This window comes from Micromys minutus, assembly GCF_963924665.1.
Source record: "Micromys minutus genome assembly, chromosome: 6".
Lineage (NCBI taxonomy): Eukaryota > Metazoa > Chordata > Mammalia > Rodentia > Muridae > Micromys > Micromys minutus.
The window spans coordinates 29741871-29813959 of NC_137975.1; the positions used below are offsets into that span (position 1 = coordinate 29741871).

Here is a 72089-nt window from a genome sequence, read left to right on the forward strand (position 1 = left end):
GTGTGTGTGTGTGTGTGTGTGCGCGCACAAGTCAATAAATTTGTGTTCCAACATTTAATAATGAACTCATTGAAGTCTCACACTAATATATTAATAATGCTAATTTTAAATAAAAATGTTCTTTTGGCAATGTGATAGAGCTTTTATCTCTGCTGTCCTCCATGATATATAAAGTCAATTCAAACAATTCCTTTCAAAAATAATTTCTTTTGTTGCTTACACTGAAATGTATGCACTGGTCAAATGGATACAGTAGCATAATTGGTCCCTTGAATATAAAATAGTTCAAGACAGCAATTCCAATAAAAAGGAATGTTATGTCCAAGCTGAAGGAAGGAAGTAACCTATACAGAAAATTACTGTCACTAAGTGTGCAAGGGGACATGACCACAAACGACTCAATGAAAAGTAAGCTTGTCACTGTACCTGAATCAACTAATTGCCATTACTTACCTGTTTGTTCTGCATTTAATTAATAACTGGTTTTCAGAGAGGCTGTGATGGTGGAGTTATAGAAAATACTCAGCACATACACATGCACACAACAGGCTAATACCATTAAATTTAAGAGTAAAACAAATGAGTATATAATTAACCTTAAGGATTGGAAATATAACAATATCTTCGTCATTGCAGTTTCCAAATGAGCATACCAAAAAAAAAAGAGGCAATTTTGTGGTCATGTTTTATAAAGTAAGCTATCCCATCTTCTGATATAAACAAATGGCATCGTTTAATTATTATTTCATAACATTTTGGCAGCTCTTTAAACACTCTCTACAACCTCTAGTTTACTCAGGTAAAATGCTATGAATGTTGCACTTAAAATCATTCCCCACCATTTTCCTTTTAAGAAACTATTCTTGCTTGTTGAATTCAAACAACTGCTTGGAATCCTGAAATACCTGGGTGCTTCTCAAAAACCACACTGCATAAAGGGCAGCCATTTTACAGAATTAAAGTTGCCTGAGTAACATCTAACTGAAAGTGATCGACTTCAAGTCAAACACTGAATGTCAGAGTCAGAAGCTGACAGCTCCCGTGGGTTCTGATACTTTGGAGAAGGAAAAGGAGAAAATAAAAATGATTAAGTAACTGAATCTCACCTTTGAATTTCTTTATTTTTGTCTATTTGCCATAAATAACAACTTAAACGTCCTTAAGTGTTAAACGTCCTTAATGTCTCCTCATTCCATGTGACAATATAAAAATACATTCATGCATGATATAAAGCAACAAAGACCAGAACATCTTATTTGTAGCAAATTTTATTTCAGATAACCATAGAAGGTATTCAGGTACTCTTCGGAGTAACTTCTGAGATCATGCATGGTATAAACAGAAAAGTCCAAAAGAAAGAAACATTCCTGATGGTTCTAACAAGTGAGCTGAAGGGAGACAGGAACAGACACCAGAACTTTCTACCCAGGGCTGATGTCTGGATCTTTTCATCCTTGTCTCTTTCTTGACATTTCAGCACAAGATACAATGTATTACGGAGAAGCAAAAACCAACAGTCTGAGAGAAGAGAAAATTGTCAATGGGATACATGTTTTGGCATGGTTAACTTTCTTATTACTGTGCACAGAGAAACGTAGCAAGCAGATGTGGTCTGATGGAAACATGTATTTTTGCAATGCAGTTAACAAGGGAACGGACCCTGGAAATTATATTGCTGCGTACATCCTAGTCAGTGATTTCCATGAGCATCATGCACAGTTCTGAACTTTTTCTTTTTGCTACAAAATTCAGTAAAATAAAAATGGGAATGTTTCTAGAAGGCATTAAAAAGAAAATTTTAACTTGAGATTTTATTTTGAGGACAAAGAAAATCATATTAATTTGAGAAATATTACAATAGCAAAATAGGTATGACTTAAAAAAAAATAAACCTAAAAATCAAGAGCAAAACCTAAAGAGATTCAGTTCCATTTTTTTTGACATTGCCTGTAAATCGAAGAATTGTACATCAGAGTTTTGTTGTTTTGGTGTTGCTTTCCTTTCAGTCTTCAGAATTGACTTTCCATTAGAAATAGAAAATAAATTTATCCACAGGCCAAAACAGAACTTCTTTATATGCACAGTCTCAAAGAAAACGCAATATCATTTCTTTAGTCTAGACTAAGCCCCTGTTGTCTAGGGACCATACAGTCTAAAAGATTCTGGATCTCCTTGACAGTTCATAATCTTCCTACAAGTGAAGCTACTGTGCCAGTCACGCAGTTAAAAGTGGGGTAAGAAAACTCTATCCAAAACTTTATATTTTATAACAACAGCATTATCGTTCATATTCCCTTAAAAGCCTAAAATGATCTAACGCCATGTCACTCCCACTTCTATGCGTCACACCACAGCGTTCTCTGCAGGCATACAGCAGTAGAAAATGATGCTCTCTCATATGTGGCTAATAAAAGAGGCTTTCACTCTGAAAACCGAACAGCAAATTCCACTGGGGTTTTAGCTAAGTAAAGCTATTGAGTTTTTAGATAATGAAAATCACCAAGGCTTTAAGACTTGTGTGCTTTGGTTTCTCTGTTATGAAGTTTTGCCCTATTTGAAGTATCAAAAGCCTACCTACTACGTGAGTCAATATTACAGTGGTATTCAACCAAAGTTCACAGATACTGTCGGTAAGAGTTTGTGCGCCTAGGATCAATTTGCCAGAAGTTAGACTTGTCTAGGCATTGGGGAGGTAGAAGCTATAAAATCTGGTGCCCTGCACCCATCTAAAATATCCTCAGTCTTCCGTGCCAAACAATAAATTTGCATTTGCCCAAAGTGAAGACTGTCATACTTCATAGGAAAGTGTGTTGGACCTTTCAAGTCTGTTTCATGTGCTTTTTCCTCTTCCCTCGCACATAATTAGTGTTCTTTTCCTCTCCTTTTAAAAAAAAAGTGCCTGTTTCAAATTTGTATTATTTTTTTCAGATGTCTAATTTCAGCTACGTTCTTTCTCTCTTTGGTCTCTTCCCGCACTTCACATACCAGACAAATAGTTAAAAGTCTGCAAAACCAGGCGAAATTCCAAAATATTTCAAAACGAAACCACCCTGTAGGTGACAGATCAGGAAAAGAAGGCAAAGCTTCCAGAACCAAGATTTTCAACGCTCGTGGCTGAAAAAGTGTTGGAAAATCCATTCGGGTTGCTAGCGCTACGGAAGAGGGTCCGATGAGGCATGAACATCCAAGGGACTGACTAAAACCAACATGTTCCGTGATCACTCAAAGGAGTCCGCTTGTCGTGGTGCATTCTGGGAGCATTGTTAGTAAGTTGGCACCTGTCCTTGGAACTTTTTCCCCTTGTTTGGCATTTCAGGAAGTGAAAGTGTTTGAGAAAACATTCAAAATTCTGAGAATAAATACAAGTGAGATTTTTTTTTTAATGTCTGTCATTCGTAAGGAAAAATTCTTTTTCTGGAAAGCATTCAACATGCTGACTTGTTTAACTTGTGCTTTGGATACACACCTAAGTAAGGCTAGCTTGACAAAGTTCTTTCTTCAAGTATTCCCTTTAACAGCGGAAACAAAGCCCTGTCCCTAAATAGTTGCTCTTCTTTCCTATTGGTCCCTTGTTTCTGATGCCTTGCGCACCCTGAACTACACAAAGAACAAAATGTCAGAGCTCAGAATATACTTGTATACTTCAATAAATTTGCTCATTGCATAGTGATCATGTAAACTCCCAGAGACTCTATAAATGTTACCCTAGAATCTAAAAATGGTTGCTAAAATTTTACATAATAATTTATTCTGATGTTTACTTTTGTTGTAATTTGGGCTTACTCTTTCATTTTCATCCATGTGACAACTAAATGTAGTAAGTGAAAACAATCCACAAAAAGTTAAAAAATAATAATTTCACCTCATTCTCCAGTCTGGGTCTTTTCTCCTGGGCATCACAAGCTATAAGTGTACTGTCCTGCCTCTTTAAGACAGTGCTCAAAATCAACTTCAACACTATGTGCTTAACATAAAGTTAACTATATTTGCATCAAATAAAATGTTTATTAATGAAAGCTATTTAGCATACAGGAAACAGCAAAGTCATCATTACAGAGGAGTACACTAGAGGTGACAGATGCAAAAGTGCATGCAGAGCCTTCTGTTTAGAAAGGAAGTAGAGACAATAGTACTAAAATTACTGGGCTTCACCCTATTCTCTCACTGAAGAGTAAAAGTTAGTTTCTGAATTTACAATTGGAAAATGCCATTAACAGGTAGGACTGATACACATTAGCAAGCAGATGGGATGGATGTCCTTGGACTTTATTTTACAGCTATTGTGCTTGACAAATGTGTGGAATTGTTTCGGTGGTAAGTTTCTCCAAACGTGGGGAGGGTGTATTACTGCCGGATTGCTCTGGTTTTAGACATGGCTTATCTCGCTCTTCTGTTAAACCACAGGAGGCTAAGCCTTCATTTGTGTCAGACATCATAAAGAACAGGTTTTGTTAACATTCAATAAATGACACTTAAGTCTCATTCTCTCTCTCTCTCTCTCTCTCTCTCTCTCTCTCTCTCTCTCTTTTGGTTCAATAAATTTTTAAATGTATGATTATCATAACCTAATAGTGTCTTTGTCTTCACTGCAGTGGATTTCCGATCAAACTTTTCCCCTTCTTTTAATACTTTAGGGAATTTTCAAACGTCGGGATGTTTGGCTGTAATGCCCCAAGATTTGTTCTCCCTGAAAAAAAATCATAGTGACAATTTATTAACTACAGAGCAACTTGGCTTTTAGGGGTCTGCAATTTCTATTTAGATTTACAAATATCCACTTGTGCTCAATAGACCTGATACTAAATCTTAATCATATTTTTCTTTTCATGCAACTACAGGTCTGCTTATTCATTTTAACTCTAAAAATTGAACTGAGTCAAATCAGTGGGGCATTACTTTTATTATAAAAATGAATATTTAAGAGTATTTCAAGATTGAGTCATATTTTATATACAGTGATGTGTGCATTTGATATGAATCAGAAGTTTAGAAACCTATGAACTATTTGTCTGTTTGAATTTTTTAATTGAGCTGCTATTTCTTAGCTTTTACACATAGATATTGAAAACAAACTAATGCAAGTAAAACTTAAATAAAATTGATGGGAAATAAAACTCCTTAGATTCAAAATGGTTTATTCACACAAATTTAATAGGATATATCACAATTGTTTGGTCCATAAATATTTAGGGGAAATAGTTTCTATACAATGCATTTATCAATAAACAAAGGAACATGGACAATTTTGCTAGACCACTTACTGTACTATAAACACGAAGCTCAATATATAAGATTATTGAATTTATCAACTATTTTTGAAAGAGTGCACAACTGCTTTCTATGACATGTTTGTCTCCTCTAACAGGATACACCATAAAAAGAGTTTCAGAAATAAGAGGTAAGACAGTACAAAACTAGTGAGGTGTCGAAAGGGTTAACAGTTAATTTAACAAACAACACATATATCCTGATTCTTCACAAACTTACTTCCAAGTTATATCATAAGGCACATAGGAGAACTGAGTTAAAATTAGTCTACTTAATAAAGTAGATCTGTAGTACCATATATTGTTCTGTCAAAGAACAAAATTTATAAGTATCAATTTTTTTTTTACCTGTAAAAGTGTGTTAATAAGAACTCAGCCTTACCAAGATTGTTTGGTCTGGTTAGTGGTAAATGCCCAAAATGTAAGAGAAATATGAAAGGTCAAGATTTAAGCTCCACAGAAGATGACCACACTTGCTAAATATATAATGGCAATCACACTTTTCTTCTGTTACAGTGTTAACTTCTCTTCCGTCTTTTATTTTTAAAAATAAGCTACTTTCTGTGCTAATTTTCTAAAGACCCTGAGCAAAAGTTACAATAATGCACTTTAATGTGGGCAGTGAACTGTCGATAATGTAACCACCTTTAAAATCTATTAAATAGCCTCTTCCACCACCAGAGGAGATTTAAGGGGTGCAAAAAAGTGGGCAGTATGTGCAAAGCTATTCTTAACAATCCATTAAAGCAAGACATAGATCTTGACTTCTTTTTATTATTATTATTTTAGGAAATCCACAAATCTAGTTGTTTTGTTTTGTTTTGTTTTTAACTACAACAGAAGCAGATAGATGAACATTCACCACTGCCCAGACCGTTAAAGATTTCACCTTAAATTCAATGAAAAAAAAAAAAACTGCTACTGTAAACTAGGAAATATGTCAGCTTGGCATCCACAAGGCTTCTGAGTTTATCTACTTTAAGAGTCACAACTTCACATATGTAATGTTAAAAAAGACTTTATACATAAATCAACCTGTGCCAAAGTAAAATAAAGAAAAAAAAAAAAAACAAATAGTTCTCATTGTTGGTATTAGTTTACTAAGTTGGTTTAGAAAAAAAAAGGACACACGTAGAATGTCAGATACAATATCATGGTACAGCTGAAGCCAATTAATTAACTATTAATTAAATTATGCCAATAATTTTACTTCTTAAAAAATTATATTTTGCTTATTTCCATTTCTCTAGGGAAAAAAAACAGAAAAACAGAAAAAATAGTTTCAGAGACAGGTTTTTTTCTATTTGTGCGTATGTGTGTATGTGTGTGTGTATGTGTGTGTGTGTGTGTGTGTGTGTGTGTGTGTGTGTGTTTTGGGAGGTCAAAAATATAGATTTTCAAATTCTAAGTGTAATTATCTGGGAGCTTAAGATGTTTTTCTTTTGGAAAGGCAATAAAGATTGGAAGGGGCTGTACAGCTCTAACAGCAGGAAGTCACATTCCTGAGTTAAACTGCCCACCCAGTTAATCATTACCATTTAAAATTGATATTAATGTTTCTGTTTAATTATATTCTTAACTTGAACTAGTAGTTCAAGATAAACAGTAATAGTATATTTGCTTTTTAAATTTTTTAATATAAATTTTTAACTGTAATATTAAAAAAACAATTAAGTGTCTGGTTCATTAATAACCTGGTCACAGGAACAGGAATATATTTTACCCATTGTAATATCATTCTTTTTTTTCCCTTCGAGATTCTGGAAATAAGTAACATACAATTTTAAGAGGCACTTATTAGAATGATTCAAAATTTTCCCTTACCAACTGAAAAAAAAAAAAAAAAACTGATTAGAGGAAAAAAAAAAGGTCAAATACATCTTGCAGACCAAACTTGTTCACTTAAAAGCGACAGCGCTGTAAACTCATAGCCAAGTGGTGTAGAAGCTACACACCAAGCTGCTATTTTATTCCCCAAATATCTTGTGGGTTAGGAGAAGGGAAAAAAAAGTCTTGTAAATAATAAAATAATAATATTAGAATTATAATAAAAAGAGGAAGAATCCTTTTTTAAAAAACAAAACAAAACAAAAAAAAAAAAAAAAAAACCAATGTTAGAAAAGGTTCGTTAAGGTAGTTTGTGAGGGGCTTCCGGATTCGTGGCTGTCCATGTTAGAGGTCACAGTTGTCACTACAGTGACAGTGGGATTGGTCAGGTCTGTTAAAGTGGTCGCAGTGCCGGGTGGAGTGAGAGCGCCGCTGTCTGCTGAGGGCGGGGCCGGAAGCGACGTGCCGTCAGCTTTATCAACACCCCCATTCTCCTGCCGCAAAAGGTTCCTTCTGAATTTGGCTCGTGCGTTTTGGAACCAAACCTGCAAACCAATCCCAATTGATTTCTTTATCGATTTTTTTTAAGTTCTTTTCTCTCTTCCTTTTTTTTTTCTTTTTCTCTTTTTCTTTTCTTTTCTCTATTTCTCCTTTTAGATATAATTTTCTTTTTCTTGGAAGGAAAGTAGACTTTTTCTACTTCTTTCAAAATGAACTAATTCCGGTAGCAGAATAGATTTATACTCCTTTAATTTACATATTTCTGAATTAAATGTGCTTGGGATAACTGATGCTGGAACAGAGATATCTCAGAAACAAAAGTATGGAGACTAGGGGGAAATACACCATCCCTCAAAAGAACAGGGGAAAACAGGGTCACTTAAGAGTGTTTCGAAGTAGGACTTGAGAGGAACACCAGAGAGTTTAGGCTGTTTGCTAGTCTGTCACCTGACAAATGCTGTCCAACAGTAAAATTCTTCCCAGTCACAGACCCCAAACTACCAGAGAGACAAAGGAGAGCAGAAACTGCCTGCTATTGGTCACTGAGGAGAAGGAGATGGCAGGTCACTCACGGCAACCCTGTATAATTTTACAACTCTTCCCAAAAGTCTGAGGAAGCAATTCAACAACAGGAAAAACTCCGGCTTTTTAATTACGACTAGGTAAAAGAAAACAACAACAACAACAACAAAAATTCCTACTCCAACTGCTGTCTGAGATACTAACTTTATTTTTGACTGCTCAAGGGCTAGGGGTGAGCCACCTGAATTAGGAAAGTCATAACATATGAGTGGGCTGTTGGGAATTTGTGGATATGGGACTTAGATCCTTAGAAACTAGTACATTAAACCCCACTTGAGTGAATATTTCTCCAGGCAATACTTGTTTAAATAAAGTCAATGCCATTTCTACAGCAATGAGGCTTTGGAGCCCCACCTCTCAATCTGTAGGGACAATGTGAATTCCCTGAGTTCCCTCCAGGAAGTCCCCTTAGGAAGATAACTAAGGAAGGAGCCGAGTAAGAAGTAGAATAGGAAATAGCCATGTTCAAGTAATTAGGGAAGAGAACTAGTCGCTGTCAGGGGGGAAGGGAGGAGATATAAACAAAGCCAATGATGGATGTGTCTTACCTGCAAAACTCTTTTGGTCAGGCCTGTTTTCTGAGCAAGCTGCTTGAGATCCTTGGCATCTGGGTTATGGTTGATGGCAAAGTAAGATTTCATGGTCCGAAGCTGGTGGTGCTTGAAAGAAGTTCGCATCCGTTTGGTCTTCTGTGAGGGTGGGTAAGGCTGCTGGTCCCGGTCCAAGTGGTCGGTCTCGTTCTCGTTACAACCTGTTGCAGCAACAGTGAACAAACAACTGCTCAGTGGAAACTTCTACACCGGCTTAAAGGATGCAGGGTTTATAATAATGCTGCCTTCATAAAGCAAAAGGCTGCCGCCCCAGTGGTGAATGACATCTAGACGAGAAGACAGTGGCTACAGCCAGCTAACCTAGGCTATGTGGACACAGATGGTTTGTATAATAGAAAACACGAGTTAAATCCTTTCCTGTGCTTGGTGCTCAGTAGAAAATGTTGAGGTGGAGGAAATAGGAAGAGGAAGAACAACTTCAGAAGAGGTGAAGGAGGTGGAGGAGGAGGAGATGAAGGAGGAGGAGAAGGAGGGGGAGACAAAACGTATTTCTGATAGTGTATGTGAATCTTCACCCAGGTGTCCACACTCACGGGGTTTTTTGAAAAAACATGTTTGCCTGTTTCTTGATTCCCAAGTACTGTGTGAGGGCACTGTTCTTTATTATGATGAATATGGAAAATGTACGTTTCAGGTCTCAGGCTTCAAGTTATCTAACAGCTCAACACACACACACATGCACACACACCTAAGGAATGACCTAGACCATTTTCTTACACAGATAATAGAGCTTTCTCAACCAGGAAGAAGAACATGGTTGGAAAAATGAAGAGACTTGAGAAAATGACCTTTGTGTTTTGAATGTCTTAGAGGATCATAAGAGAATTGTATTTGAAGAGTTTTAGCTATAACTGGGTTAGCTTGGGCTATGCCAGGAAGAAAACACTTTTCCCTTGGAGTTATTCTAGTAAGTATTTTTGAAGGAAATTGAGCCCTGCCTTCTCTTCACTCATGCCTGAAGCACTCCCTACAGCTCACTGCTGAGACATCACTGATGCTTTCTATCCAGCTTGGTCCTCTGTGTTCTGGATGTGTGTGAGTCAGCTGTGAGCTGTGTCACTCACTGGCCGGACAGTGAGAAGGCAGCATCTCCTCTGCTCCTAGAAAATCCTCCTTGGCACCAGGGGAAAAATAAGTCAAACTTTAAATCAGGGGGAAAGTCTTCATTCTCGGGATGTAACAGCTCCTCATATTTGAAGCCACTTCCTGGTTCTGTACAAGGCGTGTGACTACAAGGTGAAACATTTTAGTAATATTTACTGATTTACCTCTCTGCAAACTCACTTGGTTCGTTAAAAGCTTATTCCACATATTTATCTGATGTATTGTCAGATCTGACCACCCTGTGCTTCGATGAATTATTTAAAATCAGCCTGAGCATGCCATTATGAAAGAATACCTTAAATCTCAAAAGGGGGTAGGGACATCTCTCAGTCTTACCCGTCTCCTTTTTTTACAATGTTGTCCGCCTTCCAGGCTCTGGTTAGAATTTCTTTCAGACTTTTCTAGCCAGTCAGTGTGTCTATATACACAAATGTGCCCAGAAAGCAGCGTATATATTGTGGTAATCAATCAAGAAACCTACTTTAAAAATAAAATTTAAAAACTCGTTTAGTGAGAAATTATCCCAAATAAAATAAAATGAATTATGGCCTTTTGTGTGTCCTAAGACACAAAGGTTGAGGGAGATATGGGTAAGCGGTCATACAAAAGAGCAGGTGTCCCTGAGTCCCCTGAGGAAAAGGACTGTGTCATGTTCTCCAGTGGGTTCCCTAAGCCAAAAACAAGGCTGTGGACTCAACAAGTCTGAGATGTTTGTTCACCAAGAAATGACAAGCTCTTGTTAGTACAAAGTTGGGTGGGGGTAGTGTCCAAGTCAGATGTACACTGCCAAACTTTGAGCTTAAACTTCCTAAGCCAGAATGGACACACTTTCCCACAGATAACGGAGCGAACGTGTTTTACATTTTACCCTACTTCATCCCAGTGAGGATACGTCAACTTCAAATAGTCTTCGGAATTGCACTTTCAGATCCTCAGATGGATGAATCAGTATCTTGCGACTATAAAAGTAGGTTATCTCCAATAAACCGAGCCATATTTCACAGCCAGATTACAAATATACCCTCAGCAAATGGTCAAAGAGGTTCATTCCATTCACCGGAGGCCTCTTCAAAGGAGTTATCAGACCGAGCCTATGTGAGCAACTTTTCCTGAGCAACACATCAGTGGTCACAGAGACATTAACGTGATGTTTAAATAATGGACATACTTATTTCCCCTCTCCCAGGATCACATTCCCTAAAAATGAATATTATCCCCAACTTAGCTATCTAGCTATTCATCATTTGAAATGAATCTAAGGATAAAAAAATTAAGATAAGGTTTGAGGAAACTGCTTCTCTCACATACTCTGTTTGGATTTGCTCGTGGCAAACTCAGTATAGCAGTTGTGTGCATTAGAAAACAAAACGTTCTTGGGTTTGCTGCCACATACCACTTCAGTGTATAAGAACATGTGTATCAAGTTTTCCTTACAATATAAGTTACTCATGTGGCTATGTTTGCCCCTACACTATCCAACATGATAGGGAAATCTATTTTTGCCATAGTTTAGGTCAGCATATCCAAATTTCTTGTTTAATGGCAAAAGCTTTATGTAAATTTGCAAGTGATTGTTTCCCCTGTGTCTAAGCTTTAGGGATACCCCCCCCGAATTTTAAGAACAAATAACTCTTTAAATCTATTCAAATCTCCACCTGCAACTACACATACGTTGTCACTGTGAGGAGCTAAATGGTTTACATTCGGTTGCTTGGGAGATGGTCACCTATCTAAAAGGAGTTTCTGAAATGTTTGGAACCTTCTGAGAATTAACTAATTCCTGGGAGACCACTAGGGGTCAGTGCCAGGCTAATTTAACAAGAGAAATCTTGCACATTTAGAGGAGAGAACCTCAGGAGAGAGGATTTGAGAAATAGCACAAATCCAGCTTCTTAGTTCATGGTCAGTTACCCATAGAGGACATGTCTACCCTAGGTTAATTCTTTCACCTCTGTGGGCCTTCACTTCAATCCAACATTTCAGATAAGTTACCTATGCCTCTTCCGAAAACATCAGCCTGAGTAATTTGATTAGTATGTTCAAAGAGGTAGACTGAGCCAGGAGCATTCTCGTTAAAAGACACTTGCCCGGTGGCAAGGAGCATTGTCATTAAAAGACACTTGCCCGGTGACAAGCACTAACTGATGTCTGCCAAGTCTCACAGACTCTCTGACAATCTGAGGGTCCCGGTCATGTTTTATGTATGTCTTTAAAACTCGTTGTATGATCTTCTTTGGATCCCATTAATGCTGTTCTTTATGACACTTTACATCTCAACACAAGTGGCTGTAGAAAACCCGGAGCATGCTAAAACTAATGAGCTTAAAATGTAGGTGACTTGCATGTCTCACTTGGTTTAAACTTGTTGACCCGTACACCCCTGCCCCGTCTCCATCAGACTGTGACAAGGTACCATTGGAATCATACGCACTTTTTGTAAATGGAAGTGAATTGGGTTAGATTATTTTCAACCAATTCCCCCACCCCCTCTTCCCCTAATCTTAAAGATGTGTACCATTTGCTCATGCCTATGGGAGTATCCAGGTAAGGGGGTGCATGTTGAGAAGGACTTTTCCACTCCTGGAACAGGACAACTTACTCAAACTGAGCAGCCCTAAGAGCTAAGTAAGAATCCAAGCCAGCAATTTCCCCCCTGCTCTATTTATCTTCGGAAAAGTAAAAAACAGGTGGAGATAAACTCTTATTCTGAAAGCTTCTTGGGTCTGTCTAACATAATGTAGATCCAAGGGAAAACCGAATTCAGGTAATTAGATTAAATGAAGCAAGCAAACAGCCCAGCTCACCCCCAGTTTGACTGGAAATCCCACCCCTCTGGATTTCATCAGGGGCAGGCAAGGTCTTCTTTCCTACTAGTTGTTTAAAACCCTGTCTCCCTCCTTCCCCTTCCTCTTCCTCTTCCCCTTTCCTTCCCTTCCCTTCCTCTTCCCCACTGACTTTCTGCTCCTCTCCTTTCCTCTCCTCTCCTTTCCTCTCCCAGTAGCATGGTCAGGTCTTAGTAAGTAGCTGGAAATTTCCATGTCCTCTTCTACTAATAAAGAACAATTAGTGTCCTGCCTGTCTTCCCTTGAGTGCCATGCATCAAAGAATATGGAGTGTGCACTGCACTGGGCAATTGGACCCTAGGCAAAGCTCTTAGCAGGGGTCTCCAGGGCAGGGTGTAGCCAGGCACAGCCACTAACACTCTTGGCCAACCTCTGGGCTGAGTTTGCTGCCTTGACATGGGCCGATCCTTAGCCTCTGTATTGTCCCCTTTCCCATGGTCCAGCCGCTGCCCAGATGTGAAATCCCTAGAGACAGATGCAGCCTCCTTGGACTACATGTTCCTCTTCTCTGGGATGTCATCTCTCTGTGCCATCCCAAAATGAATTCCTTTACATTGGGAAGAGAATCCCAGGACACAACCTAGTTTAAGGAACACACCTGCCCAGGACCACCTGACAAATAGGAAATCAGAGTGGGGCTTACAATCCAGATGTTTGCAGTGTCTGCAACCTCGGGGCATATCACTTAAATAGGATATGGTTCCACTATCTTCTAGCTACAAGTCACATGCCACACCAGACATTGAAAACTAGAAGATGGTAAGTAATGGATACTCACAACCAGTCTATCACTTTTAGTAGCCCAAGTGCCCTGTGTGTGCTGAGTTCCCAAATCGGTTTGGGCCGGGACACAGGAAATGAGAGCAGTCAAGTTCCTTGGGCTTCCCCAAACCAGTTTGGGTTTCCTGGAACCCCTTTCGTTCCCTCTGTGCCCAGGTCTTCATGGACTGCCAACTTCCTGACCTCAAGGATTTGAAGTGGGGACAGGCTATCAACAGTAAGTAGCCTCACTTGTGTGTGAGGCAGATTGATGAATGATAGGTGTCTCCTCCAAAGCAAGGAAGTCTTTAGGGACCCTACTCTGATTTGATTTGGGAGAAGGCTGGCGCTAGGCAGACAACCAGCCTGAGGAAACACTAAGCTGCCCCAGTGGACTTGACCTGGAGAGTCCTCTGGTTATCTGAGGTCTGGATGGCCCAATGATCTATCGGGCAGGGAGTGAGGAGGTTAGATGAAAACCCAAGCCTCCAGAGGCACAGCTGTGCAAAGTGAGTCCCACCCTAAGGTTGCTCATTGCCAAGATCAGAGATTTGGGTTTTTCAATACCCTTGCCAACTATGTTGCTGATTAGCTTTGGGCTGGTGACCACAGCCTCTGCCCCTCTAGACAGAGTGGAGCTGAGCTCTGAAGTCTTTTCTTTCCCCCCCATTAACTATTTAGGAAAACCTCCTCCAGGATCTATAATTTGGCTCCAACAAAGGAATTGCCCCGGGGCTGTTTTGCTCCAACTGAGAGCCAGAAACTAATGGGCTCATTAACTAATGGGTAACAAGGATTTGGCTTTGCCTGTTTGGGGGGAAGTCACTTCGGCCTCATGGTTATAAAGCCCCACAAGCTCAATAACCAATAACCCATCCTCTCTCCCTTTCCATCTCCTTTACTTCTTTCTTCGGACTGAGAGGGGGGTGCGTTGAGAACCAGGTCCTGTTAGGCAAAGCACTGTCTTGGTGACTTGGTCTTGGAGCAGAACCCGCACCGCCAAATCCTCCTCCAGCGGTGTGAGATCTGAGCTGTCAGGGTGGGTAAAGTTAGGGGCCCACCTGAGTTGTAATTCACGATGTCCACTCCCAGAGCTGGGCTCTTCCGCTTCCGGGGCCGCCCCTTCTGCACTGTGCCGGTGCCATTGAAGTAAGGCAGAGCCAAGCCGCCGCTCTTGGCCGCCAGCTCCGTGTAGCTCAGCTGAGGTGGATATTCCCCTTGCAAGAGGGTCTCGAAGTGTGCACGGCAGTACACCAGGCTGTCCTTCATACCGAAATGGTCACCCGTGGTCAGGGTCTTGTTGCAAGTGGAGCAAGTGAAGCAGCTCAGATGGTAGACAGAGTCTCGGGCACGCATGACCATCTCCGAGGCGGAAATGCCAAGGTGGCAGCGGGCACATCTCTGCACAGAGAACCTTCTGGAAGCAAACAGGAGAATCAGGGAACCTGCTGGTACACGGAGGACCTAATTCCCATTCGCAGCACCAGGGCCTAGTCTACACTGGGGGGTGGGGGTGGGTGGAAGACTAGCTGGGGAGTTCTGGCTGAGGGCCTCTTTGGATCAGCTTTCCTTGCTGATGACCTACTCTGGTCCTAGTGAATCCGTACATTAAAGCCCGAAAAGCCGGGAATTTAGCTTCAATGTTTTTTTTTTTTAAGCAAACAAACGAAACTCTGAACTGGCCAATTCACAGCACTATTGAAAGAATATTAAATTGTAATGCCAAATGAAAAAGCCCGATCTTTCTGATGACAAAATAGTACCACTCTTTCATGTATTGAGTGTGCCTGGCATCCCAGAAAAAATGGTAATTCCGCAGAGAAAGGGCTATCCTTTTAGCACCCCTCCTGCTTCTGCTTAGAGGGGAGCTAGATCACTTCCACAAACATTTCCCAACCAGCTGGGATTTTTGTTTTGTCGGTGTTTTGGGTAGCTTGTTTCTTGTTTGTTTCTTCAGGTTTTTGTTCGTTTGTTCGTTTCTTTTTGTTGTTGTTGTTGTTGTTTGCTTCTTTTGTTTTGTTTTACTTTGCTTTCTGTTTCTTTGGTTGTTTGGTTTTTGTTCGATCTGGTTCTGACTAGCCATTTCAGGAGCGGTGGCCTCTGTGACTTTTTCACAGTCATTACAGGACCATTGTCACCCACCTGGTTGCTACTGCCTGGGCCAACAGTAGGAATGATTGAACAATTCATATTAAGGGGGAACCAACAAAACAAAACAAGACAACAACAACAAAACCGTGTCTTCTTCACCTGATACCGGCCCATTTATTCTTCTCTCAGATTTTTCCAGGGAGCTATGAATTGCTGAGAACCCTGATAAAACCAACTACACCCTGGGGTCCCTCTCACATATCCTCACCAATGGAGCACACACACTTCCCCCATTTCAGAAAAAAACAAAACAAACCAAAACAAACAAACAAACAAACAAAAACCCTGTACCCTGAATGAGCCAAAAATGGGGACAGAGAAGGAACCAGGGGATTCCCGCAGTGGTTCTGTCAGGTCTGTTGGGTTAGAGGGGTGTGTGAATGGGTGTTGGGGGTGGAGTACCTGTAGTAATCCTCTTTGCAGTAAATGCTACCGTCCTTGGCAAAGCAGGTGAGCTCAGATTCCAGGGCCAGCTTACATTCACAACACTTCAGGCACCTAAGGTGCCACTGTTTGTCTACAGCCAGCAGATAGTACCTGTCGGAGATCTTGCCCCCGCAGCCGGCGCACAGAGCAGGCTTCTCGGGGCTGAGTGGGGGCATACCCTGTGAAGTAAGCACAAGACAAGGCTAAGGGGGTTGGGGAGTTCGGGGCGTTGCCGCACCACCCGGGGTGTCTTGGTGGAACGAATCCCCAGCGCAAACCGGAGCGCATCAAGGGCCACAGCACACAAAAGCAAGAGTGGGGAAACATTTCCAATGTCTCCCTTGTCAATGTTCAATTCCCCTTCTTAGCGTCCCGAGCCTCCTAGCCCCTTGACTTGAAAAACATCTCCATATCTTGAGCTTGCTGAGAGCCTGCGGGATGTTTTTATGGGCGCTCCAGAAGGAAAGTAACTAAGGCTAAAAATGTGTGACTTTCAAACAATACACAAAATAGAATAAAAAAAAGGGGGGGGGTGTTGAGAACTGGAATTCTGAAGTACGCGGATCTTTTTTTACACAAACAATACTATATATAATTCTATTTTTTTCTAATTTTTTATAGGCGGAATAATTTGGCCGTCGTTGTGATTTGGACATACTTAGTAGATCTTGCTGTTCTCTCCGTTCAAGGCCGTCGCCCTATCGCTGGCGAGAACGAGAATTTCTGTCCTGTGCCTGTCCCGAAAGAATTGGACCCCCCCCCCCATCCATTCTTTTCTGGATGTTCGATCTTTTCTCGAGCCAGCATAAACAGCACAAATAATTATTTTGAAGTTTTGATTCCCAAACTAAGACCTAGGTCACGAATCAGTCCAGCTAAGGCGGCGGTAAAACTCATTCTGAGGCTCCCAGTCGGGATGTAGTCGCCGCTTTTAAAATAAAATAGCCATTAAACTTACAAAGAACTTCCCCCGCTGAACCCTTTCCTCGGGCTAGCAGAAAGAGTCCGGGCGGCCCCTATTACATGTTGGCGGCGTGGGAAGAATACATTTCACCGTTTACTCCGATATTGGATTCACTGAATTAACTGTACAAATGCGATAGTGGGTTATTTAACCCAAACCTCGCTGATTGTCTAGCGCCAGTTTGAGCTACAGTCCACCCTGTGATACAGAGAGTCTACACAACACTTTTGCCCGAAATCATCTCTGCAGACTTCTGTTGGTCCTCCCCCCCCCCCCGACCCCGTCATGTCCATAAGCGGAAAGGGGACATGTTTAGGTTACTAATACTTTCAGGAAGACATAACTGCTTTTACACCAACAGAACAGCAATAGTTGAGCGCGTATCTTGGGGTTGTAGGGTTCATGTTCTTGCTTTTAGACTAGGAAGCCTCTCCATCGCATTTTATTTGATTTCCCACTATCCAATACACCCGCCCCGTAAGGAAGAGAAACGCAATTTTGTGACCAGGGTAGCTGAACAGGCATGCAGAGTCCCTAACAATCTCTGGTTTCCGATGCTGAGCTCTGAGAGTCCAAAGAATTGGAAACACCAGGGCGTTGGGAGTCTACTCTGAAGGTCTGGTCTTCTTTCCCACGGCTCCAGCCTGTCAAGGACGCCGCGGTGTTGGCAAGTGGTCCCCTATTACCTGCACCAAGGCTTGCCCTGGGGCGGAGGATCCAGCCTGGCGGCCGAGTCGCGAGAGACTGGAGTTTGTGGCTGGTAGGGAGCCCGCCCGCTCCTTCCAAGGCCCGCTTGCGATCAGCTGCTATACAAAGGCTGGAGAGCTCAACACTGCAACGTCCCAGACACCTCGATTCGGAAAGGGAACCTTACCTAGCAAGCACGCCTCTGGTGAAAACCTAGCGAGCATCCCTAGGCAAACGTCCCCGGGACCCGCCATCCCCAACCTGAGCGGGCCGGAGATTCGCAGTTTCCCCGGCGAGCGCCGCGCCGGGGCTGGTCCTTACCGCGTCGCGGCCGTTGAGCTGAGTGCCTTTGGCCAGACGGGCCTCGGTCTTGGATCTGCGCTCCATTTCCTCCATGATACCTTGGATGTGGCCTCCGGAGATTCCGTGGAAGAGCATGGCTGGGGGGCGGAAAGGACACGAATTGTTTTCGGCTCGGCACCCCACTATTTCCATAAACACACGCCTGGGGCTCTCAGTTCATTCGAGTGAAGAGGCAAAGGCGACCGCACAGGGCTGCGCGGCGGAGGAGCGTAGAAACGCGTGGGGACAGGAACAGGAGAGAAAAGAAGAACGACAGAGTAGAAATAGCTCTACTTGGGAGGGAAAAGACTGGGGCAAAAGAACAAGGAGGCGGGAGAGGGGTGTCCAGCGTTTTCCAGAAGGAGATGAGCAGAAAACAAACAAACGCGGACGGAGGGGAAAACAGGCAAAATCTTACTGCAGTGAGAGATCGAGTTACTAATGGAAAACAACTGCCGAGGGGGGTTGGGGTGGAGAAAAACAAAATCTAAGGAAGAAAGAAAAATAGTTTTGAACACAAAGAAAGAAAACGAAGTGCTATATTCAGCGGTCCCCGGCTGCCTGCAAGTTCCCAGTGCCTGTAGGTTGCGTTGGGGACTGCTCAGCCGTAGCTCTGTCCAATTTGTTAAGAGACTAAAGCCAGCCCATTTTTGATAATTTAGTAGGAGGAGTCCTCTCCCAGGAGCTGCCACGGATTTTTATTCAGACAACAAAGACCTGTCATACCTCCTCTCAACCCCCTGGTGATGGGCAAGCAGGGACAAACATTACAAAGGGGTGGGGGACTGGGGGGGAGGCAGAAGGAGGGGGCCCTTACCCCCTCCCCACATGCGCGCCTGCACACACACACACACACACACACACACACACACACACCCTCAAGCACACATCCTTCCAAGAGTTCCCATTAGTCATGTTTTAAAGCAGTAAGGGGGCCCTTATTGTCCGCATCCTGGATGGAGCAGAAGACAGGGCCTGTCAGCCTCATCTGATCCTAGTTCATCCGACCCTGGCCAGGGGTACACAAACAACCGCTCCAAACCTTAACTTTCCTTCTCATCTACAGACTTTAAAATTCCCATTTTACAAGGCTGTCACCAGAAATGTATACACCCCCCCACACACACACACTTTGAAGCACTCCGCGGAACTTTTAATGCATACTCCCTTCCTTCCCATCTCTTCTTAACTTACTTATTAAAAGCTCTCTTGTGACAGTTGTCTGTTCACCTAACCTTCCTGAGGGCAGGCAGTGCCCTGGGCTCTGAGATGTCCACCAAAGTGTAAAAGAGACTTGGAGAGCCTACTTTTCTGAGTAATACTTTCACACACACATATGTATTTGTATATGTATATATATATATATATATATATATACATACATATATATGTATATAGATACATAAATATATATGTGTGTATCTGTGTATATAAATACATATATACTAAATTTTTCGAGTGTAAAGGTCAGGACACGGTTTTGATACTTAACAGAACCTTGGTCCGAGGAGTGGCTTACTCTTTTATCTAATTCTAGATTGAAGGTAAACTCTTGGAGATTCTAGAGTCCCCTTTGAAATGCATCACCGTGCACAGGACTTGGGTGAACTGGACACCCGAGTGGGGTAGGACGACCAGCAATAGCCGCCAGAGCTCCGCACCCTTAGGAGGGTGTGAAAGAGGCTGGGGTGGGGGCGGGGAAGTGAGAACTAACAGGCAGGATGGCAGACTGCTCCTCACAAGATATGGTATTGTTCCGTTGTCCTCTGTTCTTGTTAGCTCGGCCCTTCCCATCCCTCTGGACCCATTAAAAAGTAAGTGTCCACAATACCACAATACTCTGATATTGTGGATTCACTGAAACAGCCAGAAAAAAAAAAAAAAAAAAATATATATATATATATATATATATATATATATATATATATATATATATATATATATCCTAGAATCGTGATGGTGCCTAGGAGCAGCGACGGGAACTTAATCCGAAAGGGAAGAAAGCCTGGCCGCTCCCGCTCCTTTCTCAGCGATCGCCGCTCCGCTTCACCGGCACTCTGCGGCCTTGCCTTGCCGGGGAGCATCGGGGCTTCCGTCTAGAAAGCTGCAGCCGCACCCCGCAGCACCGCCGCCTCCCTCCGCCCAGGCAGCTCCACGTGGAACTTTAGCCCAATCTGAAAGGAAGGCAGGCTAAGGAGAAGAAAGTGGAAAGGGAGATTAACGAAGGAAAGGCAGAAATGAGAAAATAAAGGAACCGTGTGAGTGAGAGGGGGACTTAGGAAGGACGGAGAGAAGGAAGGAGACGGAGAAGGACTGACTAGGAGGAAACAACCCCTGATGCAGCAGCCTAACTTCCTGTCCCAAAGCTTTGCTTTCGGAGGCTCCTGGGGTCGCATCTTCGTGAAACTCAAGTCTCCACTATTTCCCCACTTTCCTCCCCCTCCGGGTCAAAATAATGTTATTTGCAGAGTGGACGCTTTTAGGGTCCTCTGGGTGCCAGAATACAGCTCATAAAACACAATTTCACACAAAAAATGAAGCCAATCAAGTGAACTAAGCTGGAGACCCCCCTCCCCATTTTGGCAGCTCTACCTGGCAGCAGGAGGGTTATTTACTGTAAGTAATGTAATTAGCCCCTTTGGATGGAAATCAATGAGCTCTCTAAACCCACGTGCACACAGGAAGGGCCCCACGGAGAGGGCTGGGTCAGGGGCCCTTTCAGAGACAGCAGGTCTACTCACAAAGGGCAGATTGCCTTCATACAAGTCTGCAGTTAAACTGACTCAGAGCCCAAGGAGGAGGAGAAAGAGGAGGGGTCTACCCAAAGAAGTAGTCAATTAACCCAAGGAGGCTAGAAGTAGAAAATAAATATAGGACCAGTAGCCCACTCTACCTAAACACTCCCCACTTTCAAATAGAAGTGTTTGGAATTGACCTTGGATGTTGGATGTTGCTCTGTCCAGCAAGAGCAGGGGGTGTGGGGGAAAGAGATTCTCATCTGCAATTGCAAGCAGAGTAGAGGACCTTTCTGCAGTCCTATTCCTAGCTGAAAACTACCCAGGACTATTCTTTCTCTAAAACTCCAGTAATACATCCCAGGGCCAGCAGGGATTGGCCACTCCCATATAAAAAGCCAAAAGCCAAGATTTTTTTTTTCTTGCACTGAGGATGCAGGAAGTCTTTGGAAAAGGTGGGAATGAGGCTGGGAGGTTCTGGCTAGTTCTGGGAAAATAGCTCCCTATAGGTCCTATTCTTCTCTCAAAGTTCCTCAAAAGGAAGCCCTGAAGGAGGAGAGGGTTAGGTGGCCTGTGACACAGGGACATGCTGCCTTTTTGTCTAGGAGCCTTAAGAGTCTGGTAAGAGCCCAGCTTACCTTCCTTTTCTTCACTCTCCGTGTTTAAATAGGAAAAGCATCCTGGCAGCATGGCTGGGTAAAAACACTCCTCTCACCCAGGAAGTGTTTCTCTCCCTCCCAATTTCAGGCTGAATGGGTGGTACACACTGGAGAGCTAGAAGTTCAATCCCAGAGACTAAGCCCTCACCACCATCGGCAGGACAGCTGCACACTGGAGACTGCATGGCCCGCATTCACAGTAGGATCTGGTGTCTTCTTTCCAAACCCAAGGTTTTAGTAGAGATAGAGGGGCAGATTCCCGGGCCTGGCACTGCCCTCCTCACCCAGAATAGGAAAGCTACTGGGTGGTTTTGTTGTTGTTCTGTGGCTATCCATAGGGCTATTGTTAGAACTTTCAGTAAAGTGGAAGCCTGGGTTCTAATGAAATAGAGGGTTGGTATCTAATGTACCAGATTACAGCATTTCCATAAGGGCATAGGAAGAAGGAAGGACTACTGTCTCCATTCAGGCAGTCCTGCCTGGGAAAAGGTCCCTGGCTTAGTTGACTCCCTGGGGAGTTGGGGGTAGAGGAGGAAAAATAGAGGTGCCCTGGTTCGCTCCAATATCTGCGTGGCTTTAGGCTCTAGAGAAGAAAATAACCCAGCAAATGCTCATCATTTAGCTGTAAGTGACTCTAGGTCTCTTTAGACCTGAGTTTTGATAATCCTGATCCAGTGTTTGGTCATTAGAAGGTCCAGTTCTTTTTCTTCAGATCCTAAGAACACCGTTGGTTGAAAACGTAAAACTTTGGAGATCTTGTCTAGGTTCTGGCACGTGGGGGGTATCCAAGAAAAGTCAGAGGTGTTAGGAAGCTAGCAGCCCTGCTTTTCATTGGTGGTGCCAACCGGCCTTGGAAGATAGGGCTGCTCCCTGTTAGAGGTGAGCAGATGGGCCGGCGAGTGCCCAAACCTTTCTCTGGATAGCTTTCTTTGAGCAAACCTCCCTCCAAATAATACTGGCAGGTCCAGTCTGCTTCTGCATCACAAAGCACCTCGGATTCAGACCTAGGAGTCAAGCTTTCCTCTAGAAGTGCAAGTGAGCCCAGCCTTCAGAGTCGGGGCTGCAGGAGCCTGGGAGATGCTACTCTCCGCAGAAGCCTCAGTCCAGGGGCCCGCACTCACACTGTTGCCTGCTGTTCTCTGGGACAGCAGTCTACACCGCGGGTTAAGGACAAGCAACTCTACATACAGCCTGTTAGTGCACGAACACCTGGGACCACAAAGGCTGGTGACAACTGCTTGCTATCTTCGAACCGGAGTTCTTGAATCTTGACCCCACCTCCACCAGCCACAAGGCTACCACCCCCATCTAGAATACTGGGCTTCTGAAACTTGAAGGCTCTTTTACCTGGGACTTGCTGTGCCTCCCTAGCCCCAAAACAAACTGGAAATTTCTACGAAGGACAATGGATTAGTGATGAACAACAAAACCAAAACGTGAATAAAATAAGTTGCCATTCAAGCCCTACAAGGTACTTGTTTCTATCAAGGAGACACGGGGCAGCTCCACAGAGGGTCACAAGTCTCTAGTGACTGTGCTTTCTTCAGGCCCCATGATACCCTAAGCCCTGCCTAGAGCCCTGACCCTAGACTCAAAGGAAAGTCAATGGCATTGAAGAAAAGAGCAAAAACTCGGGGCGGGGGCGGGGGTGGGGTCGGGGGGTGGGCAGGTTCCAGGAAGCCAAAATCTTGTCTAGGCTCCAAAGCGTAGCTTTATTTTAAGACAAATACGGTCCGTTCACTCATCCACTCAACGAAAACATGCTCCCAGAAACATACTGGGTCATACACAAAATCAATCCCGCCCCCCTGTCTCTCTGCACACTCTTAGCTGGAACATATACCCAGGAAAACATTGGCAAAGAAAATACTGAGGAAGCTGCAGCGAACTCACCTGCCTCTAGAGTGGTACCGTTCAGCATTCTTTCTGCAAGAGGGGCGGATCACGCAGTGAAATGCGGTTGTGCTGTTAGAAAAACAAAACAAAACAAAACAAAAAAACTGGTGTGTCAGCTAGACATTACTGCCCGGGAGCCCAAGAATCTTCTCCCCTTGGTCGAGCCAGACTCAACCTTTTGCCTGCTAAGATTTGGGGACCCAGGCAGCTACAGCCTAGCTGACTTTCCCTTCCAGAAGTCCGGGGGACGTCCTGGACTAGAAGCGCCTCTCCTCACCCCCCCCATCCCCGGGGGGAAAAATGCACTCCCCACTACAACCTAAAGGGATGTTACCTTGATGTCAGACGTTCTTCTTAAGAATTTGGTTTTTGGAGTGGAGGTGGCCTGAGGTGGTGGTCAGGGGTGTGGGCCAGTCCCCACGTCTCACTCGGTTAATCAAATAAATAAGCCAGTGAATGAACTTAAGCGCGCGCCGCTCTCTCTCTCTCTCTCTCTCTCTCTCTCTCTCTCTCTCTCTCTCTCTCTCTCTCTCTCTCTCTCTCTCTCTCTCTCTCTCTCTCTCTCCTTCCTCCCTCCCTTCTTCCTTCCTTCCCTTCCTCCCTTCCTCCTCCCTCCGCTGCTCCTCCCTTCTTTTCCCAGTATTGACCTGAATCTCTCACCTCTGACCTTCAGCCTCCTCCACCTGTCTTTTATTTTCTGTTTATGCTTTCTCAAATCGGAAAAGGCGGGGGTGGGGCGGCAGAGGGCTCTGCCTCCGGCCAGTGCCCCGACACCCGTTTTGAGGCCACTCTCAGCCCTGCCAGCCTCTCAATAATCCAAGGAGGTGTTAATGGAAGACTTGGCGGCGAGGGAACCTCGTAAAGCCTCGAGCATCCCGAGGCTTGGGCACAGCCGGGGTGGGGGTTGGGGGAAGACGCTTGAGCTCTGCAGTGCACCCTGGGCTCCCGGACCCCTAGCCTGCCTTTGCCTTGCTGAAGCTGGTACCTAAAAGATGCTGCCACCAGCTGGTGCCTGTTACATAGACGGCGAATGATGGTAGCTCCTGGGGGAAATGGGCTAAGCTATTGATTGCTCACACACCATCCCCGCCTTCCTCTCCTTATTCTTCATTCAGCGTTGGTGCTCCGAAGCCGGGTATTAGATAGAAACCCAGCCAGTTGGAGAGCATTCCGCTCTGGATGGAGGCCTTTGAGATGGGTCCGCGAGGGAGCCCAAGACACCTGTCCTTCTTGGGTCCTTGAGCAAGGGCTGAAACTAACCTTCTGGAAGGAAATCTACACTCAGACCCGCAGAGATGGCTATCTCAGGGATGCTTTGGGACCCTGGACCGAATGAGGCCCCTGTTACCTGGTCTCAGGTTCCGCTAGGACTGTGAAGCCCCGGGTTCCCACGAGCCGCTGGGAAGTGGAGGAGACTCGCAAGCCAGACCTCTGGCCAATTATTTACCCCACACCCCACCCAGGGCACCCCTCGCAGTCGGAGATGGGGAGGCGGGGGATTAGCTTGGGCTCCCGCGCCAGTGGGGAAGGAGGTGTGAGCAGAAAGATTGGCAGCTCCGGAACGCCGGTCAGCGCCGGCGCCGCCCTCCCCCACTGGTCTGCGCCCCAAAGCCTCGCGTTCTTAGAGGCTCCTTGACTTGGCATGGGCCAAGGACCGGATGGGCTAAAGTCCTTGAAGCCACCAGCAAAAACCACGGAATTGTGCGGGCATGGAAGCCAGCCAGTCCCAAAAGCTCTCCACAGTTTGGAGGCTTTAAGGGACAGCTCCGGAATGGTGAATGCAAGCCCCAACCCCACCCCCAACTCCCAGCGCGTGCTCACTCTGTGGAAAGTCGCTCGGGACCTAGGGACTGAGCCTCGGGTTCCACTGGACTCCGTAAACTAGTCCATTCGACCAACCAGGCTTTCCCAGGATCACCCTGGGCTATTGAGCTTAATTTTTCTATTGTATCCTCCTGGAGGGAACAAGACTCTTGGGTTCAGCTTTTATGCTAGTCATTGAACGAGCACTAGGAACTCTTAGGAGTTCTGTTCTATGCAGTGCCTTTTAACTTCTCTGGGTAACCGTTTCAGGTATTTGATAAGGATATACATAAATACACACACACACACACACACACACACACACACACACACGGAGGGGGGAGAGGAGAGAGCTTCCCCCCCCCCCCGAAATCATTTTAGAATCTGGAAATACATCTTAATTATTTAAGATAGTGAAAAGATAACAGCGCTTTTAATTCGCCACCATTGACTGATGTTGGTTCACAGGCTTCTGCCATCGGTGGAAGGGTTGAGGCAGGAGTGAAGGGTGAGGGGTGAGGGGTGGAGGGCAAGGTTCCTTTGGGGCTGACCTGGAGCCCTGAGTCTTCTAACAGCTGAGAGACACAATGTAGCAACTGCCATTTATCAGGTAGGTAGGAAGCCTCCTTCCTTAATCTTGTCTGGAGATGAATCAATTTTTTGAGGTTGCACGGCTGGCTTTGTTGAGCTAAGGACTTAGCAAAAAACACCCTTGGAAGAAGGGGACTTTGCTGAAACAAAGACCCTTGTTGGAGCGACAGAAATTTGTGGACCTCATCTGTTGCAAACACCCTATTTGGAACTTCAAGTTTTACTTTAAAAGATAAAATTATTCTTCTCCACCTTCTTAATCAGTGGGGACAGTGAAGCCCTTGAAAAGAGGATTGCAATCCACAGCTAGGAAGGACACAGCTTGGGAGGACCAATCTCTCAACTAAGAGAATGTAGCCTCAGACACCCATCTCTACCCTGCTCTCATAACCTTAGTTCCCCTTGGGTCATTCCGTGTTAGAGACAATCCAAAAATCAGTCTCTCTTGATTTATTGTACCCTGGAGCAGAAGAAGTCTCTAGAAACTTTGAGAGTAGAACTACACCAGAGTTGATTTATATGGGGATACTGCCCTTTCTAAGAATCTCCATGTGTTTGTATCTACGCACCCACCAAGAGACCCGAGTTTTTACTTTACAATGTGTGAAAACAATATAGCTTAACTCCTCTTGCAGCAAAGTCCATTTATGTGGCAATATTGTGTTTACCATGGAAGCCACTGCCCCGTTAGACCATTCATTGTTCAGATGAATCAAAGCCTTACCAAGTGTTCTGATGTTAGGACTTTGTTGAGCAAAGGACTTTGCAATAAATGCCTTCGGAGAGGGGGCACTTTGCTGAAGCAAAGACCCTTCAGAATCATAGCATCAAATGTAGGCATGAATAATTGCTTCTTCCTCCCTCCCTAACCCAGCAGCTACGACACTGTACGCTGAAATCCTGAGAATAACCAACCTCCATAATGGCCGGATGTTTGTTTGCTAGGAATGGACTAAGAGAAAGGGTGTCCTTGGGAATTCATTGTTGTGGGTTGGTTCGAATGCTATTTGTGTTAATTCAGCTCCCCAAATCACCAAGAAACCTGCACATCTGCCTGTAAGACGCTGAGGGGTCCTTGCCCCCAGTTGGCATTAACTGGTGAATAAAGTTGCCAGTGGCCAAAGGTTGGACAGAGAGACAGAAGCAGGACTTTGAGATCCCCCTCACCCCCCCAACTCCCACCCCTCACCCCACTCCCCCTCCACCTCCTACTCCACTGGGCAGCAGCCTCCTGTTACTGCCTAACTTTACCACTGGCAGAAAAAGGGCCTCCCAGTGGCTGCTGTCCTACAGAAGCTGAGAAGACAGAGAACCACTTCTGGGAGATCCTGCCTCACTGGAGGCTGGGCTCTTAAAGGGGAATTTCCATAATAGACAACACCAATACAGAGCATGAAAGAGGTTTAAAGGCAGGTTTGCCTGGGAGGTGTCACAAGAAGAGGTGGACTGTTTAGAGTGTGAATGAAGTACAGTCTAAGAGAAGCATGTCTGACTCCCACATCAAAATGATACGCAGATTACACTGAAGGAACAGATGGATGGATGGACGATTGATAGGAGCATCCCTCGCCGCAGGGTACCATTTCCTGGGTATTCATATGCTGCGATACATGGTCCTGTATCCATCTCCTAAAGCTGAAGATACAAATAAAGAACGCGCTTGCTATTTGCCAGCAACCTTCCTTCCACTGATGAGCAGAAGACAGAAGAAGCAAAGCTAAGGAAAACTCAAAGCTGCTCCGACAGCCCCTTCCCTGCACTAGGACAGCCATTAATGTCTGCTTCAATGTACGTCTGTGGTCATGCAGCAAAAGGAAGGAAAAATACAGTGCATCTTATGAGTCTTCTTTTGGATATATGTTCTTAATATTAACTCCATGTTCAAATATTCATAACAGATGATTCTAGATTAGGGCTTTATTTTCAAAAACACAAGCTTAATTTGACAGACTAGGAATGGCATTGTTGTCAAACATAAAAGTAGGAGTTGAATCGCTTCTTCTTAGATGGATCTTTCACATTGACTTGGCCGTATGGACACTGGAAAAGAAGGACAGCAAATTATTATGGGATTATTTAACTGTTACTGTGGGAAAGTACATTTCTCATGGTGGGAGAAATGCTGTTAGCAATTTTTTGTGGGCTATTTCTATTTTATTTTATTTTTTAATTTAATTTTTATTGTATATTCTCTGTATTCACATTTCAAATGTTAACCCCCTTTCCCCCACTGCCATCCCCACTACCCCTCTACCTGTTTTCGTGAAGTTGCTCCCTCTCCCAATCACCGTCTCCTCTTCAGTGCCTTGGCATTCCTCTACAGTAGGAAAATGAGCCTTCACTGGACCAAAGGCCTCTCCTCCCACTGATGCCAGACAATGCTATCCTCTGCTACATATGCAACTGGAGCCCTAAGTCCCTCCATGTGTGCTCATTGGTTGGTGTTTTAGTCCTTGGGAGCTCTGAAGGGTTTGGTTGTTGATAATGTTCTTCCCATGAGGTTGTAAACCTTTTCAGCTCCTTCAGTCCTTTCTCTAGATCTTTCATTGGGGTCCCCCTGCTCAGTCTGATGGTTAGGTGCAAGCATCCTCAACTGTATCTGTATGACTCTGGCAGAGCCTCTGAGGAGGCATCCATGTCTGGTTCCGGCCATTAAGTACTTCTTGGCATCAGCAATAGTGCTTGGGTTTGGTGGCTGCATATGGGATAGATCCCCAGGTGAAGCAGTCTCTGAATGATCTTTTCTTCAATCCCTGAGCTCTTAGCACAGTTTTAAATCACTTGCTCTATATGTCTTAGGGACTAAAGTATACAATGGGAACTTTGGTAAATAGCCCTTATTAGGACCAAGAAACAATTTTCTAAGTATATCTTTCCAGCCTCAAGAATTTTATTATCAAAGCCCCATTCTTACAAAATTCATGGCTGCTAGATTTACATGAAGCTCTTATGCATTTGACTGGAAACAGTTCATGGAACACACAGAAGAATCCATAAAAGTGAAGGCTGACTTTTAGAACATTGTCCGCATTTCACAAGAGCATTTACTGTCTCGTCTTTAATGACCTCAGAGATATGCCTTCCCATAGGAAACAAACAAACTGATTTCTTCTTTGTTCAGAATAGCATTGAGCATTAAATACAGGCCTGTAGCTCTTGCACTAAGCATGCTCAGACCTATAGCACTATCATTGGAGACATCTAGCCTCACACTTACTTTAAGCACAGACTAGAAAAAAGCAGAGAATAAAGTGTGGAGGAAAGAAGGAAGGGACAGGAGACAGTGACAGAGAGGCAGAGAGAGAGAGAGAGAGAGAGAGAGAGAGAGAGAGAGAGAGAGATGGGGCATGCAGAGAGAGAGACAAAGAGAAAGAGAGAGAGACAGATGGGGCAGGCAGAGAGAGAGACAGAGAGAGAGAAAAAGAAAGACAGAGACAAAGATACAGAGACAGAGACACAGAGAGATACACAGAGAAAGGGGGCAGAAAGACAGAGACACACACAGAGAAATAGGAACAGGCAGACAGGCAGGCAGACAGACAGACAGACAGGCAGGCAGGCAGGCAGCAGAGAGTGAGAAAGAGGAGAGATATAGAAATAGAGAGACAGAAAGAATATGAGCTACAGAGTCAGCACTCATATCTGCATGCTGAGGCATGTGAAGCAGGGAGTGGATGGGAAGAAAGAAGTCTTATCATTTCAAGATCTGCCTTCAATACTGGGCACATTTCTGCTTCTTAGTGTAGCAGTATTTTTAGAATCGTGTCTGCAATGGTTATTTATTGATTTATTAGTCTAGTTTCTCTTCCTACTCTCTGCGCTTGCCTAGTGAATACAACTTCTTTCAGACTTCATGAAAGATTTCCTCATAGGAAAGAGCTCCCCTGAATTTCAAGTCTTAGCTTTTGAAGGGGCTGATGCTTGCAGTGAAATGTTACAAAATTCCATTAACTTTAAAGGTCCTCGGTTGGCACTAACAGCTTCATTGTCCTTTGCTGAAACCGCTTGGGAAAAGCACACTCTAGGTCTATTTAGCTTTTTTATTTGACTTGTTGTTCAAATAATAGGTATTTATGAAGTTACAGAAGCTCAGCAAACTGCCAGGGTAATTCGAGAATTGTTACTCACGTGTCTGCAGGCAGAGCCACAGCAGGCGCCTCTCTGCAAGTGGGCCAGCCTTGTGAGAACCACATAGCCAGTAGCTGGGTCCACATAGCTTAGCTGGCCAGCCTGAAGAGCGATAAAAAATATACATCAATCTTTGTTAATGTTCATCATATCTCCCTAGCAATATTTTTAGTCCAAGACGATTGTAAAAACATAAAAATGAACAGTATTACGTTTCTTCTGCAGTAATTGTAGTGGCGCTTGCAATTAACGAGCGTATGCATTTCGATGCTGTATACAAGCTAACTGTGTGTGATTAAAGGGAGAAACATACAGTTTGAGTAAAATGAGAAGCTGGTGGAAAAACAAGAACTTCTCTGTATGGAACAACTATGTGGCTGCCGCTCTGATATTTTTCATTCCGCCTCTAGGTAACAAGCTTAATAACAGGCGATTTAGATGACTTTAAGAGCTTAAGAGGCTGGAAATGAACTGCACTCAGAAGCTGCAGTTACAATTTCAGTACTTACAATATGTGGATAATGATTTAAACTCACAGAAGAGGTGCTAATCAAAGCCAAACAGGCCTCACAGAGCAGCATTCCCTTCACCATTAGTGAATATGTTCTATACCTTCCCAGTGTGACGGCACAGCAAGGGCCGCAGGTTTCCTGTCCTCTTCCTCACCAGGGCTGGTAGATCAAGTCTTAACTGAAAAGGTACTGTTTTGCCAAATGAACACTAATTGGCTTAACAAGCTTGATCAACAGCACCTTCCCTTACAGCACTTCAAACTTCAGGGATGCACTGTCTACCTACATACAACCGTGATTGCAAACATAAAGCCTCCAAAGCACTGCATGTGTGGAGCAACGTAAACTGTAACTTTTCCCACAGAAGTATGTCACATTAATGACGTTTCTTAGCCTCCAGATTGTATAGGGGAACTTCCCTATGGACTTTTGTATAACACTTTAACCATTAGTAACAGTGTATCCCTCCTGCACATAGACTTTCATTAAAATATGCATAAAGCCAGCAGGCCTTCTGATATACATTTCCTCTCTCCCTCCCTACCTCCCTCTCTCTCCCTCTCTGCCAGTCTCACTATAAGGCCTTGCCTGGCCTAGAACCATGTAAATCAGGCTGGCCTCAAGCTCATACACAACCAACAGGTTTGCTTCAGCCTCTTGAGTGTTGGGATGAGAGGCATGCACCAGTCCTGCTGGCTCTGGCAAACATTTTCCATTTGGTCATGAACAACTTCAGCTATCCAGCATTAGACTTACTGATGGCACTCATTATGGTTGATATTTAAGTCAACTTCTTTTAGTCCAAGTCGTCTGGGTTTTACTCTAAGGCCTTCCTGTACAGATAGATCAGGGCAGTAAGAATCCAGCAAGTCCCAATGCTGGTCTCAGGGGCCACCGAAATCCCAAGGCCATGTGACCCCAGAAGCACCCAACGATACTTTAGAATGACCCGAAGTCAGAACCTCATTTCCTTTTTTTTTTCCTCGCCCCCCCCCACCCCCACACAGCTCATGCTTGACAACCTGGGAGGCAAATAAACAGAAACACTGCAAAGCCTTTAGAGTCTTCACTTAGCTTCTGTGTGTTTCCTGGAGACAATTATCTGACAACCTGGAAGCCTAACAGGTTGCTTCGGATGTGGATGGTGTGCCTCTTGAGTTTGCTGACTGCCTACGCACAACACTTAATTCCTTCTCATTAAATGAGCCTCGGATAATGATGGCAACAAAGATGAGGCAAGTTTGCTGGCAGTTTGACAAGAGAAGAGCAAGATGTCCATGGGAAGCAAAATATCTAGTGCAGCAATGGAGAAAGGTAAGGGCGCTGTCTTCCTTAAGGCATGGAAAAATACTGTCTTCTGGGAGCTCTTATTGTGGGAAAGAGAAGTACCAACCATGGTTCTGGGCTTGCTTCTGGTCTCCTGGACAGTCACGCAACCTGTGAAACCCATAGGGATGAAAAAGTCCTGGTTTCCCAAGGCAAATACCTTCCTTCTTTTTCTATGTTGATTTGACCAGTCTATGTATGCCTCTGTTGTTTGCCTTGATGAGACTTTTGGCTTTTACCCAACATATTTGGTGACTTGTGAAAACAAATCGCCTGTGTTATATTTAAGATAAGAGCATAAAGCAAGAACGGTCAAAGGCTGTCAATAATCTTTTGATAAATCTTTATTCACTTCCAACACAGGAAAGGGTTAGACAGTGGGTTTTGGGGGCATACTACTCTCAAGGGAGAGTGCCAACCTTAGGAAACATTCAAGGTTTTCCTCTGCTTCTATGGCTCAAGCCAAACAAAATAATATTCAGTGCTCTTATCAAATAATAGCCAAACACAGAGCTTAATACATAGGTTTATTACAAATCACCTTTATATCATTATAAAACTTAAATATAAATAATGCTATCTTCAGACTATTGTTAAGTGTCAGGAAACTGAAGGGAGATAAGGTTAGATATTGGTGGTGACAAGCAATTGTCAAATCCATAAACTAGAAGAAAAGGTTATTTAAGAATGCCTAGGAAAAATTTCAAACTTGCCTGACTATAATTTCTTTTGCTCACTAGTACTAGAGGCAAAGGTTGAGAGGACACAGAGCAAAAATGTAAAGCGTCGGTCTTATGTTTTCATTATTAAGGTCACTGGACACAGGCAACATGACTGTACAACATACTTTTCCTATAAGTGCTTAGTCCTGGAGGGCGCGCGCGCGCGCGCGCGCACACACACACACACACACACACACACACACACACACACACGAACCCTGAGACAAGCCTTTAGCTGGGACACAGATCAGAAACCCAGCCTAGCCCCTACTCTCAGGGCAGACACCTCTCTGGCCGGAACACAAAATTGCGACCGGGTTTCTTGCAGGACCCTCTGAGCAGACGCACCAGGCCGACCCGCCCCAGGCGCGAGGCCCAGCACCTCCGGACCCGGGCAGCCTCCGGGTCTGGAGACCAGACGCGCGCAGGCGCAGAGGCAGCGGGGCAGGCTGGAGCGGGCCTCACCGCGCAGGCGGCCCGGTGCAGCTCGGCGATGTGCCTCTCCGCGGGTGTTAACTCTCGGCTCGCTGGATGCCTCGGCTCTCCATCGGGCGTTCCCCACGAGCCGGGAGCGGAGCCGCCGCAGGCTCCCTGGAAAGCGGAATGGAGGGTTGAGCTGAGCTGCTGTCGGAAGTCTTCGGCCCAAGGCGGTGGCCTCCCAAGCGCTACTCTCGCCCGCGTCCAGATACCCTGGGCAGCCATGACGCCCGTGCGGCGGGAGGCGGGGCCGGAAGGCGTGGTGTGGGCAGAGAAGGCGGGGAGAGGCGGGGCCGGGTGTAGGGGGCGGGGCAAAGGGTGCAGGCGGAGCTCAGTTCAATGAAGACCGGGCTGCCTCTCAATCTCCAGCTTCCTCCACTTAGCTCCCCTGCAGAGAAAATAAGCTCGCTCCTGAAGAGTGGAAGGATTCTTCTCTATTCTTAAAGGCTCTGCTATTTTTTCTCAAAGAAAGGGTGAGTGTTTTAGTTTCCTGTCCGGCTAGATCGTATTCAGTAGAATCATACTTGGTTTTTTTTTTTTTTTTTTTTTTAAAAAAAAAAGCACCTTCAGCCCATATAAGAAAGGCTACATGTTAGCTGGTCATGCGTGACGACAGGAATGGAGCTGGAATCACAAGTTTGGTGATATGGCTCATTTGCTCACTCCAGAATGAAAATCAAGGAAATGTCTCACACTAAGAGAGGGTGCTGTTATTATATAGTGAAGTTTTCCCAAAACTAAACCTAAAATCCTGTCTGAGAAAGTGACAGCCCATACTCTTACAAAGTTAGTTTAGGGAATTTAGCACGAGCCTGGGAAACAATTTTATGTGTTCATTAACATCACTCCCAGCCTTGGACCCCACAGTCTGAATTTCAAGAGAACGTGATGTTATTGAGTAGTTTAGTGTTCTTTGCTATAAAGAAGTAAGGGCAGGCAGGAGTGGATCCTTGGGTTAGTTGGACAGGAGAAAGGTGTCTTAAGTCACCACAGATCATCCCAACTCCTTTTTACATTGTCTGTATTTATCCTGCCACCCTGAAAATACAATTTGATGTTCTTTTTTTTTTCTTAAGATTTATGTATTTATTTGTTTTATGCGAGTACACTGTTGCTCTCTTCAGACACACCAGAAGAGGGCATCAGATCCCATTACAGACGGTTGTGAGCCACCATGTGGTTGCTGGGAATTGAACTCAGCACCCCTAGAAGTGCTCTTAACCACTGAGCTCTCTCTCCAGACCCCAACTTGATGTCCTCAATCACAGACTGAAACAACTCTATCTGTATATTGTAAAATGCAGTGAATTACACATTGGAATCCTGTGTTCAAATCCTTTGTATTGGAGTGATACACTTGAGATTTGGAGACTGCCTGCTGTTCTGAGGGGCTTTAAAGGAAATCTGGAAGGACAGGACCAAAGCTAAACTCGCCCGAAATGAATATCATTAAACATGAGAATTTAAGCATAAGTCGGGTTCCTATTCATCCCCAACCAACATCGCAAAATTAAATTGATGGGCTCAGGAGGTGGAGGCATGAAGATTATGTTTGTGAGCTACATACTGAGTTCCAGCCATAGCAAGATCTGGTCTAAGAAAGAAAACTGCCTGTCCTGGTTAGTCTAAGCCTCTGGGCACACAAACTGAGGAGAATCTTTGTATCAGTCACAGGATACCACAAATGCGTCTTTAAAATATAATCAAAGATGAAATATAATAAAACGAAATGAGAAAATATCTCACTATTAATAATTCCAAAGCATTTTGAATATTTGTTTTCAGGTTTTGTTTGATTGCTGGTTTCACAGCCAGTTTTCTTTCCAGTTTTGAAAGGCCTCTGTTGGCCTTGAATTTTAGTTCATTCTTGTGTGTGTTTTTTCTTTTCAGATTCTCCACATTCCCAGTAGCTAAAGCCAAAGCATCAAGTCCAACCTCAGAAAGTGGATGTGGAGGTTGAATGAGAATGAACCCCCATAGACTCACACGTGTTTAAACACTTGGTCCACAGTTGGTGGAACTATTTGGGAAGGATTAGAGGGTGTGGTCTTGTTAGAGGAACTGTGCCTCTAAAGGTAGACCATTCCCATTTAGCTCTGCCATTGTCTCTGCCCCTCATGCTTATGAATCAGATGTAAACTCTCAGCTGCTCCTCCAGCACCACACCTGCCTGTCAACTCTCTAGAACTGTGAGCCACAAAATTAAACATTAAAAATAAGTTGCCTCGGTCATGGTGTTTTGTCATGGTTCTAGAAAAGTAGATGAAGTTCTCATTTATTATGAAGCTATTATAGTTGGATTTTCAAGTAACATGATATTGGGTAGATATCATTTTCTAGCTATTCCCCAAATTTTGGGTATATATATTGGATTAAACATGTTTATTATGTTTGAGGGTAGCCGTCCAGGCCTTAAAAAGGCCACACCAATGATTGTTGTAGTCTCTGACGTATGTCTTGAACTGGATCCAGGTTGAAAGTGCCTGATCAGGAGTCTAAGCAGGCCAGTTCAGCATTCTGATGATGAAACTCACCAAAGCTGTTCATTCTGTAATATATAAATCTCAAAAAACTTCAGTATCATTAAGTTATCTGCATGGATTTTATCAGTCTGTATAGGATGTACAGACTGTTTAGGATAAACTTTTGTTCAATTTTTTTTTTTTTTTTTTTGTTTTATTCTCTCGAATCTAGTTCTTGAGGAGGGTTTCCTCTATCAAATCTGACCCTATAACTCTGGAAAGTGCCCAGAGCTTAATCACCCCTCTTAAAAACACAGAGACAAAACCTTTTTTCTAAAATAGTGTGTCCTTTAGATGGCAAACAGAAACGCTTATATCTTGTATCCTCTCCCAGAGAAATAATAGTATCTCAAAACTCAAAATCACACTCATTTTGAAAATTAAAACAATTAGAAATAAATAAAGTAAACTAAACAATATTGTATGAGTCTGTTTTAGGTTTCTCTAATCTGTCATGTCAGGAACTCAACCCACATTCTTATGGAGCCCACATTAGAAAGAATATAAACCTCCGTAGACCAAAATATACCATTTATCTCTTAAGCTCTCCACCTGGAGCTTTGGACTTCTATTCATTAATAACTTCTATAATATACATTTTCTATGCATACTGCCTGGTTCTAGAGACTTCTGTTTATTAGTAACTTTTATAATATATGTCTGATGCATTCTGCCTGGTGGTACAGGCTTTTATTTTTTCTCTGTACTTGTTGTGAATTGTGGGCAGAATTTCCTGCATGACTCAGACAAAATCTGCACACTCTCCTTCTAACTATAAAAACAGTTTAATCATATTTCCATTAAAACCTGTCAATAAGAAGTAGGCAGCTAGTCAAGCCAGGATTTTACCCCAAAATTTCTGTGGAGCCTACGTTAGGCAGAATATGAGTATCTTGCAAGACTTAATAGAGCATTATATCTCTATACCATCTTTAAAGCAAATAAACTAAACCTTAATTAAGTCATACTCCAATCAACATCTGCTAAAGAAGCAGGAGCTTCCCCATTTCTAATCCTCTGTGTTCAGGGCATCCTGTAGCTTTCACAGGAGGGGGCTATAAGTAGGGACAGAGCCTATGAGCAGAGACTCTTCCCTGTGTTTCTTTTGTTTTAGGTTCCTGCACTTGAGCTACCATGTGACTAATCTTGGTGCCATTCCTCTCTCACTCAGAAAATGAAACTCAACTCCAACTCTCAGGCTGAAAATCTTAAATTTTTAGTGGATCCTTGGCCCATGTTGGTTTGCTACCTGTTGTGGTAAATATTAATAGAGCGGCGGCCGGTTCCAGTGTTGGACAACACCACACTACCGCTGGTACTCTCAGGGCCCAGTGGTCTCACCAAATAATAGGGAAGATTATGACGCAATTAGACATCATATGCCATAAAACTGCCAATGCCAAACATGGATTGCGTCTTGTTGGACAGTTCTCACAGGCGGTGCCATGAATCTCACCCCCCCACAGACATTTCAGGGTATTGATAGGACTATTGGTTGCTGAAGACAATATTTAGCTTTACCCTTACTAACTAGTGTTCACAGTACTGAAGAGTACTCTGCACACTAACAAAGTAGTAAGGTAGTCACCAATATGTCCATGCCATAAGCCCCGAAACCTATAGCAACAATCCTGCAAACTACGCTGGTCCAGTAGGGGCACCAACGTTCTTCGAGTAATCAAGTACTTTCTGATGGAATTTAGGGATAACTTCTTGAGATGGAACCCAACCCTGACACTGTTAAAGTGTCCAAGAACCTCAGATTAGATAGACCATGGAACTAGAGGTGGGGTAAAGCCTAATACTATTATTTTCCTAGAGGAACATAACAGTAAAATGACTCCTAATGAAATACTGCTCTACCCATAGATCAGTTCCTCGCCTGACTCACACGAAGAAGTTTCTTTTTACTGTAGATGGAAATTTACAGAGAGACCCACCACTGGACAAAGTAAATAAAGTGACTTTGAAGTACTGAACCCCAAGCTGGATGTCTTGACCTCTTCTATCAAGACTCAGGGATTTATGCAGAAAAGGAAGCAGGAAGATTGGAAGAGCCAGAGGTGATGGATGACTGACTCCAAGGGTCCAGCATCCTCAAGAAACAGCAGACCGATGCACACATGAACTCACAGAGGCTCTGTCAGAAAGCACAGGTCCTGCACAAGTTCAGACCAGGTGAATTCCAGCATCAAGAGGGGGAATAGGACACATGGTCCCAACCTTTTACTGAGAAGACATCCCCAACTGATGCCCACTGTCAAAGGGAAATTCTGTCTCCTTCCTTTGGAGAGTCACTGAGCACATTAACCATACTCCAGGGTAGGCCTCATGTCCAGGAGCAATTGACCAACAGAAATGGACTCAATGGTATTTTTGTGGACCTTTTCCTTTTGTTTTGGAGTTTTCTTTAAAAAAAAAAAAAAAGACCCTCATTAGTCTTTAACCTGGTTGTTTTGAGTTTTATTTGTGTGTGTGTGTGTGTGTTCTTGCATTTTTGTTTGAAAGAGAGGAGCATTAAGTTGGGTAGACAAGGAGGTGGGTAGAAGCTGGGAGGAGCTATGGGAGAGCAAATATATAGATATATTTATATATAACTTTGCGAAGTCTGGCATCAGCCCAGAAAGGCAGGAGTACTGACTGAATGCAGAGAACAGTTTTAAACCATAATGAAAACAAAGCCCCTTGCTTCCTCTCCCCTCTGGCTGGGGAATCTGGAGGGGACAATGCTAGGGGCCATCTGTGTCCTACCTTCCCTTCTTTCCATTACTTTATATCCCTTTGATTTTCAAGTTTATCAGATGTGTGACCGTGTAGGCAATTTACAAGGCAATGGACCTTGGCTATTAGTGCTCTGCAATCTAAACTATTAGTGTTTGAGGGCAGAAAGCTAATCAGAGTTTGAGTGAGTGGGGGTGTAGCTAGACTATCAGGCTTCAGTAAGGGCCTAATATTTTCTGACTTAAGGCACCTCTGAAAAATGAACCATCGAATTCTATTTTTTACAACCAGGGTCATATTCAATCTTGAGTCAGTCTTATGAGAGCGGGTTATGTTTAATCCAATCAGAATTAATGTGGGCCTACCTGTGTGTAACCCACCCATCCTTGTCTCAAAGTGGACTTTATTAATGTCAAGGGCACAGTTAACAAATATTTACTATGGTGTGGCTTTCAGAAGCAAAATAAATCCATTAGCCCACCCAGTGGACAATTAAAGCCTCAACCATACAGCTAACAACACATTTCTTGGCCAAATACTTCCTGCTCCATTCTTTTACTTTGGATGCTGATTTATGTCTTTGAGGTTTTTCGAATAGCCGGATGTTGTGCTGTGGCGTGGCATGCTGCATGCAGATGCATCCCCAGTACCCGTTCCAATGACTGAGAGCAAGTGTTACGAGCTCCTAAGGTTGCCTATGGGGAATTTTTTCCCTCCCATTTAATCAAACATTGAATAGCACATGTTGTTTCAGAGAACTGGCTTTTAGAAACTTCTCCAGGGAACTCTATTTCTATTTGCAAGCTCATCCCAGCAGATGCTGCTCCACCAGTGCCCCAGGCCTGAAGCACAGCGTTGCCTATTCTCATCCTTCTAGTTTTTCTTGTCACCCTGGGCAAGTGTAGGTGGGCCACATCACATGAAGCAATCTAGTCACTTTATCCCCCCCCCAGTGCCCTCCCCTCCCTCAACTGCTGTAATGAAGAGAAGTCTGGCATCAACCCCCATTGTCTGCTTCAAGTTGATTAGGTGACTTGACTGTATAGCACCTTGTTGAATAAGAGATGCTGAACTCATTACACACACACATACATACATACATACACACACATGCACGCACATATGCACACACACATGCACACATGCTCCCATCAGGGTCATCACCAGGTTTTTTGTTTGTGTGACATTACTGCAGTCTTATTTCCTTAGGCCCCAGCCTGTATCTGTTCTGGTTACTTCTCCAACCGCTCACTTTTGCTCAGAGCACAACTACATTTGCACTCACCTCTTCCATTATTTTTGTTTATGAGGTCCCTCCCCCTTTTCCTGCTCCTTTACTGTTGAGCCTTTAAAGATAAAGATAGTCTTAACTTGTTATTTTTTATCTGTCCTGGTACGAGTACATAAGAGATGCTGAGAAAGAGTGAGAGAGACAGAGAAGAAAAACTGGCCCAGTGAACGAATGAACAAGTCACAGCAGTGAAGCCCAGTTGTGAATAGCATCATCAGGAAGTCCTACAATTGCATTTCCTCCTAATACACTATGGCTAGGAATCATCTCTGGACTTCCCCAACACATCAGTTTCCCATAGGCTATGGTTCTGAGACATCGTGTACTAAGATAATAAAGTAACTATGATTTTATTTGGCAATCTCTTTAGTAAGTTTCTCTGAAACCATCATTGAATTAATGGTGAGCGCCGTGTATAGGCCACACTCCAAATGAAGTAAGTACATGCTGACAGTGAAGTGAAGCCTTGTTAACCCTGAACAATCATTCCAATTATAAACTCCATGCACACAATCACTGTCACATGAAGTATCCACACTAATTACTTCTAGCCCTTCTGTTATTCGAGCACTAAAAAAAATGAAACCTACAATTGTGTCTCTTCGGTATGAGCTGTGGAATCTCCCAAAAGAGCTTGCCTAGATTTAAAAATACATATATATCATTTTATTAAAATACATAGATTTGATTTCTGCTTTGAAATGCAGTTTTACAGGCTCTCCCACATAACACATTTGTAGCGGGCATCTTGGCTAAGTCCACAAATGCAGCATACAAATCAGAGAGCAGCTCTCTGCACTCTTGTTGCTGCCTGAGGGAGAAATGCATGTCCACTGTTCCATGACTGGAACTGAAAGGCACACTGAGTTTCAGGTCAAATATCCATGACATTGACATGTACGGCTAGTCTACTGAGTATGATACATGTTAATATCTTCCCAGTGGTGAGTCGGAATGATACGCCTCAGCGATCAGCCCAACACATGCAAGCCCTTTAGGGTTTCCACAGGTGCAAAGCTGATGCACCTCAAAGGCTGTGGAATGTAATTCTACTTCTGTGGTAATATGGTCATAGTTGTCTCCCATCTGAGTACTAACCGGGTCTGACCCCTGCTGAGCTTCTCAGACCAGATGACAGACATCAGGCACATTCAGGCCAGAATTACCATAGACAGTATGTTCATATTTGTATAATTTATTCAAGATGTCATCCACTTTAGTTGCCCTGTCTGATCATGGTTTCATCCATTTATTTATTTTTAAAGATTTATTTATTTTAATTTCACGTGCATGAGCGTTTTACTGCACATGTGCACGTATACCATGTGTGAACTTGAAGGGAGAGGGCATCAGATTCCCTGGACTTGGAGTCGCAGACCGTTGTGAGTGGCCATCTCTGAGCCCAGAACCGAATTTAGATTCTCTGCAAGGGTAGAAAGTGCTCTTAACCACTGTCGTTTTTCCAACCTCTATTTTTGCAGTTTTGAGACAAGACTTTGCTCTTGTAGTCCAGTCTGACCTTGAACTCTCAGGGTAGTTAGAAGTGATCTGAACAGTTGTCTCTACCTCCCAAGCTAGGATTATAGGCATGCACCCCTGTACCGGACTTCATCCAGTACTAGAAGTCAGACCCAGAGCCTCACACATGTGAAGCAAGCTCTGCAACTGACCACCATCCCCAGCTCTGGTAATGTTTCATTATGGCACATTTGGACAGTGTTCCTGCGAACTAAATTGTTTTCATTAGTTTATAGAACCAATAATAAAATTAAATTCAGAGCTTCATGACAGAGTAATCACTGTAATATACATGCTGTATTGACGCACTGAGTTCTGAATTCATGGGCTATTTAAATGTGACAATGTAATGTCTTCTACCAGATTGCATGATTTGGTAATAAGAATATGGACATTATGCCTTCAATTTTGTTCTGCATTTAAGAACAGTGGCTAACCTGGTCTACATAGAGAATTACAGGCCAGCTAAGGCTACAAAATGAGACCCTATCTCAAAAGACATAAATTAATAAATAAGTAAAAGCAGCAACTAAGCCATATGTTCATGAATAAATAAATTCTCAAGTGGTCTCATGATATGTGGGAACGGTAATGTTGAAGGCTTGAAGACCTGGAGTTGACTTGTAACCTATGTAACTGCTTTTTCAACTTGTGACAAAGGGATCATTAAAACCCTGTAAAAATGTGAACCTTCCTTTGTGAAATGTGACAAATATCCCAACTTTTAAGTTATTGCGAACATTAAATGAAATACTATGGAAACATTGAGGAGGGTACTGGGCAGCCAGCGTGGGACAAACTGTAAGTCAATATCACTGTACCAGAAAACCCGGTTCTGTGCTTCAATTTGGATTTCAGTTACATACTTTACCACCCGTTCTTACAAGCAGGAAGCTTAGTTTCATTGAATGATTATCAATTTTTATTGACAAATGATAAAATCTAAATATATGTATAAAATTACACAGATTTTCCCATTAATAAAAGACAAATGCTTGTACATCATCTAAAGGTGACAGCTTAGGATTCCGAAAATCATGTTGATTAAACTAGCTTACTTAAAAGAAATTAAATTACATAGTCATTTAACAAACCGATTGAGCATGTGATAAGGATATTTAGAATACCACTGGGTGAGAAAAAGTCTATGACAAAAGTAAAATTTGAACTACTAACCAGGAATATTATGAATATTTATCATGAATACAAGGAGGGTTTATACTTTTAATACCATTGTGAATGACAACCTTACAGGCAGAAAGATATGTAGAAGAAAGTTTTAGTATACGTTATTAGTTGTAAACTTTTGATTATAAATAGTTAGAAATATATTTACTCAAAGACACTTAGAATGCGAGTGTAGTTAAGAAGCAGGATACTTGCCTAGTTTATCTAGACCCTGGGTATAATCACTATCACAGAAGAAGAGGAGGAGGATGAAGTGGAGGTGAAAGAGGAAGAGGAGGAGGAAGAGAAGGAAAAGGAATAGAAAAAGAGAGGGGAAAGGAGGAGGGAAAAAGAGGACAGAGAAAAGAGAAGGGGAGGCAAAGGAGAAGGAGGAGGGAGAGGAGAAAGGTAGAGAGGAGGAAAGAAAATGAGAGGAGGAGGATGGAGAAGGGGAGGAGGAGGGAGAGGGGGAGACAGGAGGCAGAGAGAGGAAAAGAGAAAGATTTAAATGTTGATCAGGTCTGGACAACTTTGGATTGGTTCAGCTTTGTGACAGCTCTGGTTTTCTCCTGAATCCAAGGACGCATGACAACATTCTTTTTGACCTCAGAAGGTCAGTGTAGGTTAGCACCAGTTTAGGATCATATCTAGACAAGACAATGTCCAGTGAGGAAAAATGTTTTAATATATATCCTTGATAGCTGATAAGTTAAGCAGTGATCCAAAAATATTGTTACCCATCTGTATTTCTTCTTTGGAGAAATGTCTAATTAGTAATCAGTTCATTAACTCCTTTATCGATTGGATGATTGGGGGCAGTTAATTATTGTAGTTCTTTATACTTTATATATTCCTCCCTTGTCTGGTAATTGGCACCATTTCTCCACTTTGTCTCTTCAATGAGGTGTAGTTTTGCAACTGTCTAAGCGACACCACAGGGAAGTCATTTCATGAGCAGTATTTGGCTTTAAGCCAAAGAGATACCCCCACCTCCACCCCGGAAGAGCCACAACAAATCCCCATTTCCCCTTTTGCGCTGGTAACAATCTCTATTTTAAAGCTCCCACCAACTAGAACAAGTGCTGAGTCACCAGGAGAGAGGGAACTATGCAATAATCAAACTCTCATACACATTAAACTCTATTGAAAGCCTGGAAAATGTGTGTGTGTGTGTGTGTGTGTGTGTGTGTGTGTGTGTCTGTGTCTCTCTCTGTGTGTGCCTGTGTGTGTGTTTAGTTTTTTGATAGGTTTCATAGATATATACAATGAGTTTGCATTTTGTCCCCCATTACTATCACTCACCCGTCTCTCCCACTGAATCTCCTTTTACCCCTGCAATTGCCCTCCTACTTTGATGTCGGTTCATATTTTAATTAATTTAATTAACTCAGAGAGCATGAGTTACTTCCTCATCTATGGACAGATTAATAGTGGCTATGACACTGAGGAAAATGACTCTCTCTCTCTCTCTCTCTCTCTCTCTCTCTCTCTCTCTCTCTCTCTCTCTCCCCAGCGTTGCTCAGTTTGTTATCTTCTCAGGTCTGTCTTGTGACAAATACAATTTTCTGCTTCTATTCTCTGGTACATACTTAACACTGTTGTCAAAATAGCAATATCTACATGGATGTAATCATATACTATACATGTTTTTAAGGTTTCTCTTTTCTTTTTAAATAGGTCAGCAGTAGGTAGCCCAGTTTTACCTGGGATTCTTGGCAATCCTTCTGTTCTGGCCTCCCAAGTACCAAGAGTATGTGTAAAAGATAATACTCTTAATTAACAAACCGTTTTCATTATCATTTTCTGTTTCAAAAATCCTCAACATTGCTACTTTTCATATAGGATAAACTATGAACTCATTATCTAGGTATTCAAGATGCTCCCACACTTTGACCCCCGAAAAACCTTTGCAATCTTTTGTCCTATTACTTTCTGGATCCAGCATTCTGCTGTAATCAGACTAGTCTCTCCAGTCGCCTCTAAATTACCAGAGCTGCAGACAGGCTGGTCTATCTCCCAAACAGCGAGTCCCTCCCTGATCCCCAAACTGTATTTCACTGTCCTTCCCTCCTCCGTGTGTCCCTGAGGTATAGATTGCCTCTATAACTTAAGTCAGTTTTGGAAATGCCATGTTTCTGGCTGTTGATAGATTTATGAAGTCATGTGGCCAATGACCATGAGAGGTAAATCTATCTGGGGCCAGTAGGGAAGAGATTTTTATTCCTATATAAGAATTTCTGTCTCAAATATAGTGCTACAAATATCCTTTAAGACATCACTTACAGACTACATCTTATTAGATAAATAATACTATTTTTTTCATACAAAGACTTGCCTACAAAAAAGCAGGGATAATCTGGGTACCTACACCTAAAAATGGAACCAAATGTCAGTCTCTATTTGTTTCTGGCATTGCTGTGATCCTGGAGAAACCAGACCATCTTGATGCTCACAGTAGATTTCTGGAGCTGAATTGCAAGACATAGAGCATGGCCCTGGCCAGAAGAAGGCTTTGGACCAACATCTTTTGAGATGTGGAGCCATTCAGAGAGTTCTGCCCTTCACCGGATCAAGGCCTCTTAACTTTGTCACAACCCACCCTTAGTAAGAGGAAGAGTTATAAAGTAAATCTTTTTTCTCAGCAATAGAAAGGGCAGAAATTTGCCTAACCACATTTGTGCTGTCCTGAACATGGACAACAAATGCCGGGCTCACAAATAAACTTTGTATAAAAAAAATCATATATTTGCTAAAGAGTGGTGGCACACACCTTTAGTCCCAGCATTTGGGAGGCAGAGATAGAGCCAAGAGGAGTTTGAGGCCAGCATGGTCTACAGAGTGAGTTCTAGGAAATTCAGGATGACCCAGGGAAACAAACAAGACAAAACAAAACTAACCAAACAAACAAAACCCTCCAAAAACAAAAGAAAAGAAAAAATATATATTTTCATAAACATCCAAATTAGGATAACAAGACCTTGTGATAGGTTGGTGGAACCCTCTTAGGTTGCCCGAAAGAACTGAAAATAAGTTCTTTCTAGAGAATTATAAACTTTATTTTTGATCCCATAAAATTAATATAATAACAAACAGTCTTGGCTAAAACCAAACAGCACACAAGAAATCCAAACCTCTTGGGTCACAAACAAACAACACCAAAACCACACAGATAACAAAACAGCAAATAACCCCAATACCTGGTAGACAACCTGCTGGAGGGCTGTTCTTAGACTAATCTGTTGTGGAAATTACCGCAGAGGTCCAAGTTCACCATACAGAGAGCTAGGCAGAATCTACACACACCCGTCCTTGTATCTGTTATGTCCCCTCTAAATCATACAATGTACATACCATGTGAATCATTGTTATACTGTATTGTTTGGGGAAGGCAAGAAAACATTTCTGTAAATGTTTATGATAAATGCATCTTGGAAATACTTTGGTTGTTTATCTACGACTACACAGACATGTGTAGGAAGACCAGTGGTCAACCTTACATGTTCCTCACCTGTAACTTTTGAGAAAGGGTCTCTCAGTGACCTGAAAGTCACTGATTAGGCTGAGCTGAGTATCTAGGGTGTCTGGGGATCTGCCTGTCTCTACTTCGTCTGTGTTATGCTTAGGGGCATGCCTGCCCTGCCCCTGCTCTTTCAGGGTGAAAATTAGGGTCTCATAGTTGCAAGCACTTCTTTCCATCTTTCCAGTCACTACAAATATTTTGATCAGTGGTTGAATCTGTGAAACCTACAGAAATGAGGGTTTCATTTCTACAGTTTATTCTAACTAAAGTCACTTGTGTTTTGTTTTGTTTTGTCAGTGTTCTTTAAATTCTTAATTGATTCTTTGACAATGCTGTCTTAGTCAGGGTATCTATTCCTGCACAAACATCACTACCAAGAAGCAAGTTGGGGAGGGAAGGGTTTATTCAGCTTACACTTCCACATTGCTGTTCATCACCAGAGGAAGTCAGGACTGGAACTCAAGCAGGTCAGGAAGCAGGAGCTGATGCAGAGGCCATGGAGGGATGTTACTTACTGGCTTGCTTCCACTGGCTTGCTCAGCTTGCTTTCTTATAGAACCCAGGACAACCAGCCCACCCACAATGGGCTGGGCCCTTTCCCCTTGATCACTAGTTGAGAAAATGCCTTACAGCTGGATCTCATGGAGGCATTTCCTTAAGGGAGGCTCCTTTCTCTGTGATAACTCCAGCTTGTGTCAAGTTGACACAAAACCAGTCAGGACAGATGCCATCCTCATGTATAACACATTCTTCTCATGCTCATCTCTCCACCATCTCTGATTCTTCTCCCTCCCATTTCCCCAAGGCTCCCACTCCACTTTCATCTCTCCTTAATTTTTTTTTTTTTTTTTTTTTTTTTTTTTTTTTTGTGGGCATGGGTTTAAAACTATCCACTGTAGTATGATAAACCTACAAATGCCTGCATCAATGACTATAAGACGGCCATCGACTCCCCTGAGTCAGGTAGAACCCCATAAGCTCTTCCCCATCAACAACTAAAAGGGCCTGCCCCATGTAGGCAACTTTAGCTGTTATCAGTTCATAAATGTCATGGCCATGTCATGCCCATATGACCATGAGGCCATTTTGTAGTCACCCTTTTCAGGATCAGCTCAATGTAATTCTTCCAGTTCCATGCATTATTCCTGAAAATTTCATCATGTAACCTTTCTTTATAGCTGAACAGAATTCCACTACACATATGCATCACATTGTCGTAAACTCTTCAATTGTGGGGCTTCTATGCCAATTCCATTTTCTTTTTTTTTTAAAACTTTATTTAAAAAAACAAAGATAAATGTACAGATTTTTAAGCATTATTGCATAAAAGTATATGAATACATTTTATAAGGTTGTAATTAAGTATTTGTGGGTACATATACATAAACATATGTATATATGTAACAATAATATAGGAAAAGAGGTTATTAATTTGAGAAGATAGAAGAGAAATTGGGAGGGGCTGTAGAAAGGAAAGAAGGATGTGATACAGTTCTATTTTAATTAAAATATATTCTTTTTTCTTTTTTCTTTTTTTTAACAACTTTATTTTACAAAACAAAGATAAATGTACAGATTTTAAGCATTTTTTGCATAAAATTATACAATACATTTTTGTCAGTACTTTTTTTCAGATTTTAAAATAATTTTTACATAAAACTGTATGAATATATTTTTAGTCAGTACTTGATATTTTTAAAGGTTTGATAGTATGCATTGAAAACTTAATAGTTACAATGAGCATAAAGTACATGTAAAACAAAATGTAACATGGAAATAGTCAAAGTTTTCTTGTTGTATAAAGATTTTTTTGTTTTGTTTTGTTTTGTTTTCTTTACTTCTTGGACTTCATACAGTCTATGAGTTGTTTCTGGGGCAGTGCAAGCCTCTGGGGTTAGCATCCCATTATCAGTGACTGCAAAATATATTCTTTTTTTTTCTTTTTTCTTGAACTTCACAGTCTGTGGGTTGTTTCTGGAGTGTTCAGAGCTTTCTGGAGTTAGTATCCCATTATCAGTGACAGCATATTATGTCTGTTCTTTTGTGACTGGGTTATCTCACTCAGGATGATATTCTCTAGATGCATCCATTTTCTTAAGAATTTCCTTAGGCCATTGTTTCTGATAGCTGAGTAGTACTCCATTGTGTAAATGTACCACAATTTTTGTATCCATTCATCTACTGAAGGACATCTGGGTTTTTTCCAGCTCCTGATTTTTATAAATAGAGCTGCAGTGAACATTGTGGTGCATGTATCTTTGTTGTATGTTGGCACATCTCTGGGGTAAATGCCCAGAAGTGGAATAACTGGGTCTTCAGGTAGTACTATGTCCAATTTTCTGAAGAACCGCCAGACTGATTTCCAGAGTGGTTGTATCAGTTTACAACCCCACCTGCAGTAGAGAAGTGTTCCTCTATCTCCACATCCTTGCCAGCATCTATTGTCATCTGAGTTTTGGATCTTGGCCAATCTGACTGGTGTGAGGTGGAATCTCAGGGTTGTTTTGATTTTCATTTCCCTGATGGCTAAGGATGTTGAGCACTTCCTTAGATGTTTCTCAGCCATTCGATATTCCTCGATTGAGAAATTTTTGTTTAAGTTTGTACCCCATTTTTTAATAGGGTTATTTGATTCTCTGGTATCTCACTTTTTGAGTTCTTTGTATACCTTGGATATTAGGCCTCTATCTGATGTGGGGTTGGTAAATATCATTTCCCACTCTGTTGGCTGCCGTTTTGTTTTCATGACAGTGTCCTTATCCTTACAAAAACTTTGCAATCTCATTAAGTCCCATTTGTTAATCTTTGACCTTAGAGCTTGAGCCATTGGTATTTTGTTCAGGAAATTTTCTCCTGTGCCTATGTGTTCTAAGGTTTTCCCTACTTTCTCATCTAATAGTTTCAGTGTATCTGGTTTAATGTGGAGATCTTTGATCCACTTGCACTTGAGCTTTGTACAAGGAGATAAGAACGGGTCTATTTTCATTCTTCTGCATGCTGAGTGCCAGTTGGACCAACACCATTTGTCGAATAGGCTGTCCTTTTTCCACTGAATGTTTACTGCTCCTTTGTCAAAAATCAGGTGACCATATACATGAGGGCTCATTTCTGGATCTTCTATTCTATTCCATTGATCCACGTGCCTATTTCTGTACTAGTACCATGCAGTTTTCAGCACAATTGCCTTGTAATATAGCTTGAGGTCAGGGATAGTGATTCCCGCAGATGTTTTCTTGTTGTTGAGGATAGATTTCCCTATTCTAGGTCTTTTGTTATTCCAAATGAAATTGCACATTGCTCTTTCCAACTCAGTGAAGAACTGGGTTGGAATGTTGATGGGGATTGCATTGAATCTGTAGATTGCTTTTGGTAAGATGGCCATTTTTACAATGTTGATCCTTCCAATTCATGAGAATGGGAGCTCTTTCCATTTTCTGAAGTCTTCCTTGATTTCCTTCTTAAGAGGTTTGAAGTTCTTGTCATACATGTCCTTCACTTGCTTAGTCAGAGTCACACCAAGGTATTTCATAGTTTTTGTGACTATTGTGAAGGGTATCTTTTCCCTAATTTCTTTCTCCACATGTTTGTCCTTTGAATATAGGAAGGCTACTGATTTGTTTGAGTTAATTTTATATCTGACCACTTTCCTGAACTTGTTTATCAGCTGTAGGAGTTCTCAGGTGGAATTTGTGGGGTTGCTTAAGTACACTATCATGTCATCTGCAAATAGTGATGTTTTTACTTCTTCCTTTCCATTTGTATCCCTTTGATTTTCTTTTGCTGTCTAAATGCTTCAGCCAGGACTTCCGGTACTATGTTGAATAGGTAGGGGGAGAATGGGCAGCCTTGTCGAGTTCCTGATTTTTGTGGGAGTGCTTTAAGTTAACCACCCTTAAGTTTGATGTTGGCTGTTAGTTTGCTGTACATTGCTTTTATTATGTTTAGATATGGGCCTTGGATTCCTGTTCTTTCCAAGACTTTTAACATGAAGGGGTGTTGAATTTTGTCAAATGATTTCTCAACATCTAGTGAGATGACCATGTGGTGTTTTTTTTTTTTTTTTTTTGAGTTTGTTTATATGGTGAATTACATTGATGAATTTCCGTATATTAAACCATCATCCCTGCATGCCAGGGATGAAGCCTACTTGATCATGGTGAATGATTGTTTTGATGTGTTCTTGGATTCAGTTTGCAAGGATTTTGTTGAGTATTTTTGCATCAGTGTTCATAAGTGAGATTGTTCTGAGGTCCTCTTTCCTTGTAGGGTCTCTGTGTGGTTTAGGAATAAGGGTTATTGTAGCCTCAAAAAATGAGTTAGACAGTTTTCCATCTGATTCTATTTTGTGGAATAGTTTGGAGAGCATTAGTATTATGTTGTCAATAAATGTCTCATAGAATTCTGCACTAAACCCATCTGGGCCTGGGCTTTTTTTTGGTTGGGAGGCTTTTGATGACAGCCTCTGTTTCTTTAGGTGTTATGGGATTATTTAGATAGTTTACCTGGTCCTGATTTAACTTTAGTATCTTGTATCTGTTTAGGAATTCATCAATTTCTTCCATATTTCCAGCTTTGTTGAGTATAGGCTTTCGTAGTATGATCTGATGATTTCTTGAATTTTCTCAGTTTCAGTTGTTATTTCTCCACTTTCCTTTCTGATTTTGTTAATTTGGATACTCTCTCTTTCCCCTCTAGTTAGTCTGGCTAATGGTTTATCAATCTCGTTGATTTTCTCAAAGAACCAGTTCTTGGTTTTGTTGATTCTTTCAATGGTTCTTTTTGTTTCTATTTGGTCTATTTCTGCCCTAAGTTTGATTATTTCTTGCCATCTACTCCTCTTGGGTGTATCTGCTTCCTCTGGTTCTAGAGCTTTCAGCTGTACTGTCAAGTTGCTGATGAATGCTCTCTCCAGTTTCATTTTGGAAACACTCAGAGCTATGAGTTTTTATCTCAGTACTGCTTTCATTGCATCCCATAGGTTTGGGTATGCTGTGTTTTCATTTTCATTGAATTCTAGAATATCCTTAATTTCTTTCTTTATTTCTTCTTTGACCCTGCTTTCGTTTAATAGAGCATTGTTTAGTTTCCATGTGTATGTGGGCTTTTGTTGTCTTTGTTGTTGTTAAAGACCAGCCTTAGACCATGGTGATCTGAGAGGATGCATGGGAGTATTTCAATCTTCTTATATCTATTGAGGATCTATTTGAGACCAATTATGTGGTCAATTTTTGAGAAGGTGCTTTGAGGTGCTGAGAAGAAGGTGTATAGTTTTTTTTAAAGATGATATGTTCTGTAGATATCTATTAATTCCAGTTTGTTTATAACCTCTGCTAGTTTTATAGTATCCTTGTTCAGTTTTTATTTCCCTGATCTGCCCATTGATGAGAGTGGGGTATTGAGGTCTCCTACTATTATTGTGTGGGGCACAGTGTATTTTTTGAGCTTGAGTAGAGTTTCTTTTATGAATATTGGTGCTTTTGTATTTGGAGCATATATGTTAAGGATTGAGAGTTTCTCCTGACAAATTTCCCCGGTAATGAGTAAAAAGTGTCCTTCCTTTATCTTTTTTGATAACTTTTGGTTGCAAATCTACTTTATTCAATATTAGAATGGCCACTCCAGCTTGCTTCTTGGGGCTATTTGCTTGGAAGGTTTTTTCCCCAACCTTTTACTCTGAGATAGTGTCTGTCTTTGTCTCTGAGATGAGTTTCTTGTATGCAACAAATTGCTGGGTTTTGTTTATGTATCCAGTCTGATAGCCTATGTCTTTTTATTGGGGAATTGAGTCCATTTATGTTAACAGATATCAAGGAATAGCGGTTATTGTTTCCTGCTATTTTTGCTTTTGGAGGTTGAATTGTGCCTGTATGTCTTTCTTCTTTTGGTTTTCTTGCTTAGTAGTTTTCTTGTTTTTATTAGGATGTAGTTCCCCTCCTTGTAATTGGTTTTCCACCTATAATTCGTTTTAGTGCTGGGTTTGTTGTCAGATATTGTGTAAATTTAGTTTTGTCTTGGAATATCTTAGTCTCTCCATCTATGGTGATTGAGAGTTTTGCTGGGTATAGCAGCTTTGGCTGACACTTGTGCTCTCTTAGGGTCTGCATGATGTCTGTCCAGGCTCTTCTAGCTTTCATAGTCTCTGTTGAGAAATCGGGTGTGATTCTGATTGGTCTGCCTTTATATGTTACCTGACCTTTTTCCCTTACTGCTTTTTTATTTTTTCTTTACTTTGGGCACATGGCGTTTTGACTATTATGTGTCAGGAGGAATCTCTTTTCTGATCCAATATATTTGGAGTTTGGTAGGCTTGTTTTATGCTCATGGTCATCTCATTCTTAAGGGTAGGGAAGTTTTCTTCTATGATTTTGTTGAAGATATTTACTGTGCCTCTTAGTTGATATTCTTTGCCCTCTTCTATTTCTATTATCCTTAGGTTCAGTCTTCTCATTGTGTTCTGGATCTCCTGGACATTTTGGGTTAGGAGCTTTTTGGTTTTTGCATCTTCTCTGACTGTTTTGTCTATGTTTTCAATGTTTTCTCCATCCCCTGAGATTCTCTCTTCTATCTCTTGTAGTCTATTGGAAATGCTTGCATCTGTGACTCCTGATTTCTTTTTTAGGTGTTCTACCTCTAGGGTTATCTCTTTTAGTGTTTTCTTTATTGTGTCAATTTCCGTTTTAAGTTCCTTCTTCCATTCCTTCATCTGTTTGGTTCTGTTTTCCTCTAGTTCTTTGAGTTTTTTGAGTGTTTTTCTTGTTTCCTTTTTAAAAGCTTCTAATTCTTTATGCTTTTCCTCCTGTTCTTGTTTAAGGATCTCTATCATCATCTTGAGGTATGATTTCAGGTCTGTGTCTTATTTTCCTGGAGTGTTTGACATTCTGCTGTTTGCTGTGATGGGAGAGCTGGGTACTGGTGTTGCCAGGATGTCTTGGTTTCCCTGGGGTATGTTCTTTCCCTTTCTTCTTTCCATCTTGTTGTCAGTCTTGTGTCCCTGGCTCACTGCTGGCTCACTGCTGGCTCACTGCTGGCTCACTGCTGGCTCACCGCTGGTTCACTGCTGTTCCAGACCTGTGTCCCTGGATCACCACTGGCTCACTGCTGGCTCACTGCTGTTTCTGATGGTGGGTGGTCTGAGCGCACGTTCCTCACTCCTTGTTGTCAGACTGGGAATAGCCTGATGCAGGGTTACTGGTTACCTGGAGCAAGCTGGAGGCGGGGGCGGACCGGGGGACCGCACTTTTTTGCGCGCTTGGCAGAGATCTCTCCTCACTCCGGCTAGTCGGAATGTCTCCTCAACAGTCCTTTGTCCCTGGCTCACCTCTGGCTCACTGCTGTTCCTGGTGGCAGGTGCTCTGAGTGCGGATCCTCACTCTGTGTTGTCTGGCTGGCAATAGCCCAATGCAGGGTTACTGGTTCCCTGCAGCAAGCTGGGGCAGGGAGGGGGAACCGGGGGACCGCACGCTGGCTCACCATGTCCCACAAAGGCTCATACTCTGCTTGTCTTGGCGTTTGTAATTGGCAAGAGGAATAATTCTCTTTTACTCATTCTGAACATTGAGTAGGGTCTACTAGCAGGTTTTTGCTAGGCTTCCATTAAACCCTCTCTGGCTTCTAAAACTAAAGCTTAGGGAGCACCTAGGAGCAACTTAATTTTTTTTTTTTTTTACTGTTATCTTATGTGAAATACTTTAAGTCATGAAAATAAGAGTTGTAGAAATAAGAGCAAGGAAACAAATCCCCAGGGGAAAAAACTTCAGCCTTGTAAGCAGTGGCCACAGTTTTTATCAACCTGCCTCTTGGAGGCAGTAGGGTGCAGAGGTGTATGTGGTTTTCCATTGACTTCAAATCCACCTGGCCACTACCCAGCTGTGTGGCCTGTGCCTTGGTTTACTCTGTGAACCAGGAACTCTTGCAAACCCTCCCCATAGGGATGTTGCTAAGATTAAATGAGATACTTCCTGCCATGCACACACAATTGTGTCTAGTACAGAATAAACTAGTACAGAATACAAGCTTGCTTTCTCATTATCGAGTGACCAGAATGACTGCTTTTGTATGATCTACAAAATTATGGAGCTTTAAGCAGAGGCAGAATAAAAATGGCAAAATGTAAACATTAAAATGCTTCTATAACCCTGGAGATTTGTGTTTCTCTTTTTTTTTCCGAACACCAAGATATCTTTTTAATGTGGTAGTGGTGGTAGTCAACCACATTGCATGCTTTTTGTCCTGGGTAGTACCATTCTAGCTATATAATCTCCTTAGGCAATCTGGGCACCTCAGAGAAGAACAAAGAAAACCACAATTAAGTCCATCCATGGGCTGACCTAATGCAGAAAACCAATTATGGATGCCAGGAACCCAAAACCAAAGAAAGTGGTCATTATAATATACTGTTAATGAGAATAAACATTACAGACATTATTAGTGATACAGTAATTTAAAATGTAAATTCTCTTTGACTTTCCGACTCCACTTCAACCTTTTTCCTGAGGAAAAATAAACAACATTATTGAAGGGTGCATTTAAAAGTCTTTATTGGAGCACTGATTGTGGCAGTAAAAGTACCTATAGCCTGGTTGTCTAGCAATAATTCAATGTGGCAGACTCTTACTATGAAATGTTAAGTGACTTTCAAGTAATGAGTTAGATTTCTGTTTTTATAGTTGAGAGGCCTGGGCTATATTGGTAACTGTGAAAGAAAGTCCCAGCAAAATATTTATGACATCATCTAACACTCACACATCACAGATGCATATACCCACTCATACATGTCCACACACATACACACATTTACACATGCACACATATAGACACTCAGACATGTACACACATAGTCATCCACACACTCACACATATATTGGCACACATGCATACATGCATGCACACACACATATGCACATTTTCACGAATGTTTATAACCACACACTCACAGATGCTCATAGACCTTCACACACACACACACACACACACACACACACACACACACGCACACAGCTTTAGTCTTCTTAGGCCTCTTGTAATATCTATCTCTTTTATCTCCTTTCTCTCATTTAATATCTGAAGGTTAATTATTTGTACAACAGCACCTAGTTTTCTAGTTGCCTATCATTGATGGGTTAGTATGACCCTAACACTTGGCTTAAATTTGAATTCTGATTTTTGTAGTGGTTGCTATTTGGATTGTATCTGCTATGTATCCAGGTTGGTCTTGAGCTCTTGGGTTCAAGAAATTCTCTTGCCTTAGGCTCCCAAATAGTCAGGACTACAGGTATCTACCATTGTATCTGGCTAACTTACATTCATTTTTTACCCTTGAAAATAGACAATTTGCTAAGTTTTCCTCTTAGTTTTTTTATCTGTATAATTTCATAGTCTATCTTTTATTTTCTGCAGGCTTAGAAGCTGAACCCAAGGCCTTACCTGTGCTATATGAGCCATATATTACTGAGCCACATCTTAGCTCTGCTTTTTCTTCTAAGCTCCACAAATAATCATCCAAACCAATAAACCCATTTCTATCTGTTTGCTTAATACAGAATATGACTACCTAGGTGGCTGTACCATTTTTGTAAACACATACATGCACACACACACATACACGAAGTGCTTCTTAATTACTTATGTTTCTAAAACATCAGGATCTAAATTATCAATAACAGGAAATATGTTGAGCACAAATATCTAGTTCATTGCATGGAAAATCTCAAATAAGAGCCCTGGTTTAACCAGTATCGCAGAAAGAGCAAGACCCAGGGGACCCTGTAAAGGAAGGTGATAAGTAGATAAAAGAAAATCATAGATTTCTATCTGTTCTTCAAGGCAGAGGAAGACACAAGAATAAACTACCAAAAGGGTTTGGCACTGGTCTGTACTCACCATGGTCTTAAAGGGCATGCAGAAACCTCAGCTGCCTGTGGTACATGCCTGGCAGGTGTATCTCCGTGAGTCTGTGGCTAGCTTGGTCTACAAAGGAAGTTCCAGGGCTACCAGAGGAACACTGCAAGGCCCTGTCTCAAAAACAAACAGGCAAATAAAATGTCAGCGGTGAGCATCCCTTGCCAGTAAAAGAGAAGAATATCTGTAATCGGGGCTTGTATCTTTCCCTTCCGGATCAATTTATCAGAAAAAGCTCCCCAGGAAAAGTGGAGAAGCACTGAGAAAGTACTGGTGGAGCAGAAGGCAGAGCAGTAAAGCTGGAGGGACTGGAAGTCATTTTTGGTGCCATTTCCCCTGTATTTTCAGTCTTTGTTTTGACACACAGACCCCATTTTCAGATCAACTCTGAAATGCAGGGGGAATACCCACCCATGTGGCAGAAGTCATGTGACCCTTGTGTGTGACAACGATGGTGTCCTGCGACCACCAAAGCCATGCTTTCATTCTCTGCCAAGAAAAGATCAAACCAGAAGGGGTTTTTCGTTGCTACTAAAATGTGGCTTCTCTTTAAAAGTTTGTTTGGTTGGTTGGCTTTTGCTTATTTGTTTCTAAACGAAATTGGCCAGAAACAATACAGCCTGGCCATGGGTAATAGAATATAATCGAAACCTCATTGTTATTGAATTGGATTTTAAGTTTTCACCCACTTTGGGACTCATGCAAACCACATAGCTTTTTTTTTTAGAGACTCTGATAAATGGATGGCAATGGTATGCATCAATATGGTATCTGTTTCATCAGCCAAATGTTGTTTACCAAGCGATGTTAACGTCTTTATTGCAGCCACAGAGAATACACAGAAGCGTTTTACCCTTCTGGATCCCCAGTTAGATGCAGATCCCTGTTTCCTTGGTTTCCTGCTCCTGGAACACAAATATTTTATGAAGACATCCTGCATAGCTGCCACTTCATAGATTCCAGTACAAGTGGGAAACATGGGGTCCCAAGGTGTTAGGATGTGATGAACATCTTTGTGGACCCTGTTGTAGCATAGAACTAGTAGAAATCATTGTTTGTAATAGCTGAGTAGTATTCCATTGTGTAAATATACCACATTTTCTGTATCCATGCCTCTGTTGAAGACATCTGGATTGTTTCCAGCTTCTGGCTATTATGAATAAGGCTGCTATGAAAATAATGGAGCAAGTGTCCTTATCAGATGTTGGAGCATCTTTTGGGTATATGCCCAAGAGTCGTATAGCTGTGTCCTCAGGTAGAACTATTTCCAATTTTCTGGGGAACCACCAGACTGATTTGTAGAGAGTTTGTACCAGCCTGCAATCCTCAAAGGAAAAAAAAAAAAAAACAAAACAAAAAACAAAAAAACACTTGGTCATCTCATTAGATGCTGAAAAAGCCACTGACAAAATACAACACCCCTTCATGCTAAAAGTATTAGGGAGAATAGGAATCCAAGGCCCATACCTAAACATAATAAAAGCAATATACAGCAAACCAATAGGCAACATCAAACTAAATGGAGAGAAACTTGAAGCAATCCCACTAAAATCAGGGACTAGACAAGGCTGCCCACTCTCTCCCTACCTATTCCATATAGTATTTGAAGTTCTAGCCACACCAATCAAACAACAAAAGGAGATCAAAGGGACACAAATTGGAAAGGAAGAAGTAAAAATATCACTATTTGCAGATGATAGTATACTTAAGTGACCCCAAAAATTTCACCAGAGAACTCCCACAGCTGATAAACAACTTCAGCAAAATGGTTGGATAAAAAATTAACTCAAAAAAATCAGTAGCCTTCCTCTACTCAAAGGTAAATGGGCTAAGAAAGAAATTAGAGAATCAACAATCTTCACAATAGTCACAAACAATATAAATACCCGGGTTTGACTCTAACCAAGCAAGTGAAAGATCTGTATAACAAGAACTTCAAGTCTCTGAAGAAAGACACTGAAGATCTCCAAAGACGGAAAGATCTCCCATGCTCATGGGTTGACAGGACTAACATAATAAAAATGACCATCTTACCTAAAGCAACCTACAGAGTCAATGTAATCACCATCAAAATTCCAACTCAGTTCTTTACAGAGATAGAAAGACCAATTCTCAAACTTATCTGGAAGAACCCAAAACTCAGGCTATCAAAAACCATTCTCAACAATCAAAGGACTTCTGGGGATTCACTTTCCCTGACCTCACGCTGTATTACAGAGCTATTATGATAAAATAAAAATAAAAATAAAAAAACTGCATGGCATTGGTAAAGAGACAGAAAGGTAGACTAATAGAATAGAATTAAAGACCCAGAAATGAACCCACACACCTATGGTCACTTAATCTTTGATAAAGGAGCTAAAACCATCCAGTGGGAGGAAAAACAGCAGCACTTTCAACAAATGGTGCTGGTTCAACTGTTGATCAGCACGTAGAAGAATGCAAATTGACCTATTGTTATCTCCTTGCACAAAGCTCAAGTCAAAGTGGATCAGGGACCTCCACATAAAACCAGATACAATGAATCTAATAGAAGAGAAGGTGCGAAATAACCTGGAACACATAGGCACAGGAAAAATTTTCCTGAACAGAACACCAATGGCTTATGCTCTAAGATCAAGAATCGACAAATAGGACCTCATAAAATTGCAAAGCTTCTGTAAGGCAAAGGACACTGTCAATAGGACAAAACAGCAATCCACAGATTGGGAAAAGAGCTTTACCAACCCTACATCTGATACAGGGCTATCATTCAAAATATACAAAGAACTAAAGAAGTTAGACTCTATAGAACCAAATAATTCTATTAAAATATGGTGTACAAAGCTAAACAGAGAATTCTCAACTGAGGAATCTCTCATGGCTGAGAAGCACCTAAAGAAATGTTCAGCATCCTTAGTCACCAGGAAAACACAAATCAAACAACCCTGAGATTCAACCTCAAACCATTGAGAATGGCTAAGATCAAAAACTCAGGTGACAGCAGATGCTGGCGAGGATGTGGAGAAAGGGGAACAAACAGCTCTTACACAGCTTGCTTGTCTCCATAGAAAGAGGCCATGGAAAATACTTAGGATCCAATACGCAGTCACAGAGACTTCAAATTGTTTATAACCATTAAAGGAGAGACTGACAGCTGAAAGTGGTGGCTCATCCCTTTAATTCCAGCACTTGGGATTCAGACACAAATGGATGCCTGTGAGTTTGAAGCCAGCCTGGTCTAGAAGTTCCAGGACAGCCAGGATTGCACAGGAAACGCTGTCTTTAAAAACAGAGGGGAGTTTGAGTTTTATGGAGAAATTCACTCTGTAGTGATGTCAAGACAGGCTCTATAGAGGATATAAAATATGAACACTGGAATATATTATGTTAAATAGTCTGTACTTTAGTATTGAGAGGGTCGCTTTTGTGACACGTTGAAGATACATTATCCTTTCCATCATCTATTTTTATAAACAAATCATCTGAAAGCATCAGAGAGCTGGGAGCATAGCTGCTCATTAGCCCAGCACTTGCCTGGAATGTGCAAGGCTCTGGGTTCATCCTTACCACAAAAGTGTCTACAGCAAAAAGTATCCCAGAAGTGAGTTGCTCTGTTCTCCGTCCCCATGTTACAGCTTCATACGGTGGTTGTTCCTTTCTCTAGATGAGGTTCAACAAACCATCTGGGGTCAGGTCCCAGGACACTCTGGTCAGCTGTCAGTTTCTATAAATAGCGTTATGGGAATCTCCAAGATGATTTAATTGCTTCTTGTTGAAGGTGTTCCATGGAAATGGTAGAGTCTTTGTGGTTGGAAAGACTGAGAAGCACAGCCCACCCTCTGTTCTAGCTCAGCCTTGTCCATAGAGCTTCCAGGAAAAGGTCAATGTGAGTAGATGCCATTTGAAATATGGCTGCTGTGATTGGAGAGATTACTTAAATTTTTATATGATCTTTGTTCATGTCAGTGTAAATAGGTAGTCACGACTAATAGCCTCATATTGAACAACCTAGTTCTAGATAATAAATTCCCAGAATCAGCAACCAATCTATGCTTACAAGTTTTACCCAATTATATCACATCATATACAGTATTGCTTAATACAGAGTTAAACCTTTAAGTTTTAACAAGAATTTACTGTACTAAATTTCTCATGCCATTTCATATTGACATTAAGCTTTGTTAATGACTTAAAATATTTTTCTCAGAATGATTAGTAATTTGGTTCAGCTCACATGACCCATGGCATTTTTAAAATGTCTACAAATATTCTAGTCTAAAGCTTTTGAGGATCTCAGTTATAGCATGGGGAATTCAATTCCAAGTCAGAGCTCTCTGCATTTTAGATGCTGGAGCATAAATGTGTCTCTCCAGAGCAGCAAGGGAAGGAAATGTGCTTCCTTGGGGAAAGAAAAGTTTGCTGGGGCCTGGAAAGTTGGCTCAGCAGGTATTTGTATTACTGTATTTGTAGAGGACCCTGGTTGGAAGCTTACAGCTATCTATAATTCCAGTTCCTGAGGATCTGACACCTCTTCTGGCTTTCATGGCTTTTGCACGTACTTGATATTCACTCAGGCACACACACAGACACACACACACACACACACTCATAAAATATAATATGTATGTCTGCATATACTTAAAGCTTGCCTGGGATAGATCACAAGGCCTGGGTTCTGAGTGATTCCACACAAAGACCCTTTCCTCAGGGCAGCAATCAGTCTGCAGCCACAAGGAAGCCACAGTGGCTTTCCTTCTCTTACTGCTCCACCCCTGGAACAGGCTCATCTAAGGCACCCCTTTAAGGCTCCTGCATCTCCACTGTATCGTAAAGCCTGCTTGGTTTATCCCACAAGGGCTGTGGATTTTTAATTTGAGAGTCTCAGAGTTTTAGGTATTTTTTTTTCCTTTTTGGAGAGATCTAGTATAAAGAAGTTACATATAGATCAAGCAATGGGATAGTTTGTTAAATCAAATGAATGGTTCTGCTCTGTTTCCCCTGGTCCGGGGGGTCTTGTAGTTGTATAACTAAAGACAGCACTAAAGGGCAGCAAGAGGCAGGCAAGAACCAAAACTACACCCCATCTTCATTTATGATGAAGATGATTTAAAGGGGAAATTAATAGGAAAATTTCACCTGTTTTACTCAAGAAGTGAGACTTAGAAAAGAAAGAAAAGAAGAAAGCTAAAAAATGCATAGATATACCAGGTAAAGTGGCTCACACTTGTAAGCCAATCACCCCAGGGGGTGGGAAAGGCATATTGTCATGAGGCTGAAGCCAATCTGGTCTACATGGGGATCTCCAGGCTAGCATGTACCACAGAATAAGATCCTGTTTTGGAGTAGGGAGAGAAGGAGGAGGAAGAAAAAGAAAAAAAGAAATGAGAAAAATGCTTTGACAGGGATGGTTATATATTTCTTTTCCATTTTATAAATTCTTTTTGATAATATCTAATCTTTTATGGATAACCCTTGCATTATTATATACCATTCTATTCATAGTTCTGTGCAGTTGCTGAGATGTTTCTATAGGATACAATATGCATATTCACGTTTTACATTTCATGGTTTAGCAGATGACCTTGCAAGTGTGTTTGCCACTAAATAACTGTTACTGTTGTTAGAAATTGAAAGTTGGGCCATCCATATATCCAAAAGAAGCTCCAACATCTAACAAGGACATATGTTCAACCATGTTCATAGCAGCCTTATTTATAATATCGAGAAGCTGGAAAGAACCCAGATGTCCTTCAACAGAAAAATGGATACAGAAATTGTGGCACATTTACACAATGGAGTACTACTCAACTTTGAAAAACAATGAGTTCATGAAATTCCTAGGCAAATGGATGGTACTTGAAGCTATCATCCTGAGTGAGGTAACCCAGTCACATAAGAGCACTCATGGTATGTATTCACTTATAAGCGAATATTTGCCCAAAAGGCTCGGGATACCCAAGAAACCATTCACAAAATTTATGAAGTTCAAACAGAAGGAAGGCCAGAAAGTGGATGCCTCAGTCTTTCTTAGAAGGAAAAACGAAACATTCATGGGAGGAAATAAAGGGACAAATAGAGGAGCAGGGATTGGAGAAAAGATCACCCAGAGACTTCCTCACCTGGGGATCCACCTCTTATGCACCCAATAATCCCAAGCACTATCACTGATGACAAGAGGTACTTACTGGAAGGGACCAGATATGGATGCCTCCTCAGAGTTTCTGCCAGAGTCATACAGACACAGCTGAGCATACTTGCAGCTAACCTTCAGACTGAACATGGGGACCTCAATGAAGTGGCTAGAGAAAGGACTGAAGTAGCAGAAAGGGTCTGTAACCCCATGGGAAGAACATTATCAACCAATCAAACCCATGGACTCAAACACCAACCATTGAGCACACATGGAGGTCTAGTGAAGACGAATTTTCCCAATGTAGAGGAACGCCAAGGCACTGAGGTGGAGAGGGTGATTGAGAGAGGGTGCACCTTCGTGGAAACAAATAGAGGGGGAGGGGGGATGGTACAGAGGAGGGGATAACATTTGAAATGTAAATACAGAGAAAGTCCAATAAAATAATTAAAATTTAAAGAAAGTTTGGCCATCCTGCCAGGCGGCAACTGGATCTTCAGGCTTTGGTCTATGCACTATGATATTCGGTTTATTTTTGTCCTGTTGCTACTACCTGCCTCTTTAGTATGAGATCCCTAGCTTAGTTTCCTGAACCTCTTTAGTCTGCAAGCCTTTCTGAGTATGCACTTGGATGCAGTGAGTTCCAAATAAGAGAGTATTTTAGGAATAAGCAGAAATAATCAAGTTTGAAAAGGGAGCACCTCACTTCATTCTAAGAAGTAAGCCTCTGTTCTTAACAGCTAATATCAGACATTCTAATGCTTTAGCAAATATTTTGAGTTATTGCACATGAACATCAAAACAGAAAGGTCTAATAATATAGGAAGTGCTTCTTCCATTTGCAAGTGGGCTGGGTATAAAATTGCTTGTTTTTTGCTAGAGGCTCTGACTACATTGTTACCTCAAAGCAATGGTAGATCATCCTGTAAAACTGCCTTCTAAAGCCACACAGTAGATGATTATATTGCTACTCCTAATTATAATAGTCTGATTGAACACAGGGGAACAGAGTAAGGGAAGCCTTAGGCCTGATGAGCATCCGTGTAGGCAGGGCGGACGACCACGTTTGCACAGGGCTGAGATGGTGAAAACATTGCAGTGGGATTATGCAGGGCAGGAAGCGTAGTGAGACACAGAGCTGCATGTTTTTCTGTGCATAAAAGCCACGTGGTTCTCTGATCTAGCTTCAAGAGAAAAAAAAAGCAAATCTGTTCAAAGGAATGCAGATAGAGGTCTAGTGCCAGTCGCCTCTCCTTCAGACTATCACTCAGGTTTTGGGCCGAGCCATGATCTTCTTGGTCAGCCTCCAGCCCGTAATTGAGCACTAAGGGAGATTAAGGCCTTGTCATCTCTGCCCAACATGGGTTCTCCGAACACAATTTTTTTTTTTTTTTCTAAGCTCCGTATTGCAGCGGCTGAGGCTTTGCCAGATCTGCCTTCTGGCGTGAGATCTGCCTGCCAAATACTCTTTCCTTCCTCGATTTCCTTTCACACAGTTCAGCTCAGCATCTTGCCTGGAAGGCTTTCCCTGCCCAATTCTGCAACCTCATCTTTTGATCTTTCATGGGTCTCGTTACCCCATAAACTGTTGGCTCTTCAAACGCTGCATCAGCGTCTGCTTCCTGAAGGGCCCAACGGTTCTCTGTGAAATCGGTGCTGCTGAGAGGGGGTCATAGGAACATATACAGGCACCAAGTAAATCCGACACAAATGCTGATGCGGGAGAGTTTAAAGTCACTGCACACAAGTGACAGGAAAATGTTCCACAGTCACATGCCTCTGACTCGACTTAGCATCCCCTATTGCTTTGAATGGAAGAATGAATTTGAGCTTAAACGTTTTCTGTTTTTTTTTTTTTTTTTTTAATTCTCATTCTAGAGGACTATTTACACTTGCTCTCGCCACTTCTCCCAGCAGAATGTTTGCCATGCTGAAAAGCCTGGTTTGGAATTCTCAGGAGAGTTTGCTTGCATCTGGTTTTGCCTGCCTTCTCAGTGTTTATTGAAAAGGGGACCGGGGCACGATTTTGACTTACATTCTATCCTTTATAATCTGTGAATTTGCATCACCATAATTATAATTTGATTCAAACCTTTAAGGCATTGGTGGACAAAATAATCTTTGTTATTCTAAGTTTTCTATTCTTCACCTCCCTGACTGAAAACGACTGAAGTAAAGGCGCACGCAGACCAGAGCACACCTAGAAGGTGCCCCAGGAGCGTCAGCTTTGTGCCGACATTTATGTGCTTGATATTTATGTTCACCGCAGAAAAGTTATGTTTGGAAACAAAGGAATTATTTACGGTTTTTGTCTGCTTATATTTCAGAAAGCTCCATGAATAACTTAGAGGCAGTGTACACGGGGAAGAAAGTGCGGATCTAATCTCAGTGACTCCCCTTAAAGAGACACGGTAACCTTTATTTCCCTCAAAGCAGGAAGAAAGCATGAAGTGGTTGATTCAGAGAAGACACTAGTCTATGGAAGTATATTTGATAATTATCTTCCAAACTATTCTACTATTGCATAGTTATTTGTGACTTTAGTCAACTCTTTAAAAAAAATCCTAAAGTATCTTTAAATAATTACATATTTTTTTTGTGTCAAGAGGGCTTTCTTTTTTAATACTATCAAACTTGTGACTGCGTTCTTATCAGGATAGTGTTTTATTTACTTTGTGAGTGGTGCATATTTACAATGGTTAATAACAGCATTTAGCTGGTGGTCTAGCGATGGCTTCGCAGCAGGAATATTTGTGAGACATAGAGATCACCCGGCTGTGTGGGAAGCTAAAGACAGACTCCCAGCTTGGGGATAGGTTTTCTTATGACAACCGTTATGAGAACTGCCTCCAGAACAGCACTTCTGAAGTCGTGGCTACCAATAATCTCATGACTTAACCATACATAGTTCTACCTCTGGCAAGTTCCATTAGCTCCAATATCACCACACTGGGACCAAACTTAGAACTCGTGACTTGAACCATACTCAAACCAAATCCACATGAGAGCAGACTCCATTTCTAGGTAAAATTGCAGCCATAGGCACTGGGATAAGAGTTCAATACATCACTTCAGAGGGCACAGTTAAGCCAGAGCTGTATGCAGAGTATGATGCCTGTATGTTTACCTTGTGTCTTTCTCACTTGATTTCACACATGAAGTTCCTCTTTTAATTCATCTTCTCTCAGGCTAATGTGAAAGGAGTTGCTATGACTCATGATCTTCTCATAGTTAATCCTAGAACAATTAGCATTCATGGTTAGGATGTGAGATGCTCTTATTAATGAAATCCAATGTAACATAGTTCAGATATCCCGAATGTATACATGAACATGTTAATCACCTAGTACTCTGTCCAAACTCTTTCAATTTTGGACCATTATTTCTCAATGTAGATACTTTTGAAACTCTATCTATCTATCTATCTATCTATCTATCTATCTATCTATCTATCTATCTATCTATGGGTGTGTGTCTGTCTGTCTATGCGTATAGGTGTGGGATGCCCACAGAATGCAGAAGAAGGTATCAGATGCCCTAGAGCTGGAGTTCCAGGTAGCTGTGAGCTGTTTATGGGTGGTGGGAAGAAGTCAGGTTCTCTTGAAGAACAGCAACTGCTCTTAACTGCGGAGTCATCCCTTCAGTACATTCTCTCAATATATTGGTGAACGATTACATCACAGTTTTGAGCTTCCTTATTTGTCATGGGCTCTAAATGCTTTATGGTTATGTAATTTTTCGTACAATATACATATGAGATAGGTATTATTAGTTCCATATTAAGGCAGCACAGACTAAGACACAAGATGATCCAATAGCTTTCTCAAGATCCATTAGCTAGGAATTCCACAGCTGAAGTGTGAATGCAAGTATTCTGGTTTCAAAGTCCACAACCTTAACAACTACATATTGCCTCTGTAGTAATCCAGTATCCCAGAGCCTAACCAAGGCATCTTTGGACCTTCTTGACTGTTGCTCATATGAAGTTTATTCGGATACCCCTGAGTATCTATGCATTCATGAGAAATTCTTTTTAATGCTGTATTGGTCAAAAGAGACGGAATTTGGCATGGAAGCTTATAAATTAAGGGAACAATGGTTTTATATTTTTTTATAAGTTAAGCATAAAGTCTTTAGAAAGACCTAGAAATGATTCTCTGTCTCTCAACAAGTGTCAACTTCTTTCTGAGTGACCATCAAGTAGACTGACTTATAGTCCTTAATATGCACCAGTAAATATGAATGTGTGGGTCCTGTGGATAATGTTCAATCACTCTGAAGCATTTTGAAGTGTTCAGCCTCATTTTAGTGGCCCAAAGACAAGTTAAAGTAACATACACAGGTATTCGTTTTCTGGTTTTGCTGCTGAATGGCTGCCTAAGCCGAGGAATAGATTGTCTATTTACAGACTCCCTGACGGTGGGCCATTCTCAGCATTCCACATAGCCAAGCACAACAGAACTCATATGTACTGTCTTCACATCCACAAGAGCAAGGCGTGCTACACTTTAAGAATGATATCTTTGATGGATGAATCTTGTAACTTTGACTTTCACTGGGGGCCAAACTGTAAATCACTGGAAGGGAAAATGGTCATCATGCCACTCGGGCTGCTGGGAGGACTAAGGGGTTTTTGTTCAAGTAGGTGTGAGGGGTTAAATCTGGCTCATGGCACTAGATAATAGTTGTCCATTATCAGAAGAGGGGCTGAGGGAATCTGGTAGGAGGGTAAATCAAAGCGTCTGGCACCGTTGAGGAGCAGGCTGTGGGAAGCCCCAGGCTCCCTACTGATAACTTATCTATCTTTTGTAGTAAGGCTGGATCATGCAGCTGAAATATAGCCATGGTATATTTTACATGTGTGGCATTGCAGAGATATTTATAGCAAATTAAATTTCTTGAAATTTCAATGATAAAAGAGTTTAAGCAGATCTATGTAGAAAGCAATGACATTGATAGGAAAAAAAACCCAAATACTAACCCATTTAGGTTTAATCAGTATTTACTTTGTGTTTACTCTTTAAATTTTCTATGTATTTTTATTTTATATGCATTGGTGTTTTTGTGTGCAGGTCAGTGTGACAATGCTGGATTCTGCAGTTAAAGACAGTTTATAAGTTGCCATGTGGGTGCTGAGAATTGAACCCGTGTACTCTGGAAGAGCAGCAAGTGCTCTTAACCACTGAGCCATTTTTCCAGCCCATTATTTCTCTTCTTAAACAAACAAACAAACAAGCACACAAACAGCAGCAGCAAGAGCTTTCCAGAAATCTCTGAACATAGAAGAGGAAAGCAACACTCTGACCCCAGCCACACCCCACCTCTTCACATCCTTGGAACATGTATAAGGAAATCTTGTCCACTCTTTCCCATTGATCATACATTTTTTAATTAAACAAGTTCATTTTTTAAAAAAAAACAGAGATAAATGTACAGATTTAAAAGCATTTTTGCATAAGACTATATGACAACATTTTTTGTCAGTACTTGATTTTTTTAAAGGTTTGATAGTATGCATTGAAATCTTAATAGTTACAATGAGTATAAAGTACAAATAAAACAAAATGTAACATGGAAACAGTGAAAGTTTTCTTGGTGTGTTAAGATTAAACATAATGGTTTTTAAATACATTTTTCAGCACTGAATTATAAGAGGTAAGAATTATTTAGAAGATAGATCCACAATACCATGTCATCTAAACCATTTCATAGCAATTTCTTAATGTATTGAAAAGTGTCCATCGGTGTTGAACTTTTCCTGCTTTCTATTTTTTTGTAATTTCTAAGTTTGTTCTTTTATCAGAACGAAAATGTGTATCCGCCCTTTTAACCTCACCTTCCAATCTGAGGAGCCCTCGCTCTCCTCTCTGCTTCTCTTCCTTGAAACGCACTTGAAGAAACTCAGTTTTGCCCATTGCTTCATTGTTGCTGCAGTTCATATTTTTCTTTGTCCTCCTTTTCGCCACCACGAGATTTGCATTTAGACACCGGCACGGTTATACATTCCCTTTTTATCGGTAGAAATCCTGTGCAGATGACACGTATGCCTCTCTCAGGGGATCACATGTTCATGTGCTCTTTTTTTTTCTCCCATCTTTATTAAATAAATAAAAAGTTGTAGTTACAGCTAAAGTCCTATCCCATCATCTTTCCCTTCCTAGAGCAAAAGACTGTGCTGAGTCTGTGTGTTTCACATTTTTACACTTTAAGTATGCATATTTTCCTAAAGTAGATCCAAAATATATATGTGTATATATTAAATTTTTACACATTTGCTGTCACACTGCTTACATGTATTCGCAGTTTTCATTTGAGGCTGATCTATGCTGATAACAAGGCCTAACTAATTGATATGGCCATACTTGAAGGTTATGAACTTTGTACTTATGGATAATTTTGTGGTTTTAAGTTTCCTTGATACAAATAGTACTGAGAAGCAGATTCTTGTACCCAAGTCCCTGTGCGTATGTCCTGAAGTTACTCTCTTATTGTAGGCAATGTTCCATGTTACAGTGTTGTAATGGAGTTGCTCATGCCAGCTTATTTGGCATTTTTTTTTCATTGAAAACATATACGTGTCTGTGTGTATTTAAAGAAGTTTGTGTCATGTGTGTTCAGAGGCCCACAAAAGCCAAAGGAGGATATCAAATCTCCTGGAGCTAGTGTTAATGGAGATTTGTGAACCACCTGATGTAAATGTTGGTGAACAGAAAGGTCCTCTGCCAGAGCCATAAGCACTCTTGACCACTGAGCTATCTCTTGAACCCCCCTGTATTTCTAAATCTTAAAAAAGTTGGTGATTTGGCTATTAAACCCTAGAGCTATTAAAATTATATAATACAAACATATGCTTAAGTGAGTTATATTGCAACAAAGGTAAGACTCAAAGCTAATCTCTTACTAATTATTTTACTGAATGTATGAGAATTATCTATGCCCAATGTTATTAGCACTTATTATAATATCTAAAAAATTACTCCATACTGCTGTGTGACTATGCTTCCTGTCCCAACTGTTCCCCAGGTGACATCACATTGTCTTCTTTTAATCAGTCTGTGTTAGAAGTATTTTCCCAGTACAGTGTCATGAATCAGAGATGAATTTACCGATTTGCTGATCATCTATACTTATATCTAAACCATAATGCACACAGATAGTATATTGTGTGTGCAACCCTTAAACAGCACAAACAATAAGGGATTTCCAGTGTTCAAAACCCATTATTCCAGTATCTCATTGGTGGGCTACATTAAAATTCTTCAGGGAGTGAAGGATGACTCAATGAGCAACATAAAAATTTAAAGATCTAATTCAATATTACTTCACTCAAGAACATATTTATGATGGATGAAAGTCATTTTGTTTTGAAAGAAAATAGAAGAGAATATCTTTGTAGCTCATAAGGAAGCCTCACTCAGAACCATTTCCAGAAATGGTCTCATTTGTCAGATGCAAAAATGACTGTATCCAGCTCTTACCTTAGTCTCTTCTTATAGATTATGTTTCTGCTGTCATTGGGAAGGGATTCCCAGGTGATGACTGAGCAAAGAGGTAATCAATGTTCAAGCTAGTCCTTCCTAAGATGTCCTAGATGACACTTTTGGTTCTGGAATCTGTCTCAAGGGGCAGAAATCTTATCAGTCCTGCATTCTGATCTAATACCCCTCTCATTCCTCCCCAGTTCTTACGGAATGCACCCACACATAACCTAACTTCATCTCAGAGTCTGTCCTCTGGGAAAAATCACTCATCATGATCTTTATAACAATGAGCTAGGGAAGGTTTTACCCTTCAGTAGTTTAAAGTTTTATTCTGAGACACCACTGGATTCGTGTCGGAATTATTGATTTCTATCACAGTAAGTCTTGTATACAGCCTACTGCTTAAAATCTTAAAGAATGAGTTAATGTGCCAAGAATGCACTTGCTTAGGATGCTACTGTAGTCATGGCTGAGAGCTTGAGAACCAAGTCTACTCAGGTAAACAAACGTTTGCCTGATTACGGTTGGCCAGTATTGACTTCAAACAGCAGGTGATTAACAACCACGTCAAATTGTCCCTCTTCTCCATCCAACAAAGAAGAATCGGGTTTGGAGACGCTTATGAGGAATGCTGTGGCCAGCTGACTGTCTTCCTTCGTAACTTGGTGTAGTGAGATGAATGTGTGTGTTTCAACTTCACACAGTAATACCACTGCATCTAAATAATCGCTGTCTAGCTGTACATTCATATATTTCTGTAACAAAGAGTCTTACCCTCGTTGTTTCAAAACAGCACAAAGAAGTGCCTGTTGTACAGGAAAGAGAATGCCTTCCAGCACTTGGCTAGTATCTAGTACTCTCCAATGGACACCAACTATATCCCTGTTGGCTGGAGGCAACACACACACGTTGCAGCTATAAATAGAAAGGTTGTACAAATATGCATAAGTTTTCTCCTTCTACCACACGCATTCCTAGTCCGCGATCTTTTCTTGATCTCTGATAATTGGCCTTTTCCACCCCATAGTGCCAAGAAGATGAGAGCCATATGTTCACAAATTTGACTAGGAATGTACACCCCAGCATTTCTTGGAATAAATACAATAAGACAAAAATTTTAAGAAGCCACTTAGATTAATATTGAACAAAGAATGGGCAGAAATGGAAAGGAAATAGTTCTATTGTAAGACTGTAAAATTAGCTGGCCCCAAATCCCTTATGACATACGGCAATAATTACCTGGTGAGACATGGTGCTAGACCAGACTCAATGGCAGCAATGATTTAGATTCTGGCACTGCAAAGATCTTGGTTCTCTGTGTAAATTTTAACACTCCCAGATCCCCTAGATGTGAATGAGAAAAGACACTGTGCCCATCCCAGTCAGCCTTCAAAGCAAAGCTAATCAGAAGATGCACTGGAGGAGAGGAGGAGCATGTCTACTGGTCAGGGCCACACTCTCTGAATTCAATCTCCCCCAAGGAGAAAAGGTTGCTTTTTGTTTTCCTTGTACCTATCAAACATCTGGCAGGGACTCTCCCAATTCAACATATTCTGCAGGGTCTGAGAACCAGAAAAAGAAAAAATAAATAAATAAACTTCTCATGGTCACCCAGAGCAAATGAAGTAAAACGTTGTATACCCGTAGTTAAAAGAGGAAATATCCATCAGACTGAAGAAATATGAAGGGCTGGAGAGATGGCTCAGTGGTTAAGAGCACTGACTGCTCTTCCAGAGGTCCTAAGTTCAATCCCAGCAACCACATGGTGGCTCACAACCATCTGTAATGAGATCTGATGCCTTCTTTTGGTGTGTCTGAAGATAGCTACAGTGTACTCATATACATAAAATAAATAAATATTTTTTAAAAAATGTGAGATGTAATTTATGTTCAGGTTGGTTTAGAGTTTAAAACATAGATTCCTGAGAGCAGGTAATAATAATAATAATAATAATAATAATAATAATAATAATAATAATAATAATAATAATAATAATAATAATAATAAATAGTAATATATAATGTTAACATTCCACCAACAGCTTAGTGTAGAATTGTTTAGATGAAACACTTATGTCAAGATATTGGAGAAAAAGAAAAAAAAATTATGTAAAGTCATACATTTCCTATAGCTGTCTGCTGTAGTTGTGGTAACAAAAACAACAGTCTCACACCCTCAGGTCTTGAAAACATCTGGCCAGCTGAAGGACTGGCTGTGCTTTAACCATTGCTTTCTACAGTCTTTAGTCCCAAATCTGTGGATGTGCCACAGGGGATTATTTTGTGATCCTTTATGTAGCAAAATGAATATATTTAATCTACTTTATGATATCTTTCCTTTATTCATTCCTTTGTGCCTGAAAATAGAATACATTTTGTCATAGTAGCCTGTTATTAGTTAGTGGTATTTCTTTCTTCATTAAAAAATAAAATATGCCTCATTTTAATATAAAAAGTAAAAACACAACAATAATGATATTGATATCAATTTCATTTTAAGACCTTCTTTGTACTAGCCACAGTGTTAATTATTTTATAATTAGTATATTTTTGCAAGGTTGGGAAGCAGTGTCTCCCTTGGTAGCACAGGCTTGCCCTGAACTCATGGTTCTTTTAAGAGCCACAGGCTCTCAAGAGCTGGAATTATAGGTGCATGCTACCAACCCTAACTCCGGGATTATCATCACATCTAAAGACATAAGAAAGTATCAACATACACGTATTAGCCTTGCTTTGTTTACTAAGGAACTGGTGCCAGGAGAGCTAATGTATATGAAATATATGTTAGATGTAGATGTATGTCTATATCTAGATATATATAGACCTGCCAGATCTACCTGAATACAGGCTGCATCCTTTCACTAGGTTACCATGCTTCCTGCTGCACCTTGTCCTCAGTTAACAACAACAACAACGGCATGCTTGTTACAGCAGCAGCATTTGGGTG

At 41.6% G+C, this 72089-nt stretch overlaps 2 protein-coding genes across 8 annotated transcripts; both read right to left on the reverse strand.

Annotated features, from left to right (window-relative positions):
- Window positions 1-4630: 4630 nt before the first annotated feature.
- LHX9 (LIM homeobox 9) lies at window positions 4631-23379 on the reverse strand (the record flags this gene model as incomplete). 4 transcript variants are annotated; one of them, XM_080917763.1, is made up of 6 exons in its annotated part: window positions 4631-4687; window positions 8726-8928; window positions 14556-14911; window positions 16048-16250; window positions 18044-18162; window positions 23352-23379. In XM_080917763.1, the coding sequence occupies 6 exons, from the start codon at window positions 23377-23379 to the stop codon at window positions 4631-4633; spliced, it is 966 nt and encodes a 321-aa protein (XP_080773889.1). The 4 variants fall into 4 exon arrangements, with proteins under 4 accessions (XP_080773889.1, XP_080773888.1, XP_080773887.1 ...); XM_080917761.1 differs by lacking the exon at window positions 4631-4687 and adding an exon at window positions 7382-7639; XM_080917762.1 differs by lacking the exon at window positions 23352-23379 and having other exon boundaries at window positions 18044-18217.
- A 4272-nt stretch (window positions 23380-27651) lies between these two features.
- On the reverse strand, window positions 27652-33147 carry LOC308421463 (uncharacterized protein C1orf53). Of its 4 annotated transcripts, none has more exons than XM_080917842.1 (4): window positions 32902-33147; window positions 29877-29978; window positions 28003-28065; window positions 27660-27788 (listed from the first exon to the last, which is right to left on the reverse strand). In XM_080917842.1, exons 1-3 carry the CDS (start codon window positions 33136-33138, stop codon window positions 28033-28035), a joined length of 372 nt encoding a protein of 123 aa, XP_080773968.1. In that variant the 5' UTR covers window positions 33139-33147; the 3' UTR covers window positions 27660-27788; window positions 28003-28032. The 4 variants fall into 4 exon arrangements, with proteins under 4 accessions (XP_080773967.1, XP_080773965.1, XP_080773968.1 ...); XM_080917840.1 differs by having other exon boundaries at window positions 32785-33147; XM_080917841.1 differs by lacking the exon at window positions 28003-28065 and having other exon boundaries at window positions 27652-27788.
- Window positions 33148-72089: the final 38942 nt, after the last annotated feature.

What these genes read in the sequence shown, in the direction of transcription:
- LOC308421463 (XM_080917839.1), bottom strand. Translation starts at nt 33,138, where the DNA reads ATGGCTGCCCAGGGTATCTGGACGCGGGCGAGAGTAGCGCTTGGGAGG. An exon ending in GCCTGGGGCGGGTCGGCCTG is followed by an intron (nt 29,979 to 32,784) that starts GTGCGTCTGCTC and finishes ATCGCTCTTCAG; the next exon opens with GCTGGCCAGCTAAGCTATGT. An exon ending in GTGGCTCTGCCTGCAGACAC is followed by an intron (nt 27,789 to 29,876) that starts GTGAGTAACAAT and finishes CTTCTTTTCCAG; the next exon opens with TGTCCATACGGCCAAGTCAA.